Source organism: Dendrobates tinctorius, unplaced genomic scaffold (genome assembly GCF_039654945.1).
Source record: "Dendrobates tinctorius isolate UK_male_01 unplaced genomic scaffold, ASM3965494v1 ptg000203l, whole genome shotgun sequence".
NCBI lineage: Eukaryota > Metazoa > Chordata > Amphibia > Anura > Dendrobatidae > Dendrobates > Dendrobates tinctorius.
Window position 1 is genome coordinate 4,730,916 of NW_027361870.1, and position 72,089 is coordinate 4,803,004.

Consider the following 72,089-nt stretch of genomic DNA (forward strand, 5'->3'; position numbering starts at 1 on the left):
GTGGTCTTCAGGGTCATCGTCTTCAGGGTCGTCATCAGGGAGATCCAGTGTGAGAACCAAAAACCATTTCCACAAGCTTGATCTTGGAAAAGTAGCAGAAGGTACAAGAAGGCTGAGGAACTGCTGAGAACCAGCTGTCGGTAATGGAACCCGGATGGGTAGCAGAAGCTACATGAGTCAATGGAACTACCGAGAACCAGCTGACGGTGCTGGAACCCAGAGTGGCAGCATAAGGAACAAGAACCAATGGCACAACTGTGGACAAGCTGACGGTGCTGGAACACGGTTACTAAGCAGGAGATACCTGTGCTACAAAGCTCTACCAAGGACCAGCATACGTTGCTGGAACTCGGATACCGAGAAGGAGGCACCTCGGCCAAAGGCACTGCCGAGAACCAGCTAACAGTGCTGGAACCCGGATGGGTAGCAGAAGGTACCCATGATAAACAAAGTTGCAAAGCCGCGAGCCGGCCGCAGTTACCGAAACCCACAGTCCTACAGGGGGTGCTAGTCCTATTGGCACTACGGAACCAGCCTTTATTACCAGAACCCACAGCCCACATAGGAAGCACCTAAACTGCAGGCACCATAGGCTCGACTAACCCGATCGCAACACGACAGGACAACGTATTGGTGGCAAAGTGAAGTTGACACTACCCGGAAACAGCAGGCGTGCTGGACCCAGGCTGGGCAGGAGGGAGTACCCATGCCAAAGACACTGTCAAGAACCAGCTGATGGTGCTGAAACTCGGATGAGTAGCAGAAGCTACAAGAGTCAATGGAACTACTGAGAACCAGCTGATGATGCTGGAACCCAGAGTGGCAGCTGAAGGAACAAGAGCCAATGGCACAACTGTGGACCAGCTGACGGTGCTGGAACACAGTTACTAAGCAGGAGGTACCTGTGCTACAAAGCACTACCATGGACCAGCAGACGTTGCTGGAACTCGGATACCGAGAAGGAGGCACCACGGCCAAAGGCACTGCCGAGAACCAGCTAACGGTGCTGGAACCCGGATGGGTAGCAGAAGGTACCCATGATAAACAAAGTTACAAGGCCGCGAGCCGGCCGCAGTTACCAAAACCCACAGTCCTACAGGGGGTGCTTGTCCTATTGGCACTACGGAACCAGCCTTTATTACCAGAACCCGCAGCCCACATAGGAAGCACCTAAACTGCAGGCACCATAGGCTCGGCTAACCCGACCGCAACACGACAGGACAACGTATTGGTGGCAAAGTGAAGTTGACACTACCCAGAAACAGCAGGCGTGCTGGACCCACGCTGGGCAGGAGGGAGTACCCGTGCCAAAGACACTGCCAAGAACCAGCTGACGGTGCTGAAACTCGGATGGGTAGCAGAAGCTACAAGAGTCAATGGAACTACCGAGAACCAGCTGATGGTGCTGGAACCCAGAGTGGCAGCTGAAGGAACAAGCGCCAATGGCACAACTGTGGACCATCTGACGATGCTGGAACACAGTTACTAAGCAGGAGGTACCTGTGCTACAAAGCACTACCAAGGACCAGCAGACGTTGCTGGAACTCGGATACCGAGAAGGAGGCACCTCGGCCAAAGGCACTGCCAAGAACCAGCTAACGGTGCTGGAACCCGGATGGGTAGCAGAAGGTACCCATGATAAACAAAGTTGCAAGGCCGCGAGCCGGCCGCAGTTAACGAAACCCACAGTCCTACAGGGAGTGCTTGTCCTATTGGCACTACGGAACCAGCCTTTATTACCAGAACCCGCAGCCCACATAGGAAGCACCTTAACTGCAGGCACCATAGGCTCGGCTAACCCGACCGCAACACGACAGGACAACGTATTGGTGGCAAAGTGACGTTGACACTACCCGGAAACAGCAGGCGTGCTTGACCCAGGCTGGGCAGGAGGGAGTACCCATGCCAAAGACACTTCTGAGCAGCAACTGGCGATGTTGGAGGCCAGGGGAAATACTAGAGACAGTGGAGCCAGAGGCCTAAGTGGAGCACAGTTAAAAATCAGTAGTAGTGTGAATGTGGAGGCACAGGAGATTTTGCCGTCCACACAGCAGGGGAGCAGCTGACGTTACTGAACCCCACTAACACAGGAGCTAGTGTTTTTCTCTGTGCAGACGGCACTTCCAAGCGACAACTGGCTGTGTTGAAGCCCAGGATCAATCATGCAGCAGGCTGAGGCCTACCTGGAGCAAGTAGAAAATCGGATGTAGTTTGAATGTGGAGGCAGCAGGAGACTTTGCCGTCCACACAGAAGGGGAACAGCTGACGTTACTGAACCCCACTAACACAGGAGCTAGTGTTTTTCTCTGTGCAGATGACACTTCCAAGCGACAACTGGCTGTGTTGAAGCCCAGTATCAATCATGCAGCAGGCTGAGGCCTACTTGGAGCAAGTTGAAAATATGATCTAGTTTGAATGTGGAGGCAGCAGGAGATATTGCCGTCCACACAGCAGGGGAGCAGCCGGTGTTACTGAACCCCACTAACACAGGAGCTAGTGTTTTTCTCTGTGCAGATGGCACTTCTGAGCAACAACTGGCTGTGTTGAAGCCCAGGGATTACAGTTCAGGTGGTAGAAACATGAACACAACAGGAGACCTGGATACAGTTGCCAACCAATTATTTATTCTGGAAGAGGACTGACAAATTCTGGCGAGATCCAGGCCTTGTTCATTTTCAGAAAATTAAGCCGGTCACCGTTATCGGAGGATAGTCGCGTCTGTTAGTACACCACCTGCGGCACTAAAGACGCGTTCCGATAATACACTGGCAGCAGGGCAAGCCAGCACCTCCAATGCATACTGGCTAAGCTCTGGCCATGTATCCAGCTTAGAGACCCAAAACTTGAAGGGGAAAGAGCCATCTGGGAGTACACTGACAGGGCAAGACATGTAGTCTGTCACCATATGACGGAAACGTTGCCTCCTGCTGACTGGAGCCATCTGTGATGGTGTAGACATTTGTGGCGGGCACACAAAACTTTGCCACATTTGGGCCATACTGGTATTGCCTTGTGCTGAGGCGCTGCCTCTGCTCCCTCTTTGTGCAGAGCTTCCTCCACTGCCTCGACGCACAAAGCTGCTTTGTAAAGCACTAGCAGCACTGCTCTCGGGTGGAATGGAGAACATGATGGACTGCACCAGTGTGTCTTGGTACTCCCGCATTTTACGCTCCCGGTTCAACGGTGTTATGTGGCTTTGTAAGTTGTCCCGGTAGCGAGGATCTAGGAGGGTGTACAACCAATAATCAGCCGTGTTGAGAATGTGGGCGATGTGGCGGTCGTTTCTCAGGCATTGCAGCATGAAATCAACCATGTGCTGCAGACTCCCAACTGCCCAAGAAACGCTGTACCCTGCTTGAGGCGTCATCTCTGCCTGCTCTGCATCACCCTATCCTCGCTGTACATACTGACTAGAGCATTGTGTACCTCCCTCCTCTGGAGAGATGTCTTCCTCCTCCATTGACTCCTCCTCATCCTCCTCACAAAGTGTCCCCTGCCTAGGCCTTTGTGAGGAACCACGTAGCGCAGACTGTCCAGAAGCAGATGGCATTTGTGACTCCTCATCCTCCACCTCTTCCAAAACCTCCTCCCTTAGTGCTTGCAGTGGTTTTTGAAGCAGGCAGATAAGGGAGACAGTCATGCTGACTAGTGCTCTGCACTCGCCATCCGCGTGGAATCATCGAAGGCACGCAAAACGAGGCAGTTGTCCTTCATAGAGGCCCACTCAGTGGTGCTGAAGTGTGACCAGTGCACAGTGCGACTTGTTTGCGCCTAATGCAGCTGGTAGTCCATTACTGCTGCCTGCTGCTCACACAACTGCTCCAACATATGTAATGTTGAATTTCACCTGGTGGGTAGGTCACATATGATGCGATCTTCCGGAAGGCGTAATCGGCGCTGCAGAGCTGCAATGCGCGATCTTGCCGTGCTGGAACGCTGCAAGTGAGCGCACTCTATGCGGACCTTGTGCAGCAGTGCATCAAGATCCTGATAGTCCCTCAGAAAGCTCTGCACGACCAAGTTGAGCACATGTGCCAGACATTGGATGTGAGTGAGGTTGCCTAGGCCCACCAGATTTCGGCCATTGTCACACACTACCAAGCCTGGCAGGAGATTCGCTGGCAGAAACCACACATCGCTCTCCTGCTTGATGGCATTCCAGAGCTCCTGCGCTGTGTGGCTTTGATTCCCCAAAGAAATTGATTTCAGTACGGCCTGTTGATGTTTGGCCACGGCTGTGCTCATATCGGTCATAACAGGCTCCTGCAGTGCTGAATCTGAGGAACTGGAGTATGAGGAGGAGTCAATGTGTACAGACTGGATTCCTGCAATCCGTGGAGTTGGCAGAACACGTACAGCGCCACTCTCAAGATCTGTACCCGGCTCCACAACATTGACCCAATGGGTAGTGAGGGAAAGGTATCGTCCCTGTCCATGGGTACTGGTCCACGCATCGGTGGTCAGGTGGACCTTGCTCCTGACGGCGTTTAGTAGCGCATGTTTAATTTTTCCCTCCACATGCTTTTGCAGGGCAGGGACGGCTTGCCTGCTGAAGTAAAAGCGGCTGGGCACGGTGTATTGTGGGATTGCCAATGCCATGAAGTTACGGAAGGTGTCAGTCTCCACCAACCTGAATGAGAACATTTCAAGGGCCAGTAATTTGGCAATGCCAGCATTCAGAGCCTGTGCTCGGGGAAGGTTTGCCGAGTATGGCCGCCTTTTCTCCCATGCCTGTGCTACCGATGGCTGTAGAGTGGCCTGGGAGTGTGAGGATGAATGGGAACGTGGTGCTGTGGGTGGAATGTCACTGGGTCTCTGGACAACAGTGCCAGAGGTTCTTCCATGGTGATCCTGTGAGGAAGCCGAACCAGCTGTGTGTGAGCTGGAGGAAGAGGCTACAACATGAGCTGAAGAGGTGGTAGGTGGTGCTGTAGGTTGGCCTACGTCTTCAGTTTGTCTCTGTAACTCCACCACGTGCTTGGTTCTCACATGTTTCCACATATTTGTGGTATTGAGGTTGCTGACACTTTTCCCTCTTTTGACTTTCTGATGAGACAGCTTGCATTTGACAAAGCAAATGTCATCTGCAACTGTGTCAAAAAAGGACCACGCACTGCAAGTCTTTGGAGCGCCCGTTTTGGCTTTTGGAAGAGGAATGCTCCTAACGGGTGCCGAAGTGGAGGCTACAGGCAACCAAGTCTGCCCCCTCCCTCTCTCTCCTGTTTTGGCCGTTCGGGGAATCTGTTCCTCAGAGCTGCTCCCACCACCTTCCTGTTCCTCACGCCATGATGGGTCAAGGACCTCATCATCTACACTCCCCTCTTCAAACACCTGCCCTGCTTCTCCTGGGTTGTCTCGCCAGCACAGTACGCACCAGAAAGTGGCACCTGAGTCTCGTCATCATCTGATGCATGCTTAGGTGTGCTGACCATAGGCACTGGCCCACCCACCTCTTCAGATTCAGAGGGACAAAGCAGTTGCGCATCACTGCATACTCCCTCTTCTTCACATTCTTGAATGTTGCTTGGCTGGCCCCCTCTTTCCAAGCCAACAGATTCAGAGAACAGAAGTAGAGACTGTGATGGCTCCTGTCCAGGGCTCTCTGACTGCCTGGGCAATTTGGCAGGTGGTGAAGAGACAGATGGTTGCTCTTCAGTGCTCTGACCCTGAGGGGACGTGGAAGTCATTGAAGTCAATGCGTTAGCTGCCATCCATCCGACAATGGCTTCAATTTGTTCCTCCCGCAGCAGTGGGGTACGGCGAGGTCCTACAAAGTTGTGCATAAAGGACTGTTGCCTGGTAAAACTGGGGGATGCTGACTCACTGGTGCCCGCAGCAGGCACAGAATCCCCACGTCCTCTCCCTGCAGAATCCCCACGTCCTCTCCCTGCTGAAACTCCACACCCACAACCACGTGCCTTACTCCCTGCCTTCTTCATCTTGGTAGACTGATAAAGATAGGCAGAAAATACAAGGGGTGGCTTAGTGTGCTTATTCCTGAACAGCTGCTAACAGGTATAAGAAACACTAATTTTATAAAGTTTGTCGACTACACTTTAATATGAGCTAATGTGGCCTACACAACTGTCAAATGGAGTGTTTGGTGAACTTTATTTTGTTTTTTTAACAAAAAGGATGTGACCAAAGATTTGAAAGCGATAGTGTCACAAACTTTTTGGAGCTATTACAATGCAGGAAGGTATCCTACAATGCAAAAGATGAGGTTCCAAAAAATAGGGTAATACTAATCTGGCTGCGGCTGAAGGGCACAAGCCAGAAAAAAGGCTCCTCTATCTACTCCTATATAGTGTTTGCAACCAACCAATGCAGATGGATACGGATGGATGCACACTAATAGGAGAAGGAAAAATGAGCTGCAATAAAATGAAAATATGCATGAGGCAGTGACGCACACTGAGCGGCTTACAACCAGACGTAGCTGTAGGACACACTACAGCGTGAGCTGCACTCACACACAGAGACCTCTCAGACAGCCGTGAACAGTGCAGATAAGTGGGCACTAGCACTGAAAGGCTGCAGAAAGGCTCCGCTGTCTACTCCTATAGTGTTTGCAACCAACGTATATGGATACGGATGGATGCACACTAATAGGAGAATGAAAAATGAGCTGCAGTAAAAGAAAAATATGTGTGAGGCAGTGACGCACGCTGGGCGGCCTACAACCAGACGTAGCTGTAGGACACACTACAGCGTGAGCTGCACTCACACACAGAGACCTCTCAGACATTCGTGAACAGTGCAGAAAACTGGGCACTAGCACTGAAAAGCTGCAGAGAGGCTCCGCTGTCTACTCCTATAGTGTTTGCAACCAACCAGTGTAGATGGATACTGATGAATGAACACTTATAGGAGAATGAAAAATGAGCAGCAAAAAAATATGTATGAGGCAGTGTCACACGCTGAGCGGCCTACAACCAGACGTGGCTGCAGGACACACTACATAGCGTGAGCTGCACTCACACAGACCTTGCAGACAGCTGTGAACACTGCTGCAAGGCAAAAGAAAGCTACAGTGGTTTATTATGTAGCCTGGGTAAAGCACAATATGATTTGGAAAATCGCTATCTCTAACTGTCCCACAGAGTCTTGAAAAGCAGCCTGTCCCTAGCTGAATTCACAGCAGAGTGAACCCAAAATGGCGGCGGCGGCTTTTATAGTGCATCATGACATAATTTCAGCAGCCAATCACAGCTATGCCATTACTTAACATGCCTACCTGTCTAACAGGATGTGCCCACACTTCTGAGGATTGTCATTGGCTGAATCAAATCAAACTGGCTCATAGCATTATGGGAACTTCCGATTCCGGTATTCGATATGCTAAAAGTATCGGAACTCAGTATCGAAATTCCGATACCGCGAATATCGGCCGATACCCGATACTTGTGGTATCGGAATGCTCAACACTAGTGACAGATCCTTGAGGGGAGATATATATCATAGAGGCTTGTAGCCTCGGTGATGTAAGCCTGGAAAAAGCAGGCTCCAGCAAGTATAGTGCTGAGAGAGTTAGTAGGGCATGTCAAGGCCTGGGTTTATGAGCAGTCAGAGAGATGGGTGTGATTTGCTGCTCACATATTCCCTCTTCGGGGCATGGTGCGACAGATATAAGGAAGTCCAGCTGTATCATTAGGACAATGTGTGCAAGTCGAAAAGACCTTGCTTATGAGGCTCAGTTTCTGCTAAAGGCTGAGTGAAGGTCGGACATTTAGACAGGTGAGTCCATGCTTTATATGGACTGTTTATTTTCTGTTTTGGTTCTGCTATACCTTTTGTACACAGAAGAGGCTGTTTTGTTTTGTTATACTGGATGGATCATGAACGCTTAATATGCCGAACGTTTGTTTTGAACTAACGAACTGGATCCTTGTGTGTGCACCAGCATCTACCAAAGAAACAGTCCCGCACAATTGGTGCTTTGAATGTGTGCAGAAATCCCAGAGGATATAGGTGATTCCCATCAGGGAACTGTATGTCCTGGGCCAAGGCATCTGTAGCAATGCAAGCACGGTCTGTAACCATGGAGCAGCTAATCAGGTAGTTGGTCCATGATAACACCCAGCAGCAACAGGATACCAACAAACTACTGATGCAACAGATAGAACTCCTGGCAGGGGCTGTCTGCAGCAGAGAATCTGCCCCGCCCCCAAATCAAGGTGATGATGTGAGTAAGATGGTAAGGAGAGCCTTGTAAAAGATGACCCCAGGTGGTGATGTCAAGGCATGTTTGACAGTGTTCAAAAGGGTCATGGAATGGGAGAAACTGCGTATGGAGAAGTGGGCGGAGTTTCTGGCACTATATCTAGTGGGGGAACTGCAGAAAGCCTATTATGACCCTGAAATGCTGATGACCTGATGCGCATAGTGGAAAGGTACTAGGTGATCGAGAGTTCCTTGGGGACGCAAGAGGTCTGATTATCTCCATACTGGTGTTCTCATAGGGGACTGACACCCAAAAGAAGGGAACTAGAGCCACATCTAGGGGGAGTCCAATGGTCCAGGAAGTGTCTGAGTTGTTGCCAAAGGACCCATCTAATAACATTATCTGTTAGAGGTTTCATGCCCCAGGTCACATAGCCGCGCAATGTCCCACAACAATCATGCTGCTGGACTGCAGAATAGGATGGCACTGCTCAAATTTTGTATACCCTGCCTGCATGGCTGTCTCGCAACCAAATAAGGGGCCATAGGCATGAACTGTATCATTGAATGGAGTGCCATTGACTGGTCTGTTGGACTCGGGAAGTTTGGTAACCCTAGTGAGGGCCACGCTTCCTCATCGGCTGAAATCTGAAAGAAGGTGGGCGTTCCCTGTATCAATAGAGATGCTATAAACTACCCTGTGGCCTCTGTGGTCATTGACACAAACTGCGGCACCGAGTTCCATGAAGTTGGAATAGTCAAAAACCTATTACACCCTATAATAAAAGGGCAGGACTTTGCCTCATTTTGGGACTTGTGGGGGAAAGTGGGATCAAAGGGATACTCTGATGATCAGGTCATCCTCACATAAAGCTCAACACAGTCTGAGTCTGACAGGTTTCCCTATTGTGTGCAGCATCCCCTGAGGCCAACATCTCTGAACTGTGGGTGTCCAGAGGAAACTCTGGTTCCTGCCCAACTCAGTGACTCAACTCTCAAAGGAGCATGTGATAATGTGACTGTACTTAATGGTGTTGCTCTAGAGCCAGGGGTCAATGCCTGATATCCATATTTTGCTGTAAATGGGGAATTACCATATTGGGTCACCAAGAAGAGAGGTAATGTAATTGAGCAGTCAATGATGCCAAGGCCATACAGACGCAAGATGTTAGAACTGGCCCATGCTCATTTGTTAGGTAATTATCTGGGGGGTAGACAAAATCCAGGAGCAGATTTTCTAGAGGCTCTACTGGCCCAGTTATCCTAGAAATTACGAACTATTGAAAGTCCAGTCCCACCTGCCAGCTGAACTCCCCAGTTGCTCCTTTTCTTAGTTTCATAATGCCATTGCCCATCATTGAGGTTCCGCTTGATCGCATAGCCATGGATCTGATGTGACCCTTGATCAAGTCCACCAGAGGGCATCAGTATATCCTAATGGTCCTGGACTCAGCTACATGATATCCAGAGGCTGTTCCACTATGAAACTCCTCCATTAAGTGTGTAGTTCGGGAGTTTGTCCATATATTTTCCAGAACGGGATTGCTAAAGGAGATTGTAATGGACCAAGGGACTCCATTCATGTTGAAGGTGATGAGAAAATTATTTAAAACACTGAAAATTACACAACGCAGGACCTCAATGTACAATCCACAGATGGATGGTTTGATAGAAAGGTTTAAAAAAAGCCATGCTTAAGAAGGCCATAGAGAAGGATGTCCAAGACTGAGATTGTCTACTGCCGTAACTGTTATTCTCCATAAGAGAAGTCTCACAGGCCTTTATAGAGTTTTCCTCATTTAAGCTTTTGTATGGCCGATAACGCCATGGACTCCTAGATATAGTGAAAAAGATCTGGGAAGCAGAGGTTACACCCCACAGGACCATGATTGAACATGTCACACAAACGAAAGAAATGATTGCTGAAGTGGTGCCCATCATAAGATAGCACCTCCTTCAGCTGAATTAGGTGAAGTCATGGGTGTACAAGTGGTCAGCAAGGGTGAGACAGTTCAGCCCTGGAGATCGGGTACTAGTACAGGTACCCAAGGTAGAGAACAAATTTTTAGCAGATGACATGGCCCCAACGAAGTGGTTGAAAAGATTGGCAAGGTCAATTATAAAGACCACTAACAGGGGAGAAGGAAGCCCTACAAGGTATACCACGTGTCATTGAAGAGTCCAAGAGCAGTTGGTCCAGTCCCATTGTCTTGGTGCCGAAACCTGATGGAGAATGACAGTTCTGCAATGACGAATGGAAGGTGAATGAAGTCTCTAAATTTGACACATATTCAATGCCCCATGTCGACAAGTTGATTGAAAGGCTAGGGTCAGCCTGGTACATTACCACTCTGGACCTCACAAAAGAGTATTTGGCAGATTCCCCTCTCCAAGAATGCCAAGGAGATTACAGCCTTGTCAATGCCAGATGGTTGTTTCCAGTAAGTCAGTATGCATTTTGAGTTGCAAGGAGCTCCAGCCACCTTCCAGAGAGCCATGGACCGAATCCTAGTTCCCCATAAGAAGTACGCAGCAGCCTACTTGGATGACATTGTGATTTTCAGCTAGGATTGGTGAAGCCACCCAGGCAAAGTGCAGGCAGTATTTGATGCTTTAAAAAAGAAGGGATTTTCCATCAACCCCCAAAAAATGAGCAATGGGGATGGAAGAAACCAAGTATTTAGGATATGTTATAGGCAGGGGCAAGATCAAACCGCAAGTGAATCAGATTGACGCAATACAGAACTGACCACAACCACTCTCAAAGAAGCAGATCAGAGCATTTCTGGGCATCATGGGTTACTATGGTCCGTTAATTCCTAACTTTGCTATGATAGTGGCACCTCTGATGGACCTTCATAAGGGTACGAAGTTGGAATGGCAAAGTGGTCTCCAGAAGCTGAGACAGCATTCCAGCAACTAAAGCTAGCCTTGTATAAACAGCCATAGTTGGTGGCTCCGGACTTCGCCAAAGAGTTTGTGGTCCAGACGGGCACAACAGATGTCAGATTAGGAAGTGAACACCCAATAATGTAGCTGAGTTGGAAACTGTCTTCCTGTTAGAAAAACTACTCCATCATGAAGAAGGAATGTTTGGACTTCAAGTGGGCATTGGACACTTTAAGATACTATCTATTAAGCAAAAATTTCAGGTCAGTGCCAGATGAGAAAAAGGTGAACAATGCCCGAGTGACCAGATTGTTCCTAGCCCTTCAGGATTTTAGCTTCCATGTGAAGCACAGTTTTAACATCAGCAGAAGACTGCCTATCTTTGCTCTCATCTCACAGTCAGAGAGCATGTATAAGTTGAGATTTTTAGATCTATTCACTTATTATTGGTACTGCGTGGTAGCGATTGTTGCTGTGGTGCAGTGTTTGCAGTGTTATACGGCTTGTTGTCATGTGGACACCTCGCAGCATGGGTGCTGTGGGGCACCAGATCACCAACCCTGCTGTGGTGGTGCTTTGTGCAAGGAACCACACCTTGAAAGATAGGAGCCCACTGAGAGGATCATCATGACACATCAGGGAGCTTCGTGTACAGTCTGATCAGAATTTTAAACTAAGAACCTCATGGTCAGATTTGTCATTTTTTCCTTAGTGGCATTAGATCAATTTATGATTTTTGGTCCATGTTTTTTACTAGAGTCCTAACCAAATTTTGATGCTTTTGGGTGCAAACTGACACATTTAGCTTCCAAGCAATGTTTAAAGGGAGTCAGTCAGCATAGAATGACTGTTTAAATCAAGGATAGGGACTTGATATACCTTTGGTGTGGCCAAATAGTTCAGTGCACCTTTCCACCTACTTCTTTTCCCTTTATCTTCACTCTTGTTTTTGATTAACAGATCTGGCTTTATAGAGTCAGAGAAGGGTGGGGGTAGAAGGAAAACAAGTAAGCTGGAAGGAGAACCAAACTGTTTTTTCCTGCCAAGAGTGCATTGATCACCTGTACTTGGTTTGACAGTCAATCTGTACTGACAGATTCTCAAATGCACCTCTCTATATATATACTGTAACTTTGTGGAAAGGGACATGCTTTCACTCACATTAGTGAATAAAAAATAGCTCCAAAGCTCCAATGTTGCTACTGAAAAGTTGGATGAGTGGAACCAATATGTTTCAACTTCTGCCATGAGTCTATGAGAGTGCGATTTTTTTCCTCACCTGGTATCCGTATGACATCTATATGGAATGCGCATGCAAGTCATATGCAATGTATTTCCAACATCAGCTTTTACATACTGTAATTCTCTGTCATTTAAAGCTAGTTTGCAAACTAATAAAGTAATCTTATATACAGATATAGATAGATGGATAGATGTCCTGTAGATATTTAATGTCACAAGCCCCCTACATATAATCCATTAGCACAATTAAGTGGCTTTCATGTGGCACTAAAGGGTGTTTAGCCTTATTTAATTTATTAACAAAATGATTCATTTAAAAAAATGATGTGGGGTCCCCCTTTTTTAACAACCAGCTAAGGAAAAGCAGATTGCTGTGAACTGGTGTCATTATTCTGGGAAAGGGCCAATATCCATGCAGCTTCCAAACATATTAATAACAGCTCAAAGCTTAGCCTTTACTGGTTATTAAAAATAGGAACCAAAAAAAATGATGTGGGGTCATCCTTATTTTTAATAACCAGCAAATACTAAACAGACAGCTGCGGGCTGATATTGCATTGCCTGACAATTTCTTTCTTTCACCCATTTATTAGCAAAAAAATAATCCAGAAGCTCAGCTGTAATTGATAATATGGACAACGATCCTAGACTCTGCTTCATCCGGAGGCTGTGATGAGCTTTGACATTAGTAGTGTGAGAACAAGTGGCAGTGGAAAGCGGTGACATCATTAAGGTTACCACAGGCCACAGCCGGCTGTTCTCACAATAACCTCTGTGTGAGCAGTCAGATGTGAACTGCCCTGAACTCCATAAGGCTATGGCAGTTCAGAGCTGGTAGACTCACACACTGCCCCTTGTGGCTCACAGAGGTAACCATGAGAGCCGCTCACTGTGACCTGCAGTAACCTTAAGATGATCCCACGTCATTTCTTTTTGGCTGCCCCCTTTTTAGCAATCATTAAAAGCTAAGCAGACAGCTGGGAGCTGTTATTAATAAGATGGGAAGCCAATGGAAGCCATGGGAAACCACATCAACATGTTAACATCAACATGTTAACTAAGTACCATATATTATTTTAATGCACTATGCTGTTTATTTATTTACTGCAGAGTATTTCATCATTATGCTTCTCTCTTTATTTTATTTCTGGCAGTGGCGAGTGTGAATTTGAACTTACACGCTGCATGTGCACCAGTTTATATCCCAGTTCATACCTTTGTTTTTTTTTTAGTCCATCATGTGCATGTACAGGTATGGCCTAACTTTTCTCTGAGCTGGGCATTATATTTATGTGGTTTCCCATGGCTATGTGTACACTAGTTTGGGTAGTCATTCTCAGCCCTTATCCGCATGCATGTCACTTGACAAACATTAAAGTTTTTAATATTAGAGTTAGGAATGTCCAATTTGTTGTCACCGTGAAGTGGTGGGATGGATTCATATTTTTTTTTATCAAAAAACATGTTAGCTGCACACCAGTTTTTATCCCATTTCATACCTTTGAGTTTTGTATGGATGACTATGTGAGGCCATTATGCTTTATGGAAGGCAATGCATTGCCCACTATATTGTATGGAGGACTATGTGGGGCCATTATACTGTATGAAAGGCAACACAAGGCCCATTATACTGTATGGAGGTCAATGCAGGGTTGATTATTCTGTACGGAAGACTATGTGGGGCCATTATACTATATGGAGGACTATGTTGGGCCATTATACTGTATGGGAGGCAATACTGGGCCCATTAAACTATATGAAGGACTATGTGGGGCCATTATAGTGTATAGCAGATTCTGTGGGGCTACTATACTGTATGGAAGGCCATACAGGGCTCATTATACTATATGGAGGACTATGTGGGGCCATTATACTTTATGGAAGGCAATAAAAATCATGGATTTTAAGTCCAAACTGTATAATTCAAATTCAGAGGAAAAGAAAAGGGTTGAAGTCAGCTCACCTTTCTGCTATGTGCAGCCTATCTCACCATCAGCCAACGCCCTGTACGGATCCAAGCGAGCTTAAGGAAACATCAGTATATAAAATGGAAGGTTCCTTCCATTTTTTGTATAATACAAATTCATTTTATTTAACAAAAAAAGCATAAAAGAATTTTACACACAATATATACTGGGAAAGTCAAAATACAGAAAAAAGGCTCAGGTGTGAAGGACGTATGCACATCACAGATGTATACAGGCTTTGGGTGATGCTAGACATGAATAAAAATCGCTTGTATCCTATTTTATATGTAAAGTGCTTGTAGTGCCAATAAGGTGCAAAATAGTTGCCATGGTATACTGCCTGAAAATCCTTGATTAAGCCTTCAGTTCATATAAGGCGCATGCTTTCACCAGGTAGTGCTGGCCTCCTGGTCTATGTAAGCTTGCATAAGTATATAGTCAAATATGAGCACAATCATATATATAGCAGTATATCAGCACTAGAGTTGAGCGACTTTTGGTTTTTTAGGGTCGCGTTTCGTTTCGTGAAACCAGACTTTTCCAAAAGTCGGGTCGAGCAAGATCGTCCGATTATAGGGAAAAGTCGGGGTCGTCCCGAAACACGAAACCCAATGTAAGTCAATGGGGAATAAAAGTCGGCAGTGAGAGGAGGACAGGAAACACACCTACAGTGCCCATTTGAATGCCAAAAGCATCAATTCTTCTTACTTAAGCTTGTCAACCTTAATTAACTTCATAATACAAGTTACACACTGAAAAATGGGGGTTATTTGGCTAAAGTTGTGGGGGGGAGGGCTGGCTGCAGGTTTTCATGTGCCCTGGGCGAAAGAGCGCCCCTTTAACACATACCACAACTCATCATGCTCCGATACGGCAGATAAATAGTGGTATAGTACAATGAAAAATACCTCACTTTTTACATCTCATGACGAGGCCCATCTATTTCTCCATACAGAATCATTGGTCCCATATAATGTTTGAAACAGTATATGATGAGCTCCACATAATGCTACAGTATATGTTGGTCCCCATGGATGAAGCTCCACTGTCTTATGGGCCCAAATAATGCTCCAAACATAATGGGCCCCATTTCTAATGCTCTAGTGTATAATGGGCCCTGTAAATGCTGCTCCAGTGTCTGATGTCCACCTTTGGAATGTTCCAGTGTATGGTGGGCCCCATCTATCATTCTCCAGAGTATAGTGCTCCCCAAAAATTGCTGTCCCAACATTGAAAACAATCAAATAAGTCTCCTCGCTAGGGAATCCCTGTACTTGTCTGGACAGGTGCTGTAGCTTGCTTAACAGCTCGCCAGCCGTTCTCACGCCCAGTATGGATTGCACGTGATTGCACAAAGGTTAGAAAGGGTACCGTATCCCTGGATAACATGTATGGATAGCGTACACATTCAAAATATATGTCTCAGGAGGCAGGCTTAGACGGTGTCAGGCCCAGTATGGATTGCACGTGATTGCACAAAGGTTAGAAAGGGTACCGTATCCCTGGATAACATGTATGGATAGCGTACACATTCAAAATATATGTCTCAGGAGGCAGGCTCAGACGGTGTCAGGCACAGTATGGATTGCACGTGATTGCACAAAGGTTAGAAAGGGTACCGTATCCCCGGATAACATGTATGGATAGCGTACACATTCAAAATATATGTCTCAGGAGGCAGGCTCAGACGGTGTCAGGCACAGTATGGATTGCACGTGATTGCACAAAGGTTAGAAAGGGTACCGTATCCCCGGATAACATGTATGGATAGCGTACACATTCAAAATATATGTCTCAGGAGGCAGGCTCAGACGTGTTAGGCCCAGTATGGATTGCACGTGATTGCACAAAGGTTAGAAAGTGTACCGTATCCCTGGATAACATGTATGGATAGCGTACACATTCAAAATATATGTCTCAGGAGGCAGGCTCAGACGGTGTTAGGCCCATAATGGATTGCATGTGATTGCACAAAGGTTAGAAAGGGTACCGTATCCCTGGATAACATGTATGGATAGCGTACACATTCAAAATATATGTCTCAGGAGGCAGGCTCAGACGGTGTCAGGCCCAGTATGGATTGCACGTGATTGCACAAAGGTTAGAAAGGGTACCGTATCCCTGGATAACATGTATGGATAGCGTACACATTCAAAATATATGTCTCAGGAGGCAGGCTCAGATGGTGTCAGGCCCAGTATGGATTGCACGTGATTGCACAAAGGTTAGAAAGGGTACTGTATCCCTGGATAACATGTATGGATAGCGTACACATTCAAAATATATGTCTCAGGAGGCAGGCTCAGACGGTGTCAGGCCCAGTATGGATTGCACGTGATTGCACAAAGGTTAGAAAGGGTACCGTATCCCCGGATAACATGTATGGATAGCGTACACATTCAAAATATATGTCTCAGGAGGCAGGCTCAGACGGTGTCAGGCACAGTATGGATTTGACGGCCCAGATTACACAGCGGAGGAGCAGGGAGAGGTAAAGATTGCAAATGCTGGGGCCCTGCCCAAGCAAGGGGGGCCCACTCGTGGGCGTCGGTACTGGCACTGGGCCCCTCATAGTACAGCGGTGTGTCTGACGGCGGGTGTGCACCACCACCGTCAGAGACACTTGATTGCACTATGAGGGACCCTGTGCCAGTGCCCGCGCCCCAGAGTCGGCCTACCCACCTGTCCAGGGCAACGGCACTCGCACGGTGTCGTGCGGTAGGTGGTGACCCCGGCCATGGGGGGGGGGCAGCACAGTTAGGGAGTTTTAGAAAGTGGCATATGTTGATGTTGGACATTCAGCTGATGCAAAAGGCGAAATAGGTGAAGTACCAGGAAGAGGTGGACCAAAGCAAGCCATTTTTCTGTCACCCTATGTGTCATCAGGGGAAGGTGGGACAAAATCCTTGGAAACCCATGCGTGGTTCATTTTAATGAAGGTTAGATCATCCACATTTTGGGTTGACAGACGGGTCCTTTTTTCTGTCAGGATTCATCCAGCTGCACTGAAGACTCTTTCCGATAGCACACTTGCAGCTGGGCAAGCGAGCTCCTGTAAGGCATATTGGGCCAATTCAGGCCAGGTGTCCAGTTTAGCGGCCCAATAGTCAAAGGGGAATGACCTGTGTGGGAGAACATCGATATGGGAGGAAAAGTAGTTTGTAACCATAGTTGACAACTGCTGTCTCCTGTCACTTTCCATCGATGCAGTATTACCAGTTGTGTGAGCGGTATTTGAAAAATCAGTCCACAACATTGTCATGAAACCCCTGTCTCCAACGCCACTTCTGCTGTGTGCACCACGAACACCTCTGCCAAGCTGCCCCCGGCCCGTACGGCTCGTGTGAGAACCATCACCGCTGCTGTGTGCTGGGAATGCCTCAAGCAACCGATTTACCAGAGTTGCTTGTTTATTAGCCAATATTAGGTCAAGGTTCTCCTGTGGCATGATGTTTTGTAATTTGCCTTTATAGCGTGGATCCAGGATGCTGGCCAACCAGTAGTCGTCATCGTTCATCATTTTGGCAATGCGGGGGTCCCTTTTTAGGATCCGCAAGGCATAATCTGACATGTGGGCCAATGTTCCCGGTGTCAATGATGCACTGCGAGTGCTGGGTGGAGGAGCACTTTCTGGCAAATCCACATCCCTCCAGTCACGCACAAACCCTGTACCAGACCTTGCCACGCCAACATTTTCACTTGCCCCACGAAATGCATCCTCCTCCCCTAAGTAATCATCCCCATCATCCTCCTCCTCCTCTTCTTCCTCCACCTCGTCCAGGAGAGGTCCCTGAGCAGACAATGGCTGAATGTCATCAAGGATTCCCTCCTCCTCTTCCTCCTCATCAACATTGGCTGCAGATGCCTGCTCCTTAAGGTGCGTCAAAGTTTGCATGAGCAGACGCATAAGTGGGATGCTCATGCTTAGGATGGCGTCGTCTGCGCTTACCAGCCGTGTGCATTCCTCAAAACACTGAAGGACTTTACAAAGGTCTTTCAGCTTCGACCACTGCACGCCTGTCAACTCCATGTCTGCTCTCAAAGTGCCTGGCCGTGTATCCTCCCACAAATGCATTATGGCCTGCCTCTGCTCGCACAGCCGCTCCACCATGTGCAGGGTGGAGTTCCACCTTGTTGCCATGTCGATAATGAGGCGGTGGTTGGGAAGGTGGAGCAATCGCTGCAGCTTCTGCATACGAACGGAGTGTACAGGCGACCGGCGGATGTGCGCGCACAGTCTTCGCACCTTCTGGAGCAGGGCTGTTAACTCCGGATAATTTTTGAGGAAGCACTGCACCACCAGGTTCAAGGTGTGAGCCAAGCAAGGTATGTGCCTGAGTTTTGAAAGGGCTATGGCTGCCACAAAATTACGGCCGTTATCACTAACTACCTTGCCTGCCTGAAGATGTACACTGCCCAGCCATGACTCAGTTTGTCGCTTCAAGTACTCGGCCAGCACCTCGGCGGTGTGTCTGTCGCCCAAACACATCATCTGCAACACAGCCTGCTGACGCTTTCCACTAGCTGCTCGATAGGGGGACACATCGTGTGCAAAAGTGGCAGCTGCAGATGGAGTGCTCGTACGACTGCTCTCTGTGGACGAGCTTTCGCTTCTGGAGGAGGAGGGTCGAACGCCTACAGCCAACTGTTTCCTATACCGTGGGCTATGCAGCACTGTCCCACCACCACTGTCCCCTGTGGACCCTGCATCCACCACATTAACCCAGTGCGCAGTGATGGACACGTAACGGCCCTGGCCATGCCGACTGGACCATGCATCAGTTGTGAGGTGCACCTTTCCGCTCACTGACTGCTTGAGTGCATGGACAATGCGGTTTTTCACATGATGGTGGAGGGCTGGGATGGCTTTGCGAGAGAAGAAGTGGCGACTGGGTAGGTCATAGCGTGGTACTGCATAGGCCATGAGTTCGCGGAAAGCTGTGCTTTCCACCAACCGAAAGGGCATCATCTCAAACGAGATTAGTTTGGCAATGTGGGCGTTCAAACCCAGTGTACGCGGATGAGAGACTGAGTACTTTCTTGACCTACTCATAGTGTCTGGGAGGGTGAGCTGGACTTGAGAGCTGCATATGGTGGAAGTAGCGGTGGACAGGGCGGACTGAGAGAGGGTTGATGATGGTGATGGAGTTGGTGTTCTTTCTTATGGCCTAGAATCAGTCTTTCGTTGATATAACAGTGGGATTCCCTGACTGCTGTGGTCTTGCAACGACACCTCAACATTTGCTGCTGTGCTAACCGGTGGGCTTACAGTGGGGGAAACAATGTAGCATTGCTGACTACCTTCGTTGTGATCAGTTGCACATGTGGCACTTGAGGTTTGGTGTTGTGTCCACGCTTGCAAGTGCATGCTGGTTAAATGTCTAAGCATGCAACTGGTATTCAAATTTTTCAGATTTTTCCCTCGGCTAAAGGTCTTTGCGCACTTCTTACAGATAACCTTGGCCTGATCATGAGGATTTTGTTCAAAAAAGTGCCACACTGCACTCTTCCTGCTTTGGCAGACATTTTGCGGCCTAGCACGCTGTGATCTTTTGACCCTCTGGACAAGCTGTCCAGCAACTCTTTTGATGTTTGGAACCTGTCTTTGGAGTGCTCCGGGCCTGCCAGATAACAGCTGTTGCGATGTCGATGTCTGCTGTTGATGCTCCTCATCTGAGCTATTGGAAGCAGCACCCTCTTCCCCCAATGGATGCCAATCTGGGTCAACAACTGGGTCATCCATCACCTCCTCTTCTATGTCATGTGCACCTTTCTCTGTGTCACCGTGTATGGTGGTATAGTGTGCGGGAAGGGGCACCTGAGTCTCATCAGGGTCAAAATCTGGCTCTGTACACTGCGAGGACAATGTAGTGCTCTGAGTGAATGTACCAGCAGAATCATCCATCAGCGGCTGTGCATCAGTGCACTCCATGTCAGATTCATCTTGGCCTGGGTAATTCACCATTTGACTTGATAATCCAGGCATGGTATGTGAAAACAGCTCCATGGAGTAATCAGTAGTATGGCCTGCGTCATCCTTCAATCTTGGTTGGGGTGAAGGACACAAGGAAAGGTGTGGTTCATGAACATGAGCCTCCAATGACGACTCAGTGCTTTTACTTTTTACAACTGAAGAAGAGGAGGCGATAGAGCTGGAGGCTGAGTCAGCAATGTAAGACAAAACTTTTTCCTGATGCTCTGCCTTTAAAAGCGGTTTGCCAACTCCTAGAAAACTAAGCGTTCGAGGCCTTATGTAGCCAGACGATGACGCAGGGTCAGCACCTCCTGCATTCGGTCCTATTTTGCTCTTGCCACTACCATCAGATCCACCACCAACACCATCATTACCAGCTGCCAACCCCCGCCCAATTCCACGGCCTCTTCCACCAGCCTTCCTCATTTTTGGTAGAAATGTAGACAAAATCCAACAAACTATATAGTAATGTAAAACAAGGTACAAGGTGTCTATAGGACAGGGGAGATTTAGAATTTCTGCACACACTTGTGGACAGTGGACACTTTTGGATTGTGTGAGGCCCACTGATATCTGAGCGCTATGTGACAGGCTCGATGGCACAGCTGCCTGTGACCAAAGTGACGAGAGGATAATGGAGATTTTGAATCTCTGCGCACACTTTTGGACACTGGACACTTGTGGATTGTGTGAGGCCCACTGATATCTGAGCGCTATGTGACACGCTCGATGGCACAGCTGCCTGTGACCAAAGTGACGAGAGGATAATGGAGATTTTGAATCTCTGCGCACACTTTTGGACACTGGACACTTGTGGATTGTGTGAGGCCCACTGATATCTGAGCGCTATGTGACACGCTCGATGGCACAGCTGCCTGTGACCAAAGTGACGAGAGGATAATGGAGATTTTGAATCTCTGCGCACACTTTTGGACACTGGACACTTGTGGATTGTGTGAGGCCCACTGATATCTGAGCGCTATGTGACACGCTCGATGGCACAGCTGCCTGTGACCAAAGTGACGAGAGGATAATGGAGATTTTGAATCTCTGCGCACACTTTTGGACACTGGACACTTGTGGATTGTGTGAGGCCCACTGATATCTGAGCGCTATGTGACACGCTCGATGGCACAGCTGCCTGTGACCAAAGTGACAAGAGGATAATGGAGATTTTGAATCTCTGCGCACACTTTTGGACACTGGACACTTGTGGATTGTGTGAGGCCCACTGATATCTGAGCGCTATGTGACACGCTCGATGGCACAGCTGCCTGTGACCAAAGTGACGAGAGGATAATGGAGATTTTGAATCTCTGCGCACACTTTTGGACACTGGACACTTGTGGATTGTGTGAGGCCCACTGATATCTGAGCGCTATGTGACACGCTCGATGGCACAGCTGCCTGTGACCAAAGTGATGAGAGGATAATGGAGATTTTGAATCTCTGCGCACACTTTTGGACACTGGACACTTGTGGATTGTGTGAGGCCCACTGATATCTGAGCGCTATGTGACACGCTCGATGGCACAGCTGCCTGTGACCAAAGTGACGAGAGGATAATGGAGATTTTGAATCTCTGCGCACACTTTTGGACACTGGACACTTGTGGATTGTGTGAGGCCCACTGATATCTGAGCGCTATGTGACACGCTCGATGGCACAGCTGCCTGTGACCAAAGTGACGAGAGGATAATGGAGATTTTGAATCTCTGCGCACACTTTTGGACACTGGACACTTGTGGATTGTGTGAGGCCCACTGATATCTGAGCGCTATGTGACACGCTCGATGGCACAGCTGCCTGTGACCAAAGTGACGAGAGGATAATGGAGATTTTGAATCTCTGCGCACACTTTTGGACACTGGACACTTGTGGATTGTGTGAGGCCCACTGATATCTGAGCGCTATGTGACACGCTCGATGGCACAGCTGCCTGTGACCAAAGTGACGAGAGGATAATGGAGATTTTGAATCTCTCCGCACACTTTTGGACACTGGACACTTGTGGATTGTGTGAGGCCCACTGATATCTGAGCGCTATGTGACACGCTCGATGGCACAGCTGCCTGTGACCAAAGTGACGAGAGGATAATGGAGATTTTGAATCTCTGCGCACACTTTTGGACACTGGACACTTGTGGATTGTGTGAGGCCCACTGATATCTGAGCGCTATGTGACACGCTCGATGGCACAGCTGCCTGTGACCAAAGTGACGAGAGGATAATGGAGATTTTGAATCTCTGCGCACACTTTTGGACACTGGACACTTGTGGATTGTGTGAGGCCCACTGATATCTGAGCGCTATGTGACAGGCTCGATGGCACAGCTGTGACAAAAGTGACTAGAGGATAAGGGAGATTGGATTGCTTTTAAAAAAGCAGTTTGCGGAGCAGTGGGTAAACAGCAATGCCAGCGTGTCAGGAAGCCTTAAAAGGCAGCCCAACAACCAACACCACTGATACACCACAATATAGCCTCCCCTTGCACTGCACACACAGTGACTTGTGTGTTGTGCAGGCCAAATCACTAGCAGCAGAAGCAGTTTTTTTGTCTTCTTCCCTGCCTAACGCTCTCCCTACAGAATCAGCAGCAACCTCTCCCTATACTAAGATCGGCAGAAGTAAGATGGCGGTCGGCGTGCACGCCCTTTTATACCCCCTGTGACGCCCACCAAAGCAAGCCAATCACTTGCATGCCCTTCTGAAAGATGGTGGTGACCCGTGCCTAGGTCATCACGTTGCCCACAGTGTCCGTGGATCCTGATTGGCTGAAAAAGAGCGCAAAACAAACTTTTGAAACGCGACTTTGGCGCGTAAGTCGCCGACCTCGTGGCCGACCTCATCCTAGGGTCGGGTTTCGTTTCATGAAACCCGACTTTGCCAAAAGTCGGCGACTTTTTAATTTTTTCGACCCGTTTCGCTCAACTCTAATCAGCACAGGTCAGTTTACCCATAGTGTTGCCTGTGGGATGTGAAACCCTGGAGCAGCCACGACACGCGTTTCGCGTGGGCTATCTCGGGGTAAGTTGACATACGCTGATATACTGCTGTATTTATGATTGTGCCTGTATTTGACTATACCCTTATGCAAGCTTATATAGACCGGGAGGCCAGCAGTACCTGGTGAGAGCATGCTCCTTATATGAAGTGAGGGCTGAATCAAAGATTTTCAGGCAGTATCCCTAGGCAACTATTTTGCACTTTATTGGCACTACAAGCACTTTACATATGAAATAGGATACTAGCGATTTTTATTCAGATCTAGCATCACCCAAAGCCTGTATACATCTGTGATGTGTATACGTCCTTCACACCTGAGGCTTTTTTCTGTATTTTGACTTTCCCAGTAAATATTTGTAGGGTCAATGGGCCGAGCTGGGGGGGTGCTCCCTCTTCTTACCGCGCAGAGACGAAACAGAGACAAGATGGAGGCAAGTTCAGGGTGCAACAGGTCCAAGCTTTATTCTCTGACCGTCCACTTGACAGCCTCCACAGTTTACCGCACTTCCAAGCAATACACTTTACTTAGCTTCCCTTGTCGGCCCTCCGTTTCCAGAGCCGCTTCTCACACCGTACTTTATGCTAGGGACGTGTCTGCACACACCGTCCCCTCCTCACCCGTCGACGCTCCTGACAGGTCCGTCACTGATGCCGCCTTAGGCCCGTAAACCAACAGCGCTTCCACTGATCAGTCGTCGTGTCAAATACGGTGTATCACACCCAGTGCCTCGTCCCTTCTGCGGTTCTTCCTGTCAGGACCACCCCCCTGACGTTCTCTCTCCTCAGTCCCCCTGGTTTAGATTCTCCTCACAGCGCACAGACTGTCGCAGTCCTTCTGTCACTGGAGCTCCCCCTGGGGACTGGAACCTTCTGGAACCCTCCCTCAGTATTTATAGCTCTCCCGGTCCCCTGTCACTGTAACCACGCCCCCCATGACCAACGGTTTCTAAAGCCCTAAGCTGTTGTCAAGTCCTTTGCTCACACTCCTCCCTGCCATCTAATGGTCAACCCAAGGTACTGCACGTCCACTACACTTTCCTAGCTGTTTCCCCACTGTAATAACTGACACCTACGTACACTGTGCAAACCTTTCCTTCTTCACTCTGACTACTCCGTCCATCCGTCAGGTCACCTTCCCTACACTCTCCCTTCCTTTGTCCATTGTCGTCCTCGACAATCGTCATCCCTGCCTTCGTCGTTCTGAAGCTACACCTACATTCTGTTGTCGGACCAGCTGTTGAGCCAAACCCACTATCTGCGGGGGTCGAACCATACTGGGAGCACTATGCTCTGAGCAGCCTACTGCTACTCACCAGCGCGCACGCCACCTGACAACGTCTTTCAAATTGGGCTAGGTACACCCATATTCTCTCTATGGCGTGTACCTTCCCCTACTCTCCCCTACTGTCACCTTCCACTATTCGGTATGCCATGATCGAGGTCTCTTACCTTCCAGATCATTACCAGCGCCTGCCTTCCTCCTTCAGGGGTGTCCGTGGTGTTGGGGACCTGACCTAGGACGGCTGTCTCTCTCACGTCTTCCAACTCATTTTCCTTTCTTTCAATTACATGTCATGGTCGGCGTCCTGGTCTCCCAGACCTCCTCAACTCTTAGATCCCTACCGGATCTCACACTTTCCTTTGGTCCCGCAGACCTTCCCTTACCCGGACCTGTTGCATTTTCTTGTGCATATTGTACACCAAAACAACTTTACAATATCACAAGTACCCCATTTTTATAATTTTTTTTCATTTTCTTTTTCTTTTAAAACCAACATATAACAACATAACATTGCAGATCCTCTTTCTTCCTCCCCCCCTTCCTTGGACCTGGACACTCCTCCGCTTTTCCGTATCCCCGTTCTGTCAGGTAAACATATTTTCGTATACTTTCATATAAAGAACATAGAAAGAAGAAAGAAAGAGAGAGAGAATAGTTGCATCAGATAAACAACAACAAAAACATTTTTTTTTCACTCTAAATGCAACTGTCCTTATAACCTGCACAACGGTGCATCGAACTCCTGACAGTCTATCCCACTCTCAATGGACAGAGGTGAGGGCTCCACAGCCATGGAACTCCTGGGGGAACCGAGAGTGTCCATATCAGTCCTTTTTCACGGGGGTCCGCTTTGCTCGGGCTCTGCCAGTACTGCCACCGCATAATACCCGCGGGGGCAGTATTCTTTATAGTAGGAGACGAAGTCCCCTTCTTTCAGGGCCCGGCCATGACGTATGGATGCTACATTCACGTACACTTTCTGGCCAGACTGGTCATGAATGAAACCGTACCCCCTGTCCGTGTTGGTGTACACCAGCCGTCCCCGGGATCTTTCCACCACCATGCCAGCCTCCCCTTTTGAGTGAAGCAGGCTCCATACCTCCTGCTCCCAGATCTTCTTTTATTTAATCACCTCCGCAACCCAGACAGAGGGTGTCGCGCCAGTCCTAGAGTCCGGTGGGTGGGACCTTGCTGAGAAAGGGCGTGGATCAGAGGCGACCGATGATTTCTGCGGCTCAGCAGCCGCTGGGGCCGGGTGGCGGATGGGAGCAGCCGTGTTTCCGGGGGGCTGGTCCACAGGGCCTGTCACACAGGCCACAGCCGGTTCTAATGCAGGCATAACCGCGGCCGCAGGGTAGGCCGCATCCAGTACTTCCAGCAGAGCCGGAGTGACAGCCAGTTCTGATGATGGCGGTTTTTCCGGCCGAGAGAGCACAGACGCATCTTCTGTCAACAAGCTCCGCCCTGGTGACTCCGGGCGGGATGGCTCAGGGACGGGGGCAGGGGCCTCACTCAACTCTGCGTATATCATAGGGTCCTCTGCAGCCCGACCTACCGGTATGCTGGAGACCGCGTGCTGTGTCAGAATGGTGGGGGCCGCTTGCGGAGGCACTGGTGGTGCCGGGGGTACTCTCACCTTCCCCGGCGCTGCGGCCTTCATCACATCAACACGCGGCTTCCCCTGCAGCCTCCGTCCCCCGCTCCACTGTCCTGCGGGCCTTTCCCCCAGACTCGGGGGCTCCACTGGGAAGTCCTCTGCCGGTATTGGTGGCGGCCGCTCTCGCTGACTCCACTCAGGCTCCGGTCCCCAGCCCAGCATCCTGCTACCTGCCCGTGGTCCTGAGGGCGACTCCTGGCACAGCTCCATCCCCTGCCGCCACTGCCACTCTAGGCGGCCGGGGCCCCGACACCCACAGCGTCTCATACCGTCCGTGGGGCAGCAATCGAATGGCACCAAACAGCCACAGCCAAGTCCTTCTTCTGTGCCACTCCTCCTGCTGGGTGGGGCGTCGGCAGTCCTTTCCACCCATCTGCCAGGGTCCAGTACATGGGAGCGTCGGCCTCCAGGCACATACTGCTGTCCACGGGGGTACGTTGGAGGGGGTCCCAATCCATTCAACACGACTGCAAACACCCAGACCTCTCCCCTGCGCTGTAGTAATGCCACCATCTTGTGCAGCACCTGGTACCGCCCCGAATCTTCTGTCAGCACCACGGAGTCACCACAGCGCTCCCAATTTGTAATCCACAGGTATTTACAATCCAAGCAGCACAGTCCAAGTCCTTCTCCATCCTTTAAGGCAGGCCTGCCGCAGAAGACGATGTATTAGCGGCGGCGATCCTGCCGACTACGCCAAATGTAGGGTCAGTGGGGCCGGGCTGGGGGGGGTGGTCCCTCTTCTTACCGCGCAGAGACGAAACAGAGACAAGATGGAGGCAAGTTCAGGGTGCAACAGGTCCAAGCTTTATTCTCTGGCCGTCCACTTGACAGCCTCCACAAGAAAAAAGAGGGGGAGAAGCCAGCGCTGCTTGTGGTCAGAACATAATACATAAAGTGTGAAAACACACATTGGTTTCTATCTGTATTCAAAAATGAGACATTTGGCAAAAAATTGATCAATTGTTTGAGCTACCCCGCCACGTCAAGGCAGTCTCGTATGGGGAGTCCTACTCTACGTTTTTTATGTTCGCTGTGCCATTGCGGCCTCCTAAATGTATAAAAGCAAGACCTCATTACATGCACACTGTACCTCAAGCATTTCAAAATCGTTCCTATGGCACCAGAGGACAAGCGCAGATAAAGGTTAGCCAGGTCCATGCAGACATTTCAGGTCCAACCTCCACACTGCCTGACCAGCACCACAGATAAAGGACGATCCAGGCCCAGATACAGGTGCGTAATCAAATAAAGCCTAGGGCAGGGCAGGGCCGCTGTTAATGTGAACAGCAGCCTAGATCAATCACTAAGAAAACAGAAAGAATAGCGTACATGACCCAGCGCGCACGGCTACAGTGGTGGTCAGCCACAAAACCAATATCAAGAAAAAAGAGGGGGAGAAGCCAGCGCTGCTTGTGGTCAGAACGTAATACATAAAGTGTGAAAACACACATTGGTTTCTATCTGTATTCAAAAATGAGACATTTAGCAAAAAATTGATCAATTGTTTGAGCTACCCCGCCACGTCAAGGCAGTCTCGTATGGGGAGTCCTACTCTACGTTTTTTATGTTCGCTGTGCCATTGCGGCCTCCTAAATGTATAAAAGCAAGACCTCATTACATGCACACTGTACCTCAAGCATTTCAAAATCGTTCCTATGGCACCAGAGGACAAGCGCAGATAAAGGTTAGCCAGGTCCATGCAGACATTTCAGGTCCAACCTCCACACTGCCTGACCAGCACCACAGATAAAGGACGATCCAGGCCCAGATACAGGTGCGTAATCAAATAAAGCCTAGGGCAGGGCAGGGCCGCTGTTAATGTGAACAGCAGCCTAGATCAATCACTAAGAAAACAGAAAGAATAGCGTACATGACCCAGCGCGCACGGCTACAGTGGTGGTCAGCCACAAAACCAATATCAAGAAAAAAGAGGGGGAGAAGCCAGCGCTGCTTGTGGTCAGAACGTAATACATAAAGTGTGAAAACACACATTGGTTTCTATCTGTATTCAAAAATGAGACATTTAGCAAAAAATTGATCAATTGTTTGAGCTACCCCGCCACGTCAAGGCAGTCTCGTATGGGGAGTCCTACTCTACGTTTTTTATGTTCGCTGTGCCATTGCGGCCTCCTAAATGTATAAAAGCAAGACCTCATTACATGCACACTGTACCTCAAGCATTTCAAAATCGTTCCTATGGCACCAGAGGACAAGCGCAGATAAAGGTTAGCCAGGTCCATGCAGACATTTCAGGTCCAACCTCCACACTGCCTGACCAGCACCACAGATAAAGGACGATCCAGGCCCAGATACAGGTGCGTAATCAAATAAAGCCTAGGGCAGGGCAGGGCCGCTGTTAATGTGAACAGCAGCCTGGATCAATCACTAAGAAAACAGAAAGAATAGCGTACATGACCCAGCGCGCACGGCTACAGTGGTGGTCAGCCACAAAACCAATATCAAGAAAAAAGAGGGGGAGAAGCCAGCGCTGCTATGGCACAGCGAACATAAAAAACGTAGAGTAGGACTCCCCATACGAGACTGCCTTGACGTGGCGGGGTAGCTCAAACAATTGATCAATTTTTTGCTAAATGTCTCATTTTTGAATACAGATAGAAACCAATGTGTGTTTTCACACTTTATGTATTACGTTCTGACCACAAGCAGCGCTGGCTTCTCCCCCTCTTTTTTCTTGATATTGGTTTTGTGGCTGACCACCACTGTAGCCGTGCGCGCTGGGTCATGTACGCTATTCTTTCTGTTTTCTTAGTGATTGATCTAGGCTGCTGTTCACATTAACAGCGGCCCTGCCCTGCCCTAGGCTTTATTTGATTACGCACCTGTATCTGGGCCTGGATCGTCCTTTATCTGTGGTGCTGGTCAGGCAGTGTGGAGGTTGGACCTGAAATGTCTGCATGGACCTGGCTAACCTTTATCTGCGCTTGTCCTCTGGTGCCATAGGAACGATTTTGAAATGCTTGAGGTACAGTGTGCATGTAATGAGGTCTTGCTTTTATACATTTAGGAGGCCGCAATGGCACAGCGAACATAAAAAACGTAGAGTAGGACTCCCCATACGAGACTGCCTTGACGTGGCGGGGTAGCTCAAACAATTGATCAATTTTTTGCTAAATGTCTCATTTTTGAATACAGATAGAAACCAATGTGTGTTTTCACACTTTATGTATTACGTTCTGACCACAAGCAGCGCTGGCTTCTCCCCCTCTTTTTTCTTGATATTGGTTTTGTGGCTGACCACCACTGTAGCCGTGCGCGCTGGGTCATGTACGCTATTCTTTCTGTTTTCTTAGTGATTGATCTAGGCTGCTGTTCACATTAACATCGGCCCTGCCCTGCCCTAGGCTTTATTTGATTACGCACCTGTATCTGGGCCTGGATCGTCCTTTATCTGTGGTGCTGGTCAGGCAGTGTGGAGGTTGGACCTGAAATGTCTGCATGGACCTGGCTAACCTTTATCTGCGCTTGTCCTCTGGTGCCATAGGAACGATTTTGAAATGCTTGAGGTACAGTGTGCATGTAATGAGGTCTTGCTTTTATACATTTAGGAGGCCGCAATGGCACAGCGAACATAAAAAACGTAGAGTAGGACTCCCCATACGAGACTGCCTTGACGTGGCGGGGTAGCTCAAACAATTGATCAATTTTTTGCTAAATGTCTCATTTTTGAATACAGATAGAAACCAATGTGTGTTTTCACACTTTATGTATTATGTTCTGACCACAAGCAGCGCTGGCTTCTCCCCCTCTTTTTTCTTGATATTGGTTTTGTGGCTGACCACCACTGTAGCCGTGCGCGCTGGGTCATGTACGCTATTCTTTCTGTTTTCTTAGTGATTGATCTAGGCTGCTGTTCACATTAACAGCGGCCCTGCCCTGCCCTAGACTTTATTTGATTACGCACCTGTATCTGGGCCTGGATCGTCCTTTATCTGTGGTGCTGGTCAGGCAGTGTGGAGGTTGGACCTGAAATGTCTGCATGGACCTGGCTAACCTTTATCTGCGCTTGTCCTCTGGTGCCATAGGAACGATTTTGAAATGCTTGAGGTACAGTGTGCATGTAATGAGGTCTTGCTTTTATACATTTAGGAGGCCGCAATGGCACAGCGAACATAAAAAACGTAGAGTAGGACTCCCCATACGAGACTGCCTTGACGTGGCGGGGTAGCTCAAACAATTGATCAATTTTTTGCTAAATGTCTCATTTTTGAATACAGATAGAAACCAATGTGTGTTTTCACACTTTATGTATTACGTTCTGACCACAAGCAGCGCTGGCTTCTCCCCCTCTTTTTTCTTGACAGCCTCCACAGTATACCGCACTTCCAAGCAATACACTTTACTTAGCTTCCCTTGTCGGCCCTCCGTTTCCAGAGCCACTTCTCACACCGTACTTTATGCTAGGGACGTGTCTGCACACACCCTCCCCTCCTCACATGTCGACGCTCCTGACAGGTCCGTCACTGTGGCCGCCTTAGGCCCGTAAACCAACAGCGCTTCCACTGATCAGTCGTCATGTCAAATACGGTGTCTCACACCCAGTGCCTCGTCCCTTCTGCGGTTCTTCCTGTCAGGACCACCCCCCTGACGTTCTCTCTCCTCAGTCCCCCTGGTTTAGATTCTCCTCACAGCGCACAGACTGTTGCAGTCCTCCTGTCACTGGAGCTCCCCCTGGGGACTGGAACCTTCTGGAACCCTCCCTCAGTATTTATAGCTCTCCCGGTCCCCTGTCACTGTAACCACGCCCCCATGACCAACGGTTTCTAAAGCCCTAAGCTGTTGTCAAGTCCTTTGCTCACACTCCTCCCTGCCATCTAATGGTCAACCCAAGGTACTGCACGTCCACTACACTTTCCTAGCTGTTTCCCCACTGTAATAACTGACACCTACGTACACTGTGCAAACCTTTCCTTCTTCACTCTGACTAGTCCGTCCGTCCGTCAGGCCACCTTCCCTACATATTGTGTGTAAAATTCTTTTATGCTTTTTTTGTTAAAAAAATGAATTTGTATTACTGTATACAGTTTGGACTTAAACTCCATGATTTTTGTAGGATTTAAGCTATTGGGAGTGTTCAATTATATCTTTTACTGGTCTTTCACTATGGCATAGGACCAGTCATGATATTGTAGTTACCATGTTTCAGCAGAATCTTACTCTCTTTTTGGAAGGCAATGCAGGACACATTATACTGTATGAAAGATTATGTTGGGCCGTTATACTGTATGGAAAACAATATAGGGCCCATTATACTGTATGAAGCAAAATTCAGAGCCAATTATACAGCATGGAGAAGTGTGTGGAACACTAATACTGTACAGTGGACAATGTAGGTCCATTATTCTATATGGAAGGCAATGCATGGTCCACTATTCTGTATGGAAGAATGTGCGGAGTCATTATACTGTTTGGAAGGTAGTGCATGGCCCATATGGAGGACTATGTGGGTTCGTTATTCTATATGGAAGGCAATCCAGGGCCCATTACTCTGCACGGAGGGCGATGCAAGGCCTATTATACTCTATGGAGGATTATGTGGGGCCATTATACTGTTTGAAGAACTATATGGGGCCATTATACTGTATGGAGGACTATATGATGCTCATTATACTGTGTGGAGGTCACAGTTGAGGAATCATACTGTGATGGGGTCACAATTGGTTGCCGAGAGGGAGGGTACAGTAGTATTATCATACCGAGCATGGCGGAATACTGTGGAGTAATTCATTGTGGGGGCATCTAAAAGTGTTTGGCGGACACTTTTTTGGCATCCTACTTTGTTATCTGTATTATTGAAGGTTTTTATCCTTTGCTATTACATATATAAATTTGGCCTTTGGGACATACGATTTTACTGCTCTTGCATAACAAATTATAATATTCCAGGGTGACTCATTTGTATTTAGGTGTTTAGTTTATTCTAGATCTATTAATTAAAATGTATTTTACTTGTGGGACAACCCCTTGACGTTCGTTTCCTTATGAAAAGGTTAATCGATATATATATTGATGATAAAGAAAAACATCCTCAATTGTAGTTTTTAATTTTGGCCCTCTGTCTTTTTGAGTTTGAAATCCTTGGTCTAAATGTAGTGTAAGGACCCTATACAGATCAGAAAGGCCATAATTGTACTCCATTTCTTAAAATATTTTGCCAACATGAAATAGGCCTAGATCACTATAAAACATTTTCTATTCTTAATTTCTCTTTCTTTCTTTTCTTGTGCTTTTTAAGAAAACACCTTTAGTGTCCAATTAGAAGGGTTTTAACATTCTTTAAGAGGCCACGGTCAGTAAGTAATTCAAAGTGTCCTACTTTCACCATATAGTACACCAAATTCTAATTACACAAAAGTAAAAGGATTGAAAGGCTGTTTTACCTTGCATGTGTCACAATAACTCAACATCAAATTCATAAGCCAGCAGATAGGAAATATATTTTGTCACAAGGGAAAGGAGAATCATGACAATAGCAAGTTGTTTTTTATATGCCAGGGCAAAAGATTAAAGAGCCGGGAATTATGTAAGTAAAAGCATAATCTATGTTTTCTTCATGCATGGATTTCCCAGTGTGTAAGCGTTTTCAGACCATACCTGCTCAGCGTCAAAGTGTGAAATCTGGAGGCAGCAGGTACTTTTTTCTGCCAGTAGTAAAATCACTTGATGTAACAAGAAAAATCAGAGCAGAACAAAGTAAAAGGAGTTCGAGGAAATGTGCTGAGAAGGGATCAGAACTGAAATATTGTTTCTTTTTATCTACAATATATTAAGGGAATGTCCACCTATCAATACTGTGTCAGCTTTATATGCAACACTACGTTCAGATCTAGTTCTTAGTAGCAGTTGTAGTTGAAGTTTTTCATTAAATGTAGAGCTCTAAATTATCTGTAAAGAAATAGCATTAAAGTAGCAATTCAGCATTTTTTTCACATAGCCTCTAATTAGGGCCATATTTGCCACTTGGCACCTGAGGGCAAGGGCCTATGGCGGCAAGTTGCAGGAGGCAGCGACACCATGAGAGTGATTTTTTTTTTAATTTCTCCCTTCCTTCTCACTGTATACCAAGTACCAAAACCTGCATTTTTTTCTAAGAGGGGTTGGGAGTTTGAGATGTAAGTGCCCTTTCAGCATAGACAAAGAAAGGCTCACCAGCTTCCTGCCCGGACAGAGGACATAAATCCTCCTGGTGAAAGACTCCTGATGATGCCCGTGTGACTCATGTGGGAGGAGCAATCATAAAGATTGCAGGAAGAAATAATCTGGGAACAGGGGTACATGGAGTGGAAGCTCTATGTGGGGAACATGGGGGTGCAAGCTGTATGTGGGGTACATGTGGATGCAAGCTGTGTGGGAGTACATGTGGTACAGACTATATGTGGGGTACATTTGGTTCAGACTGTATGTGGGGTACATGTGGGGCAGACTATGTGGGGAACATGGTGGTGGAAGTTGTATGTGGGGTACTTGGGGTGCAAGCTGTGTGTGGTGTACACGGTGTGCAGACTATATGTGGAGTACATGGGGCTGCAAGCTGTATGTGGGGAACATGGAGGTGAAGACTATATGTGGTGTACATGGGGTGCAGACTACATGTGGGGTACATGGGGTGGAAGCTGTATATGTGGTATAAGGGGGTGCATACTGTATGTGGGGTATACGGGGGTGCAATCTCTGTCAGGCACATGGGGGTGGAAGCTGTGTGTGGGGTACATTGGGGTACATGGGGGAGCAAGCTGTGTGTGGGGTACATGGGGTGCAGACTAAATGTCAGGTACATGGGGTGGAAGCTGTATGTGTCTTATACAAGGGTGCAGACTGTATGTGTGGTACCTGGGGGATGCAGACTGTATGTGGAGTACATGGCAGTGCAGGCTAAAAGTGGTGTACATGGGGGTGTTGCAAGCAGTGTGTGATACTGTCACAAAGGAGAGGAAGACACAGGAGAAGGAACACCCTTCTTAGTGGACCTGAAGTTACAAGTAAGGGTACTCTCAAACTGGCGTATAACACAGCCGAGTGCAATCTGATGTTTTAACGCTCATCCCAATGTTATATTAAGGGGCAGTGCAGACCTGAAATTGCTTTCTCATGTCGAATCGGTATGAGAAAATAATCGCAGCATGCTATGACTGGCTCGGATATTCGGATCACGCTCACCCATACAAGTCCATGGGTGTATGTGAAACATCTGACTGCACTAATGTCATCCAAGTGCAGCTGATTACCATGGACACCGGCAATGGAGAAATTACTTTTCCATCTTATCTTCACCTGTGCTCTGATTCTCTCATGCAAGAGAATTGAATCACAGTAGAATGACACTCAGATCAAACTTTGTCAGAGTTTGAGTGTCATGCTGTGTGGGGGAATAATGCAAACTATGAAACTGAGGTGGAAGATTGTGGGGGCTTAAAATACTGTGTGGGGGTGATGATAATGTATTCAGGACTGTAAGTTATTATATTGTAGGTGTCATTATTCTGTGCTTTGGGATTGTGAAGGTCATCATTCTGTGTTTGGGGGCTGTGGAAGCTAATACTGTGGCGGGTCATCATTCTGTGTTTGGGAGACTATGGAGTCCAACATTCTGTGTTTGGGTGGACTGTGGGAGATAATACTGTGGAGCTCATCACACTGTGTTTGGGGGCTGTGGAGGTCATCATTCTGTGTTTGGTAGCTATGGAAGCTAATACTGTGGAGGCTAATACTGTAATACTGTGTGGGGGGTCATCTTTCTGTGTTTGGGGAACTGTGGTCGCTAATACTGTGGGGCTCATGATTCTGTGCTTGGAGGCTGAGGAGGTCATCTTTCTGTGTTGAGGGCTATGGGAGGTAATACTGTGTGGGGGGTCATCATTCTGTGTTTGGGGGCTGTGGAAGCTAATACTGTGGGGATCATCGTTCTATGTTGCAATGCTCACTATAGGGTTGCAAATTTGGAGCTAATTTGCATAATATGTAGTGATCCAAATATTTAGGCTTAGAAGCAAATGCCAGGGGAACTGAGTGATACAAACAGCCTCTGTCCAGATACAATGTATTTGTCTCCAAAAAACTAAAGTCATTGTTTCAACTTTAAAAGTATATTTTTATACCTTTTGGGAAATTATATAAATAAGATTGATTCAAGGTGACACATTTATATCTGATACAGTCATTTCGGTTATCACAAAAGGCAGTGCCATGGCAGTGCATACACACCCTTTACATAGCCTAGCGTGAATTCGATGCGGTATGAATTACTTTCAGAACCGCAGTCAATTCGTTGGAGACATCATATACGAAATTGATTTTCTAACTTTTCACCTGACAGGTATTGTACAAAGAATGAGTTTTAATTCTGCAATTTTATTAAACAACCTGCTAAACTGGCAGAAAAACAGCAGTGATTGCACGGCAATAGTAAAGTATCTGCCTGATTGAATGACATGTGTCAGACTAAGATAAATTACCTACAATCCCCTGTTCTGTCACTCAGGTAAAGGCCATTAATCTTCGTCAAGGGTCCGTCTGGTCAGGCATCCATGACAGCACAATATCTCATAAGCATGAACACAACAATAGGAAATACTCAGAATAATACAGAATTATCATAATATATGATGACTTCCCTTCCCCCAGCTTTACTGCATGCAAAAGGGGTAGAAATATGATTAGACAGATGGAGTGCAGGTCTACAGTTTGCCAGCCAGAGAACCCCCCTGCAGTGCTCGATGAGGAGTGGAGGATCTCTGCAAACCAATCACTGAGCTGGCAGTTCAATTACATTGTAATAAAGGGACATTCATCATTCAATTAGGCACCTGTCAGCATTTTACAAAAGGGAAAACTTCAAACCTGGGACTCTTGGGGGAAAACACTACAATGAAGAAGAAGAGAAATAAATGAAAAAGGGACAAAGTCAATTACTTGGAAGACACCACATTCATATGAAAGCAAATGGACCAAGATAAATGCTGCCTCTTCATCCTATTGTAGCAGTAATGGGATACCAATAGCGTTCTTGTTACAAAAAATGCCACACTTCTTACTAATCCCAAAGCAAAGAAATTAGAATATCACATCTTTCTGATTCCACGACTGTCAACGCAACAAGTAAAATAATCCATGGATTGTTAGATTTTACTTCTCTATTACTAGAATCATAGAATCATAGAATTGTAGAGTTGGAAGGGACCTCCTGGGCCATCTGGCCCAACCCCCTGCTCAAAGCAGGATTTGCTAAATCATCCCAGTCAGATGTCTGTCCAGCCTCTGTTTGAAGACTTCCATTGAAGGAGAACTCACCACTTCTCGTGGCAGCTTGTTCCACTCATTGATCACTCTAACTGTCAAAAAGTTTTTTCTAATATCTAATCTGTGTCTCCTCCCATTCAGTTTCATCCCATTGCTTCTAGTCTTTCCTTGTGCAAATGAGAATAAAGTTGATCCTTCTACAATGTGACAGCCCTTTAGATATTTGTAGACAGCTATTAAGTCTCCTCTCAGTCTTCTCTTTTGCAAACTAAACATTCCCAAATCCTGCAACCTTTCCTCATAAGACAGGGTTTGCAGACCGGTCACCATTCTGGTCGCTCTTTTCTGAACTTGCTCCAGTTTGTTGATGTCTTTTTTAAAATGTGGTGCCCAAAACTGGACACAATATTCCAGATGAGGTCTGACCAAAGAGGAGTAGAGGGAAATAATGACTTCACGTGATCTAGACTGTACGCTTCTGTTAATACATCCTAGAATTGCATTTGCCTTTTTTGCTGCTGCATCACACTGTTGACTCATATTCAGTCTGTGATCTATTAGTATACCCAAGTCTTTTTCACATGTGCTGTTGCTTAGCCCTATTCCTCCCATTCTGTATATGCTTTTTTCATTTTTATTGCCCAGATGTAGTACTTTGCATTTTTCCCTGTTAAAAACCATTCTGTTAGTTGCTGCCCACTTCTCCAGTTTGTTTATATCTTTTTGAATCCTCTCTCTCTCTTCTCTAGTATTAGCCATCCCTCCTAGCTTTGTGTCATCAGCAAATTTAATCAGTTTACCCGCAATTCCTTCATCTAAATCATTGATAAAGATGTTGAACAATACAGGGCCCAGGACAGAGCCCTGTGGTACCCCACTTGAGACATTCTTCCAACTGGATGTGCAGCCATTTACGACCACTCTTTGGGTCCGATCACTGAGCCAGTTATGAATCCACCTAACAGTTGCCTTGTCCATTCCATACTTAGTCATTTTTTCAATAAGGATTGTATGAGATACTTTGTCAAATGCTTTGCTGAAGTCAAGATATACTATATCTACAGCATTTCCTTGATCCACCCAATCAGTGATTCCGTCATAGAAGGAAATTAAGTTAGTCTGACATGACTTATTAGTTACAAACCCATGCTGACACTGTTTAATCACTTCATTCTTATCCAGGTACTGACATACATGTTGTTTAATAATTTGTTCAAAGATCTTTCCTGGTATAGAAGTCAGACTCACCGGCCTATAGTTGCCTGGGTCCACCTTCTTCCCCTTTTTGAAGATAGGAACAACATTTGCTCTTCTCCAGTCTTCTGGCATTTCTCCTGTTCTCCAAGAATTTTCAAAGATTATGGAGAGGGGTTCAAAAATTTCTTCTGCTATCTCCTTCAGTACTCTGGGGTGTAATTCATCTGGAACTGGAGACTTGAATTCATTTAGGTTAGCTAACTGTTTCCTCACTATCTTTCTGTTTATAGATATCCTGGATTCTTCTATACCCTTAATAGGACAGTGAAGAACAGTTGATGTTACGTTTCCTTTCTGAGAGAAAACAGATGCAAAATAGGAATTTAAAAGTTCGGCCTTCTCAACATCCTGTCTTACCATTTCATCATTTTCATCCTGTAAAAATCCTATAGCATCTTTGACTTTTCTTTTACTTTTGACATATCCCCCAAATCCTTTATTATTGCTTTTGACATCTCTTGCAAGCCTCAATTCATTTTCAGCTTTAGTTAATCTGATTTGTGCCCTGCAGGTTCTGCAGACAGCATTATATTCTTCTTTAGATATGCCTCCCTCTTTCCATTTTATAAACATTTTTTTCTTCCTTTTTAGCATGTGCTTAAGTTCTGTGTTCATCCATCCTGGTTTCCTTAAATGCTTCCTATTCTTCCCTCTTTTCAGAATTGTTAACAATTGTGCTTTGAGAATTTCATTTTTCAAGATTTCCCATCCTTCCTGGACATTTTTGTCTTTAAGGATATCCAGCCATCGGATCCCTCCAATTCTCTTTCTGAATCCCTTAAAATCTGCCTTTCTGAAATCTAACCTTGACGTCTGAGTCTTCACAGGTCTTCCTCCTCTAGTTATCCAAAATTCTAAAATAGCATGGTCGCTACCTCCTAGGGTCCCAGCCACTTTTACCTCCTCAACCATTTCCTCCCTGTTTATAAGGATTAGATCCAAGGTAGCAGTTCCCCTTGTTTTCTCCCCTACCTTTTGGAAGATAAAGTTGTCAGCAAGAGAGGATAAGAATTTCCTTGACCTGTTAGTTTTGCCAGAGAGAGATTCCCAACAAATGTCTGGATAGTTGAAATCTCCCATAACAACTATGTCAGATTTTTTTACTAGATTTTTACATTATTCAATGGATATTTACTGAATTGACACATTTTGCCCCCCCCCCCTCAATTTATTAGTTTTTAAATACTTTTTTTTGTTTTGCTGTATTTGCTCGGGCACATTAAAAATGACTCATCGTGCTTGATGAATTTGCTTTCAAATATAAAGAAGCTTTTTGCGTTTATACTTTTGTTTTATCTGCACACTGAGTAAAATGTTGCACAACACTTTTAGTAAATTTTAAAATGTTGCATTTTAGTCTTTCTATTGCCTCACCAAAAAATAATACTTTGTACTACGCTAGGGTACTGGAGTAAAATTTTGGAAAAAAAAATTGCAACATTTTGAAAAGTCACAGATTTAACTAAGTAAACTTAATGGGAACCTGCCATCAGGTTTTCCCAATATAAAATAAGGCCACCAATTTTAAGTCCCCTTTTACAATATTCTATCATGCTTTATGTAAGTTCCTAATCCCCTATGTATAACAGAAAAAATACCTTTTAATACCCCCCATACAATGTGGTCTCATCTGGTCCGATGGGCATCACTGGTCTTGTGTCAGCGCCTCTGCTCTTGTCGCAAACACCATCCCCCGCTTACTACCTGTGTCCTACATCATCCACACAGTGTCCCACCAACCACACTCCTGTGCAGGTGTACTTTGCCCTGCCCTGCTAAGGGCAGAGAGAAGTAGTGTATTGTGGATGCACCAAGACAGGCCAAAGAGTGCCGATGACCCATAAGTAATGCTGGCACATGGGCACTACATGGGCACAAAGCAGAGAAAATTACACCTGTGCAATAGCATGATTGTGGGAGGCTGTGGGGCTGATGTAGGACACGTCATCCACATGAAGCAGGACAGGAGGATGGCAATTGCGATGAGAGAGGAGGTGATGCCATAGCAAGACCGGCAACGTTCATCAGACCGAACTGCACTGTATGGGGGACAATAAAAGGTATTTTTTCTGTATGTGATTAGAAACTCCCATGCAGCTTACTGTAAAAGAGGCCTTAAAGGTGATGGCCATACCTTATATTGGGAAAACCTGGTGACAGTTTCCCTTTAATTGAAAAAAGGAACAAATTAAGTAATGAGTAAGGCACAAATTAATTAGTCACTAATAGCACCATTTTTACTCCAGAAAAATAGGTGCACAATCAATGAGGAATCAATCATTTATCTTTGGGTTTTTTTGTCTTCCTCCTTTTGGCTCACTATGTTATAAGTTGAGATGAAGAAAATTTTAAAAAAATAATAAGAGTCTCGCAAACAGCACACAAAACTTTAACCCAGGATATATATCAAATTTCACTGCATTTACCTTCACGAAAAAGAACCTGAACTGTATTATCAGACATAGCCCATGATAAAGCCTATTACTGTTTCTGAAACAAAAAAATTTGACTTTTTTTACTAATGCTGTACAGCGCCTTCAATTTGTTTTCTTCTAAACATTTCATTTAGCATCAATGGTCGACTTGCTAGGAAAAAGGCAAGTTTTTTTAGTATGACATATTTTAATGACACAGTTTTTTGTTTTTACAATGTAATAATCATCAAAAATGATAACTATTATTAGATCCACAGTTACCTTTCTGGTGGGAAATAATGAATTCTCGCTATCTTACAGTAATTTTGGTTGACTTGCCACCATTACAGAAATTCAACAAGTTATTTTGCCCGTTTTACTTATCATTGGAAATACAGTTAATTAATTATAGGATTGGTTCAAAAGTGTTGCATATGTAAAGGCTAATAAATAAAAAATAATGTTTTTTATCTACTTTTATCAATAAAGCACAGTAGACTCATTTGATATCATTCTTATATGAATTCCTTCTTCCTCCAGAAATGTCATTATGGTCATGTGGAGAGCTCTACTATTGATCTGTGTTATATGGATCCTTTATATTGGACTCATAGAAATCTATAAGCCCTATTATTCCTCTGTGCGTATTATTCTATGTGTGGTGATAAAAAAAATTGCTAGCAACCATTAGTGCCAAGGATATATGAAATACATCATGCATTATTGGGTCTAAAACTTAGATCACAGTAACATGTTAAAGTCTAGAATATCAGCTGTCAAATGACACTAAGTGGAGTAGGTCTTAAAGAAGCTTCCTGGTATAGCCATCTTAGGATAAGTCCTGTTTTTTCCTCACCATTGATGATTTGTATAGTTCCTGTATGGCTCAAATAAACTCTGGTTTCTCCCACACATTTCTGATTGCTGTTACTTCTGCTGGAGTCGAACAAATCTGCAACACTTGAGGGTGTCTATCAGAACAGATAGGAGGAAATGACAAGCACACGGCCTTGTAAGAAATATTGCCCCTATAAAATTCCCACTGTTAGGGCTAGCTCACATTTGCGCATAAAGAATAGGTCTGATGTTGCTTCTGAAAAGTAGGACGATTGTCATGCGAGCACAATGTGATTTTTCTCACCTAGTCTCCATATGACATCAGTAGGAGATGCATATGCAATGCGTTTCTAACATCATCTTTTACATACTGTAATTCTCTATGTAATTAAAAGCTAGTTTTCTAACTAATAAAGCAATCTTAGATAGATGATAGAAAGATATTCTACACATATTAGAGATATAGGATAGATAGAATAGATAAATAAAATAGATAAATGTCAAGCTGACATATAATTTCACAAACCCTCTGCATACAATAAACTTTCATCCTTTAGTGCCTTTCATGAGGCAGTAAAGGGTGCTTAGCATTATTTAAGATAGTAAATAAATAATAATAAAAAATATGGGCTTCCCCCTATTTTTTATAACCAGCAAAGGTAAAGCAGACAGCTGCGAGCTGATATTATCCGGCTGAATTCTGATGCTTTGCCAGGCTCTTCCTGATTGTCCTGGTGCAGTGGCAATTGGGGTAATGATAAATAGGGTGGATGACAGCTGTGATTTCTCAAAAATCACAGCTGCTATCAAGCCCTGGGGTTAGTAATGGAAAAGGGGTCTATCAGACACCCCATTACTAACTCAATTGTTAGGAACGGTGGAACGCACTAAATAAAAATAAATTATAAAGTGCGTTCTCAGCTCGGGGTCCACCATGCAGTAGGTGTAAACACTTCTGCTAAGTAGTGACAGACGAGCAATATGGCGGAAATGCGCACGCGGGTTGAACGTCACCCAAGTGCGCTAAGCAATCTCTGTTTGCTCACAGAGATGTCAGCACTCAGCAGAGGTAAACACAAAAGGCTGAGCCTGTTAGTGTCACAGGTCTCAGGTAAATGCACACACGGTATCTGGTCACAGGAACAGGACCAAAGACAGAGGAGCTGCGTCCGTCTAGACCTACTGTGCGTGCGGCATCGCTACTGCGGACGCCAAAGAGGGCTGCAACTGCAGCGTGGCGTAGGACACTGTCGCTAGTCGACAAAGCAAGGAAGCAGGTGCAATGTCGGACGCTAGCACTGTGGATGATGCTGTAGTGGCTTGAGGCTTGCCACTCGCTGGTTCTGACTCTAACCTAAGTCCCTGTACAAATTCGTAATATCAGAGGGAAGGTATCTTAATGAGTCATTCGCAGGTTCATACATCCATCATCATTCACACAGTAGCAACTAGAGACTATACTAGCGCATGGCCAAACGGTCATGCGCGCTTTTTATAGCCAGGACCTTCCGGAAGCTTCCAGATCTCCGAGATGGACCAATGAGATCTGGAGCAGGACCTGGGCACATGACTCCCCATCTCCAATGGGAAATCGTCTCATGAGCATGCCCAGTAGGAGAACAGAGGAAGTTAGTCTCTGGAGTGATCTGCTGCAAAGCAATCTCCTCTGCGGTAGATAGACAGAAGGAGACTGCAGAATGTGAGGCTCTGGACTCCTGCAGAGCAGATGCAGAAACCTGACGCCTAACACCCAATAATTAAAAATAATAGAACAGAAATAAAAACTTTATTTGAATAAAGAATAATAAAGGGGAACTTTTTATTAATATATAAACTGGCCCAAAATAGCATGTTTGCCTGACTTAGTAACCCCAATTTCATAAGGTAAATGCTAGCTCTCCTACGATGAATATCAACGGTGTTTATGGGATATTAGGATACTAAGGCAGTAATAGATAGCCTATTAGGGTACAGGGAGCTTATATAATGGTCACGTTAAGATAAAATATATAGTATTTAGGGCAGGGTAAAAGCATTTACTTGGTGATTTTCATGCTTTGAACACTAATAGCATGAAGTTTATTCCATTTATAACATTTATAAGGTGATATGTCTGTTGGTTACCATAAGAATGCTGTATGTGAGCAGTGCTTTAAGACGATACATGTCTGAAGTTCAATCACACACATTTTATGTGTATGCCTATTCTACATAAAGTGCTGATTTAAGAGGTGCAATCACATTTGTAGAGTACATGTGATTGGGACCAGCGTTGCGGTGGGGTTAAAAAGGAAATAACAATGATCAAGGTCCATGGCCATAGTCACAATATTATAAGATACACTGAAATATAGCACAAGAGTTCTTTACATTACAAGGTAATCTGTTCCTTTTCTTTCCTCCTGTAGTGCCGGCGGTTCGGGGAGACCTTGTGTAAATTATCTGATGCCGCTAACAGGTCGATGCTTCTGGTAGAGGTTGCTAAATCAGTACCGGATTTTGGAGCGTTGCCCTGGCCGATGACAGACACTCCATACAGCTCTTCCGGTGGTTAGCAAACAGGACCTTTGTGACGTAGGTCAGTCATGTGGTAGAATCCGGTGTGAGACATTGAGAGGACCAAATTGCATTCAAAGCATTTCGTAAATCAAGAGGTTTCCTTCATTGGGGATGGTCCTTTGTAAATGCTACTTTAAATATAATTGATAATGTCTTTCAGGTGTCAATCATTGGAATGCAAATGCCACTTCACTATTCACGCCTCTTGGTCTCAGGGTGTCTAATTTAACCTCCAGTGACCTCCTGCTCGTGACATTTGTTTAATAATAAAGCCTCCCTTATGCCAGTGCTTGTGAATAATTTGTTTGCTTGCTAGTTCTATGCCCTCTGTTATGCCCTCATGGTTTTCTAAAATAATCTTTGAAAGGGGATGGCCATGAAATTTTGTATTTATGGCCATCCCCTTTCAAAGCACCACTGATATAAGATAGCAATTCTAACCACTGAGCCACCACAATGCCCAGCAAGATCACATTTGTATATTATTATCATCCTAATGACTTTTTAAAGACTTTCACTGTCACAACAAGGTCACAGCAGCATCCAAAGCTACAACAATAACAGAAGGAAAGAAATGAGGCTGAATACTGAAATACTGTATATGCACAAAATGATGTTTTTATTGAAAAACACTAATGAATAAATAATTCATAGACTGGGGTTTTTATTAAAATTGCCATCCATGTTCATTAAATACCCTTCTAGGCTTGTCTTTAGAAGGTCCCCCCTGTGTTTTGATTAGGAACCATGTGGTTTTCCTAGATGTCAAAACTTGGAAGTCTTTAGTTGTCTTAACCACCTTCTAAGCAGGAAAATCTTCTGACCAGCATATTCTGAAAGCGAGCAGTATTCCCTCTACACTCATCACTGGTCCCTAACCATGACAGCCAGAGCTAGTAAATAATATATCAAGATAAATGATAATTGCTCTGTTTAAAGTGTCTCTTAATGAGCATCATCAATTAAAAATTAATATTGCAAAGACTGTATTCATAGCCGTTCTGTACCAAACATAGCAGCAGGTATCGTATTACAGATATGAGAAACAATTTCTCCTTATACATGGATATAACCAAAGCAAATATATCAAGCAAACACTAATTTAGTCGTCTTTTTTTCCTTCCAACTTATTTTCTTCAGTAGTGTAGGTAATCACAATGCTGAAATAGCTTGACTCTTCATAGTAAAACATCATCCAATTATACTTTAAATTGTAAGTCCCCAATCTGCTCTGCATAGCACAAAAAAGACCTTTCATTATACTCACATACAGTGTATGCAGTTCGATGGGCGTCTCCGATCTTAAACTGGCGCCTACTCTGTTCTAACGATCGGAGTCCTCCTTCCCTGCTCCCTGTGGATGATGCATCCTACGTCATCAACAGTGTCCCCCATCATGCTCCGGCACAGGCACACTTCTTACTGCTCTGCTGAGGGTAGAGCAAAGAACTGTAGTGCGCATGCACAGGCTTTACTTCCTAGTTATTGGTTGGTGTTCTTTGGCTTTCACCAGCGCATGAGTATTACAGTACTTTGCTCTGCCGAGCAGTAAGAAGTGTGCCTCTGCAGAAGCACCATGGGGGACACTATTGATGCTGTCGCATGTGCCATCCACACCCATCATAAGAAGAGAGAAGACTCTGGTTCAATATCAGAGACGCCCTTCTGTCTGGACTGTGAAATCTGATGATATAATAAAAAATCTTTTTTGTGCAATGCAGAGGGGATTGGGGACTTACATACAGCTTACTAGGATGCTGTAAAATAATCTTGAGAGGTGGTGGCCGCACTTTAGATTGGGAAAACCAGGTGATAGGTTCCCTTTAATGAATTTACCCCACCCCTTTTTTCCAGACCAATAATTTTTCAAGCTGGTGTTATAAAGTATTCTAATTTACTGAGATAATGACTGAGATAATGACTTTTGGGTTTTCATTGGCTGTAAGCCATAATCATCAACATTAACAGAAATAAACACTTGAAATAGATCACTCTGTGTGTAATGACTCTATATAATATAGGAGTTTCACTTTCTGTATTGAAGAACTGAAATAAATTAACTTTTTGATGATATTCAAATTTTGTGAGAAGCACCTGTACAATAAATGGTACCTGTCAGCCGATTAATGCTGCTTAAAGCACAGGCAGAATGAATCAGAACCTGGCTGCACAAATGTAGCCAGGTATGTATTTCTCTGAAATGGTATAAAAAGTTGGCAAAAGTGAGACAGAGAAAGAGTTACTCCATGACTCTGGAGATGGAAATCGACTCTGACGTACAAACTGTGCTCCATTGGGAACCGTTGATTTGTGATGGCCCAGATACTGACCACCATTTTACGTGATATGATAATACACTAGATGTTGTAGTGGCAGGGCATCAAGGGGAAGCCTGCATGGCAATGCAACATGACATTAGGCCTCTCCATGATGCTTCAGCATTGTGTGAAATGGTGCTTGACAAGTGGTTTATTTTGCAAACTGCAAATCGAAATTTAAAGTTTTTGAATTCACGTGTAACCATGAATTCCAGGGAATTTGATTCAAACTCGATCCTCCATGGATTGATCTGCTCATCTCTACTTACAGACCCATCATTGTATAATAGTCTATAAGAGGATTCTTAGAATCTTTGTTCGCCAAATACAATTTTATGTTAGCATGTGGGGTATAGTTAAATAGTTAGTATGATTGAAAAAAGACACATGCCCAGGTTTAGGTACATTTTTTATTTTTACGGACTTCGACTCAATCTTAATCCATGGCGACTTGATGGATAAACGGTCTGTAGGAAGATCGATCTTGTGCATGCCTTGATAGGTCCACTAGGGTGTTCTCCACCATTATCTTGATAGTACCAAGAATGCATATGCCTGTCCAACATAAAAAATGGGAAAAAAATAAATATGCGTCAAAGCTAAAAAACAAATGCAAACAAAAACAGCTACAATATTCAACATAAAAAACAATACGTTTACAAAGGTAAAAATAGAAAATAGATTGCCTTAATGGTAAAATGCAAAACCTAAATGGCACATTTTGGATGTGCTTCACTATTATCACGCCAATGGCCAAATACAGGAAGTCATGTAAAAGACAAACCAAACTCGTCAAGGGCCTCATGGAAATGATGAAATCAAAGGCAGACTTAGGAATGTGAATGTGTTGTGTTTGTTGCTGGCTGGTATTGGCTCCTGTGTGGTATGGGTATTCCCAGAATATTTTATGTCACTCCTGGATCATCGACTATGTGGATCTGCCAGAGTGATGCTACAAAGTGTTATTTGCAAAGCAAAACACAATTAGTTATGAATCTCATCTCTCAACATATCTGCCCACACAAAGATGTAGGTCAGCAACATAAAAAATATAAAGGCATGCAAGAGGGAGCGGCATATATGGGAAGACTTGAATTTAAGCCCACAATTGCTTGGTGAGAAATTGTCAAGTACTGAAATCTTGGACAAGCCATGTGGCAAAGTGCAACACTGACAAATTAAATCCTCAACTAAAAATATGACTGCATCCCAAAAAACTTGTGAATTTGGGTGTTAATGCCCACCAGCTGATTTTTACTTTTCTCATTAGGACACAATGCAGCTATCGTTGTTACTTGGCAATGGCAATGACGTTATAAACATTACGGTGTTGTATGTAAATTGTTACCTAGTTTGGCAACAATATATTTCCACGATTCCTATTACAATTCTTTTTGTGTTGTTTATCAGATTTCTTTTATATTTATACTTCATTATCATTTCATTTATTTTATATTATTGTTTAAATTCTTTTTTTTCTCCTTTTTTTACTTTTTATTGCTTGAAGCCTTCAAAGCTCACAGTGCACATTGGAGTATCGCTGTTCAGTGTGTATCGTCCCTATCCTCTTCATGTTTTTTAAACAACTTTTGGACAATATTGGAGAGGGAACTCTTGGGATACAGCTGATTAGATTCTGGCAGAAAGGACCAAACATCTGCTTCAAACCAAAGACATCTGCATATTTCACATTTATTTTTCATAATTTGCAGAAGCAACCTGCCAAAATTTAGCAAGGGAGAATAAACTAGCAGATAATTAGCTAAAGTTAGCTTGCTTTAGAAGTATTAGCTTGAAGAAAGCAGCTCACCTGGGAGAACATGAAGGAATATGTGCAACTTTGGTTTACTTTTGTAAATTGAATTTTAGGTGTTGAGTACCAGGCCAAAATTCACTCTAATGCACATTGGCAGTAAATGTAGTTGCCAATAGTTTGTAAAAAAAAATCTTGAGGGCAAACAATTCTGTTCTCTAAAATTGAAAATAAATTAAAGATCCATCAAATGGAGACTTGGTAATTTGATTCAATGTTTTTATTGAATTTATTACTAAGTAAATTAGTAAACTTCTGTTGTATTGTGCTACTACGTTCATTTTATGTTGCTTACAGTTACAGGTTTTTTATTATAATTTTTTATTGATTGGCATAAAATAAGAAAAGATTTGCCTCTCTCTGGATTTAGGCTGTATAATTTATGTTCAGGCTCATCTTTTTATGTATTTTGGTACATATTATGAATAAAGCTGCCTGTATTTTACTCTTTAAAACTCTTTAATGTTCGGGCTCATGCTCAATACAGCTACTTACATTCTGAAATTATACAAATCTATAATATACCACTCAAGTCTATGGGCACAAACTGTAACTCTATATGCCTCCAATTTCACATTTAAAAATAATAAATTGTAATGATTTACCATGAGGATATTCTTCAAGGCTTCTAGAGGAGAATACCTCCAAAACGTGACTTTATATAGATGCCTTATGTGGCAGCACATAGACGGCATACACATAATAGGAGTTTACAGAATCAGTGCACATAGATTGATGAATGCATAACTTATATTATAGGGAATCTGTCAGTAGGATCAACCCTCCTTAGCTGTCTATATGGGCATGCAGGTCATAGGAAACTAAATACAATTATACATTGATATCTGCAATCCAATGTCTTATTCCACAGAAATCTAAATTTTTCTTATATGTAAATGAAATGTTAAGATCTATGGGTCAAACACAGATGTCCCAGAGAATCTGCCTCTGGAGATTATTTTAATTAAAAGAGAACATTACTAGTGTGATGTGTAATGGCCGCTCTCTGCTCTCCGGATCTCACTGCAGAGCTGTGTGTGATTATCACTGACACATCTCCAGGTTCCTCTTACTGCTTTAACTTCCATCCCACAGACAGCCAGGGTTACAATACAGCAGAGCTGTGAGAGCTGCAGCAAATGTGTTTGTACGGAGACAAAGTTCAATTCTAATGTTCTGTGTTTGTTACTTGTGTCATACTGGTAACTCCCCCTTATCAATCATAATAAGCTCCGGAGGCAAATTTTCATCCAGATCAGTGTCTGGCCCATAGACTTGAACAGTTCATTTACATATAAGAAAAACATGGATTTCTCTGGAATAAGACATCAGATCACAAATATCAAGGTATCATTTTTCTCAGCTTCCTATAACCTACATAGCCATGCAGACGGCTCTGGAGGGTTGATCCTACTAACATATTCCCTTAAAATGTAGACATATGAAAAGATGGATCTGAATTTGCGCTGCCAATCTTCCACCAGACGATGAACGGACAGTGAAGGGTATTTGGAAGCGGTGTTTATTTGTCTCCCCCACTCTATTTTTACATGAGATTCCCTTAAAAGAACCTTTCAACCTTGTGGAAGTACTTTATCCAGGATCACCTATACACAAAGTTAGACCACCACCTACAACATTCCTAAAAGTACATCAGTTACTATCCAGAATAAAAGCATACTATTGTCAAGAGTCTTTCCCAAGATAGTAAGTTAACCCGTATGCATAAAATAGGCGATAACTTACTTATCGTTGTGATCCTCAGATATCATGCGAATGGGGCTCTGGAAACCCAGATCTATGAAGCCCTGCTTTGACTAGAGTCGAGCTGTGTATGCTGAAGTATTGCTCAATTAATTCACTCTGGGACTGCTGTAATTGGATATACTGTACCTTTCTGATTTTCATCTTGATGAAAACCTGACTGCAAATATTATTTCACCAATGTAATAGGCTCAACAAGGTTGTGTCACTGCATCAACTTTTTGAATAAATATTTTCTCTTTGGTAATGAGATTTCTTGCTGGGCAGATGGAAAGATTTGCCATCCATATAATCTCTAAAGATTAATTAACTGTGCTATCTCAGGATTTTCCATATCACCAAAATGATATACAAAAAAAGAGCTCATACTGCAGCGGCAGCCAGTAATATTATGTTAGGCTGAAAGGCATAGGGGTCTTACCATTGCAAGTTTCCTCTCTCCTCCCATAGGTTATATTGACTTGTAAAGGTTAGCAAAGAAGTAAGGGGAAGATAGAAAGAGTCTCATAATCCCATTTCTTATAAAGGCATGGAAAGGGAGTATGAAACACAACAAGTACACTTCCATTGCATTTTCTACTGATTATTGTTAACCCTTGTACCCCCGGGCCATTTTCCATTTTTTTTGTTTTTTTCCTCACCTTCTTCCAAGAGCCATATTTTTTTTTCATATATTTGTCAATATAATAATATGAGGGCTTGTTTTTTTGCAGTAAGAGTTGACCTTTTGAATGCCTTCATGGATTCTGCCATATAGTTTACTGAAATATGGGAAAAAAAACAGCAAAAAAAAAGTGAAATTGCAAAAAAAGTGCAATTTCACAATAGTTTTTTTTTTATTTGTCATGTTCACTATATGGTAAAACTGACCTGGCAATAGGATTCCCCAAGTCAGTATGAGCATGCAGATATCAAACATTTTTAGCTCATTTTTTTACTTAGGTGGCGTAAAAAAATTCTGAAATTTGTATGAAAAAAAGGTTTTGCATTTGTGACCATGTTCCCTGACCCATATTGTTTCTATTTTTTGGGATCTGAGGATGGGTGACGGCTTAATTTTTGTGCCCTGCACTAACGTTTTTATTGATACCTTTTTGATGTAGATATGATGTTTTGATCGCCTCTTGTTGCATTTTTTTGTAATATTGCGGAGGCCAAAGAAACAAAATTCTAACGTTTTTATTTTTTTTTTCTTGTTACGCTGCTTACCGATCAGATTAATTTATTTTATATTTTCATAGATCGGACATGTCTGAGTGCAACAATATTAAATATACATATTTTTTATTTGTTTTATTTTCAATGGGGAAATTTTTTTTCCCCACTTTTTACTGTATGTAATAGCCCTCTTGGGAGACTTGAAGCAGCGACCGTCTGAGCTATACACAGCAGTGATTCATAGCAGTGATTCATAGCAGACATCATTATCACTGTCCCCCATAGGTCTCCCAATATAAACTCACTATCAGTCTGTCTTTGAAGGGGGAAGTAAACCCAGAGAAAACCCACACAAACACGGGGAGAACATACAGTACAAATTCCTTGCAGATGCTGTCCTTGGTGGAATTGAACCCAGAAGGACCCCAGTGCTGCGAAGCAACAGTGCTAACCACTGATCCACCTGATTGTAATTATACACAGTAATATAAGTGAGAATGTCCATCTAATTATTATACACTTTTATTCCTGCAGAAAAAGAATACATGATATGACAGAATGTGTAACTTAGAAGAAAATTTGCAAAAGTTATAACTTGTCAGAACTATATTTTCCGATGAAATATCCTTGAGAACTCAAGGTCACTGAGAAGTGGGCACCTTCTTCACTTTCAGATGTCACAGATATCTAAAATAAACATTTCCTTTATTGTGAAATAATGTTGGTATTGGCTTTTGACAATGCGAATGTTCAGTTAAAATCTGTTTATTCCCAGGATAGATGAGTCCTTGTACTTCCCATTCCTTTTCTCAGCCCCTGATGATTTATCAATCAGAAAACGTGTGGGTCTCGAGAGTATGGGAAAAAGCAGAGTGGCTCAGAATGCACTCCTGCTTCAACTTCTCTTTCTGAAGTCATCTTCTTTGCCAGCCTCAATAGACTGAATATGGGTCACAAAAATCCTGATGTACATTGTGAATGACTACAATATTTTTCACAGAAGCAAAGAAAAACTTGGTAGTTCACTGCTAAATATAAATACTCACTTGTTTGCTGTTTACCAGCTAAAATATTACCTGATCTGAACTGTATACAGTATATACACAGGACAAAAAATGAAGGAAACATATCATAACATAACCCCAAGTCAATTAAACTTTAGGGGCATCAATCCGACCAAATAGGAAATAGAAGTGATTGTGAATCAATTTCAACTTGTTTGATGCAAATGAAATTGACAACTAATAAACGTGAGAGGCAAAAGCAAGAACATCTCCGAGGAGGGAAAGGTGTTGTGAACGGTGGCCAGAGACTTATTCTTAAGTGAGATGCCCAGATGAAATACTCAGAGCCATTGCCAGACCTTACACTGGTGCACTGAGCTCGTCCCAATGTAGGACAATGCTAGGCAGCATGTGGTCAAAGTGTGTAAGCAGCTCCTGGAAGATGAAGGCATTGTCAAAATTGACTGAACCTCATGTTCCCAAGCTCTGATTTCAACCAGCATCCTCTGAGACATTATGCAGATGACACCTAGAAGCATCACAGACTGATCAGTAGCCCACAGATGATCCAGGTCTGAAAGGGGTTTTCCAGGACACCATTAAGAGCATGCACAGATGTTGTCAGGAGTGTGTGTATAAAGATATGAGGACCAAACACACTGTAAAGTCAAATTATGAGTAGTGATAAAATTCTTTCAAGTTGGATCCACCTGTGATTTCATTTTTTTACTTTCGTTTTCAGGATGATTTGGAATCCAGATCACAAATGGTTGATTTTGGTTTCCACTTACCTTTGACGCAAATGACATAATGTATATCAGTAAAAGATTTCCTCTTGAATCTTTCGTTCATTGAGAGACAATGAGTATTTTTTCTTCTCTTTATGTACAGTATACATACAGAGAAACTTCTCTAAAAGACTACCTCATTCAGAACTTTAGACCTTTATCCAGACCAGGTTTAGTGTTACAGACTTTAGAACCACCATATATAATACAAACTGGCAGCCTGCTTTGTCTACTTTTGCAAAGACAACCCCTTAAAATGCCACTTTTCGATGCCATTTTTGGTGCACCTCTCAAAGAAGCTTTATAATTGTCTGTTATACAGTATATGTGTATTGTATAGAATTATTGTATTATAGGTGCCTACATGCTGAATAAGAGCTGTACTATGGACACCTTAGCTGTCTATGGGACTATAGGTCCCCAATATGCTTGAGTTTTCATACTGAATCGTACACAGGACTTTTCTCGATTTAGATTCATACAAGTACTAAGATGAAAATAAAACATGGTACATTATGGATATACCTTCCTTTAGATGCATGATCAACCACTGAGGACTCTCAGTTCTAAATATTTTTTTTATTTAAAGAAAAAAGACTTCTCATATTATAATGGTGTAAGAGACATCATGAAGTGCCTATGACATTTTTGTGCAGAGCCATAGGAGCTTTGTGTACAGCTGTAATGCTCGACTGATGAGCCCTTCCTAATAATCAAGAATGCAACACATATATTTAATTGTACAGCAATTCTGTAATACTTTGAATAGAGAAGTCAATTCATCTACAAGGAACAAACCCCTCATGAAGGAGCCTTTGTATTCTAAAAGCTTGGAAACATCATTTTTTAACGCAAACATATTTCCATAAACTCAACAAACTGACAATGAGGTTTAGGTCAAGGTTCCAGAAATGTTTGCTGCAAAAATAGCTCTGACGATTATGCTATTCTTTCCTGTTGACTAGAGATGAGCGAACATCGTCGTCTCCCTCCTTATTCAGCAAGCTATAGTGCTTACCGAAGAAGCTGCATCGGGAACCCGGATACCTGGAGCACTACCTAAAATCAGCTGTTCGACACCGCAGCTGCATGTGTCGCAGCTGTGTGACAGGCACAACACACAGGCTCTCCATGCATGTGTAGTGACTGTTACACAGCCATGGCACATTCAGCTGTGGTGTCAGACACCTGATTATCGGGAGCGATCCTGATATCCGGATTCCCGATGCAGCTTCTTCGGTAAGCGCTATAGCTTGCCAAATAAGGATGGAGCTGACAATGTTTGCTCATCTCTACTATTCTGCCTCTTCCTGATGACTGCAAATCCCAAGCGTTCTATAAGCTTCTTAGATAATTGTGTAACTCATACTCACATCACCAGGCGTCCGCAGATAGTTTTAACTCCACCAGTAATGCAACTGTAGAGAGACCAGAAGAAATTATGCTGTTTCTTCCAAAATCTGAAGAAGAAGGGAGGAGCAACCTAATACAGAGCTCAACTATGGGAAGGACATAGGGACAATCTTCAAACAGTCTAATTCTACCTAGTAACAACATTGAATTTTGCTGATTGGAGGAAAAAACTCAACAAAGAGAATATACATTACAGGTTGTTCCCATTTGTGGGACACAAAATCTACTGTTGACAAAACTGTTTGGTAGTTTTTGCTCTTTGTCAGTACAGAGCAGGATACTCATTGCACCAGCTTCGTTTGACTCAGGAAAAGGTTTTCTTCCTTGTGTAGAAGAAATGATTTACATACCAATGTATCATTGCCTTTACAACTTTGCACCAGCTGGATCTTAATGTTATAAAAGCAGAAAAAAATTATTACACTTTTTCAAAAAAATGCTACAAATACAGATAAAAAAGTAAAAACTCAGAACATAGTATGTAGCAAAAACTAAATTAATACAAAAAGAGGTCAAATTGTAATAAAAATGATTTGTATTATCCATGATCAATATTTTCATGCATTAAGGTAATAAGCTATTCTCCTCTATTTATAGTCCAGTCCCTGTTTTGGACAAATTCTGATCCAATGATCAAAGTATGCCCTTGAAATAAGAACCAAATACACACGTTTCTCCATCAAAGTTTTTATCCTCTTAATATATTACAATCATCATGTTATGTAGCACTGTGTACTTACAATTGCTCATTTTGCCGTTGCTAACATCTTGCTTTATGGGCTGGCTGCACCCTGCAGTGCATTTGTTCTAGACCTGGGCAGGTAAGTGTTGCTGCCTTTTTGCTTGTTGTTATAAATGAATTTTTGAAGACCTGAGTCTTCTTCAGTGGCTTTGCTATTCAGAATCCACAATCTAACCTCAATTTTGCTGGATTACAAATGAAAGGATTAAAAAATCTATTACTCACCTCTTCTTAGCCTTTCCCATACCTATCCTCTGCGGTCAGTCCTCCACAATCTTCCAATTTCCTTTTTGCCCGGGCCTTCCATTCACTAGCCCCCACATCTTCACATGGGGCATAATACACATCAATGAGGTGAGTTGCGTCGCTTATGGTAACACGCCACGTAACGTACTGTACAACAAGGACATTCTTCGTGCTCTGTATTATGACATGATAGACTATCACAGTCTATAGTTGGCTAGCAAATCTCTGCCATGAACAGTTTTTCTAAAAATTTCTGAATATATACATGGACATCAATCACTAGCGTTAATTTGCGTTTTTAAGCTCTAGAAAATGTGTATCTTTCTTTTTACCTCTGATTTTCTTGAAATAGGCTACTATTGGTTTGCTATTAGTTTTCATACATTATTTTGAAGGTTGTAGAGTCTTATATTTTCTCTACACTTTACTTATAGACTCTTCCATCACAATCAATATGTTTGAGAAGCTTTTTTTCTGAGAGTAAGACCACACATACTGATCAGGACAGTGCCTTAGTCATGACTCCAAATGACAGATGAAGGGTAAAAGGAAGTCTTTCTACATGACTCCTGTGGTTACTTTTCAGATCCATGTAAGTAATAACAGCTTCATTCTTTAAAGTGTGCACAATGACAGAAGAGAAGTGATGGCATCCATTAGATATAGAACATTATTATTTTTTAACGACATAGTACATCAGGAAGTGGATGTTATGGCCTCACGGTAAGGTAATTGTAGGAAAAGAACACAGAAGCGGAAAATGCCACAAGGGATTCCCATCCAAGGAGAGATGGACAAACTGTGCAATATACACTCAATAGGGAATCCCCATAAAATGTGCAGAAATGCAGCTAGTTGACAACAATGCATAAACAAACAGGATCAATGCACTTAATGGATTTCACCCCTTCACAATTCTTTTTTTCTACTTTTGCATAGTTTTGTAATTTGTGGAAACCAAATCTTGTTTTGATCATTGTGGTGCACTCATGAAAATGATTAATATATCCTTACCTTGTTCTTTTAAAATGTTTATGTATTTTGTTATATATGTTTAAATAATGTTTAGCTGTCCTCTGTGGGTGGTGGGCTCCTCTTGGTAGTGGCAATCATTTTGTGGTTTACCTAGAAATGTCAAAACACCATATTATGGGAGACTGCTAGTGAAGAGAGACCCAGTGTAACATGGAGCTGGAATGCAGCATCTCACATCACTATGCAGGGTGTGTTAGACATAGGCTTTATTGGGGATAATATTGGTGAAGTATCAGAGAGTTTGGCATTAGCCAGTATCGTAAAACAACCCATTCTTTCTAAACGCATCCCTATGAGAGCCAAAAACATAGCTTCGTGTGTAATGTAATTGGGATTTAAACGGTGTATAAAGGAGCATGTTGTATCAGACGGTTCCCTGCATTAGGATTCCAGGCAAATAGAGGAGAGAGTCCCATTATAGAAGTGAGTTTCCCCACTAGATAGTAGAGACTAGTGAGGAGCGAGTATACTCGTTGCTCGGGTATTCATGGGCATGCTCGGGTGTCCTCCGAATATTTTGGCATGCTCAGAGATTTAGTTTGTGTGGAAGCATCTGCATGATTTGCGGCTGCTGGACAGCAAGAATACATGTGGGGATTCCCTAACAAACAAGCATTCCTCACATGTATTCAGCCTGTACAGCAGCTGCAAATCATGCAGATGCTTCCACACAAACTAAATCTCTGAGCATGCCAAAATACTCGGAGGACACCGGAGCATGCTTGGGAAAACCCGAACAACGAGTATACTCGCTCATCACTAAAGGAGACCTGAAAGATAATAAGAGAAACATCTGGGATTTGAACCTGGTGAATTGGAGATAAAGTTCCAGCATATCACAAGGATTTTAATTGAGAATCCATCACTAACAGCTCACCTATCCATATTGCTCCATCTAAAGACTGTTCAAGAGTTATGACACTTTTTCAGTACCGCTATCATTATTTATATATTAATATGTATAACCATTATGCTGTTAGCCTCTTCAGATGTATAACCATTGTGCTGTGTACATCTTCGGATGTGTAACTATTATACTATGCATCTCTTCAGATGTGTACAGTGGGGAAAAAAGTATTTCGATAGCCATCAATTGTGCAAGTTCTCCCAAGATGAGAGAGGCCTGTAGTTGACATCATAGGTAGACCACAACTATGAGAGACAAAATGAGAAAACAAATCCAGAAATCACCTTGTCTGATTTGGCAAGATATATTTTGCAAATTATGGTGGAAAATAAGTATTTGGTCATTAACAAAAGTTCATCTCAATATTTTGTTATATATCCTTTGTTGGCAATGACAGAGGTCAAACGTTTTCTATAAGTCTTCGCAAGGTTGGCACACACTGTTGGTGGTATGTTGGCCCATTCCTCCAAGCAGATCTTCTCAAGAGCAGTGATGTTTTGGGCCTGTCGCTGGGCAACATGGACTTTCAAATCCCTCCAAAGGTTTTCTATGGGGTTGAGATCTGGAGACTGGCTAGGCCACTCCAGGACCTTCATATGCTTCTTATGAAGCCACTCCTTCATTGCTCTGGTGGTGTGTTTGGGACCATTATCATGCTGAAAGACCCCTCCAAATTTCATCTTCAATGCCCTTGCTGATGGACGGAGGTTTGCACTCAAAATCTCAAGATACATGGCCCCATTCATTCTTTCATGCACACGGAAAAGTTATCCTGGCCCCTTTGCAGAGAAACAGCTCCAAAGCATGATGTTGCCACCCCCACGCTTCACAGTAAGTATGGTGTTCTTTGGAGGCAACTCTGCATTCTGTCTCCGCCAAACATGATGAGTTTTGTTTCTACTAAACAGTTCTATTTTGGTTTCATCAAACCATATGACATTCTCCCAGTACTCTTCTGGATTATCCAAATGCTATCTAGCAAATTTCATACAGGCCCAGACATGTACTGGCTTAAGCAGGGAGCCATGGCACTGCAGGATCTGACCCCCTGGTGGCATAGTGTGTTACTGATGGTAGCCATTGTTACGGTGGTCCAAGCTCTATGCAGATCATTCACTAGGTTCCCCTTGTGGTTCTGGGATTTTTTCTCACCGTTCTTGTGATCATTTTGACCCCACGGGGTGAGATCTTGCATGGAACCCCAGATTAAGGGAGATTATCAGTCTTCTTGTATGTCTTCTTGTATTTTCTTATTATTGCTCCCACAGTTGATTTCATCACACCAAGCTGCTTGCCTATTGCAGATTCAGTCTTCCCAGCCTGGAGCAGGGCTTTAATTTTGTTTCTGGTCTCTTTGGTTTTCACCATAGTGGAGTTTGGAGTGTGACTGTTTGAGGTTGTGGACAGGTGTCTTTTTTACTGATAACAATTTCAAACAGGTGCCATTACTACAGGTAATGAGTGGAGGACAGAGGAGCCTCTTAAAAAAGAAGTTACAGGTCTGTGAGAGCCAGAAATCTTGCATGTTTTTAGGTGACCAAATATCGTTTATGTTAGGAGTCAGGTTCTTGCGTCTGCTCTGCAGGAATCCAGACGCTTACATTCTGCGGTCTCTTCCACTTTATCTACCGCAGAGGAGATTGCCTTGCAGCAAATCTCTCCAGGGGCTAAGTCCCTCTGTCCTCCTACTGAGCATGCTCATGAGACGGTTTCCCATTGGAGATCGGGAGTCATGTGCTCAGGTCCTGCTCCAGATCTCATTGGTCCATCTCGGAGATTTGGAAGCTTCCGGAAGGTCCCGGCCGCTATAAAAAGCGTGCATGGCCGTTCCGCCATGCACTAGTATAGACTATACTGCTATGTGTGAATGGTGACGGATGTATGATTCTGGTGACTGACGTATTATGAAACCCCTTCCCTCTGATATTACGCATGTGGTTAGGGAATTAGTTCAGTAGTCTGCGCCAGTCTGTGGCAAGCCTTAGGCCACTGTGCACATCGCACCTCTGCGCTAGTGTGTGAACAGAGCCTGCTCTGCGCACTTCGGGTGAAGTTGAACCCATGCAAATTATATCGCCATATTGCTCGTCTGCCATTACTCAGCAGCGGTTGTAACACCTACTGCACGGTGGACCCCGAGCGGCGAACGCACTTTATTATTATTTTTATTTAGTGCGTTCCGCCGTTCCTAACAGTATATACTCGAGTGTAAGCTGACCCAAGTATAAGCCGAGGCCCCTAATTTTGCCACAAAAAACTTGGAAAACTTATTGACTTGAGTATAAGCCTAGGGTGGAAAATGTAGCAGCTACTGGTAAATTTCAAAAATAAAAATAGTTACCAATTTAAGTAAAATTAATTGAGACATCAGTAGGTTAAATGTTTTTGAATATCCATATTGAATCAGGAGCCCCATATAATGCTCCATACAGTTCATGATGGCCCCATAAGATGCTCCATAGAATACATGCCCCATATAATGCTGCAAATGCTGCACAAAGGTTAATAATGGCCCATAAGATGCTCCATAGAATAATATGCCCCATATGCTGCTCCATAAAGGTTGATAGCCTCATAAGATGCCCCATATAATGCATAAATGTTATGGCCCCATAAGCTGCTCCATATATTTTGATGGCCCCATAAGATGCTTCATAGAATATGGCCCATATGCTGCTCCATATATCTTGGTGGCCCCATAAAATGCTCCATAGGTGTCGCTGCTGGCTCAAGGCCCCGGCACCTGCGATATTCACCTGTCCCCGTTCCACCGCCATGCGCTGCTATGTCTTCTGTGTCTCTGTAGTGACTGTTCAGACAGAGGGTGCGCACTAAACACGTCATCGGGCCCTCTGACCTGAAAGTCACAGCCAGAGGATGCAGAAGACAGAGCGGCGCACGGCAGTGAAACGGGGACAGGTGTATATCACATATGCTCCCCCCTTTCTCCCCATCATACTCACCCCCTTCCTGGCATGTCTTTGCAGTCCCTGCTTCTCCAATGGTCTCTGGCAGCTCCTTCCAGTGTTCAGTGGTCACGTGGTACCGTTCATTAACGTAATGAATATGCACATATTCATTACTTTAATGAGCGATACCATGTGACCGCTGAGCACAGGAAGAGCTGCGACGCCGGAGACCATCTGAGAAGCAGGGAAGTGCAGAGACCGCGCCAGGATGGGGTGAGTGTGATCTGACAACCGCGCTTCCCCTCCCCCGCTGACCCTTGGGACAATGACTTGAGTATAAGCCAAGAGGGGCACTTTCAGCCTTAAAAAATGGGCTGAAAATTTCAGCTTATACTCGAGCATACACAGTACTTATTTTCCACCATAATTGAAAACAAAATTTTGCCAAATCAGACAAGTTGATTTTCTGGATTTGTTGTCTCATTTTGTCTCTTATAGTTGTGGTCTACCTATGATATCAATTACAGGCCTCTCATCTTTTTAAGTGGGAGAACTTGCATAATTGGTGGCTGACTAAATACTTTTTTTTCCCCACTGTAACTAATGTGCTGTATACCTCTTAAGATGTGTAGCTATTATGCTTTATGACTCTTTGAATGTGTAACCATTATGCTGAGTGACTCTTCGGATGTGTAACCATTATGCTATGCATCTCTTCAGATGTATAGCTAATGTGCTGTATACCTCTGAGTGACTTTTCAGATATATAACCATTATGCTGTGTGCCTCTTCAGATGTGAACCTTTATGCTATATACCCCTCTGGATGAGTAACCATTATGATGTGCACCTCTTTGGATGTGTAACTATTGTGCTATGTACCTCCTCCAATACGTAATCAGTATGCCATGTGCCTCTTTGGATGTTTAACAATTATGCTATGTACCTCCTCAAATGTGTAATCACTATGCTCTGTACCTCTTGGATGTGTAACCATTATGCTGTTTCTCTTTTAGGATGTGAAACCACTAAATAAATGTGCCTCTGTAGAGAAGTTGAAAAAAAACCTGTTGTGTACTTAAACACTGGCTTTGTTACTTTTCACTGCATTACAGGAAAATTAGTATGAAAAAAGGAGGAACTGTAGATGCTAGTAGAGGGAACATTGGGCAGCCCAAGTGAGCATCTCACTTAAGCTGAACTGAAGGCCATAGGAATCTAGGAATCTCAATTCACCAGATGAGTTATATAAATTAGCACATGGACTTTATTGACACAAGAACAATGTGTTTCTACATCGACTCAAGGTGTTCATCAGGCTGTTATCTAATTACTGTAATGCAGAAGTAAGCACTCATTTTTTAAATCACTTTTAGTGAAGGGTAAGTAATCACTTTCAGCAACGGGGGACTCAATCGAGTATCGAGCATTGCTGAGCATCGTGTAGTGCTCGAGTGCTTATAAGAAGCTGATTTGAATTATTTCTGAGCCAGGGAGAAAAAGATAAAAACTGTCCTTCCTCTGAAAAAACATTCAAGTTTGACATTCAGTTCCATTATGCTCGCTACATGAGTCGATCATGTCTAAGCGTCCAGCATGCTCGATTCGAGTACCCAGCACTCGAGCATTTCAGTGTTTGATTAACACTAATCATTTTCATTAGGGAGGTTTTCTACCCATAGCAGCATGCCATAGCTATAGTCTTTGCTGCCTCTTACCTTTACACCTTCTGCACTTTACAATAACAGTACATTATGTACATTACATATATGAACCAACCACAAAAGTTATGCAGTGAAAAATCTATATTATAACATAATGGCGGTAACTAAGGCAATTGTGCGGCACATGATGACCTGATTTGTGAGGTAGACATTTTGCGTTACAAATTCCCCAAAATATTATGCTGTCTGTTGAATATGGAGCAGCAATGATATTTACATAGTAACATAGTTATTAAGGTTGAAGGGAGACTTTGAGTACATCTAGTTCAACCCATATCCTATCCTAACTTGCCCTAACATGTTGATCCAGAGGAAGGCAAAAAAAACCCATGTGGCAAACAGTAAGCTTCACATTGGGGAAAAAAATTCCTTCCCGACTCCACATACGGCAATCAGACTAGCTCCCTGGATCAATGCAACATTAAGGAAACTAGTGTATATACCCTGTAATATTATACTTTTCAAGAAAGGCATCCAGTCCCTTCTTAAATTTTAGTAGGGAATCAGTCATTACAACATCATATGGCAGAGAGTTCCATAGTCTCACAGCTCTTACAGTAAAGAATCCCCATCTGTGAGTATGCTTAAACCTTCTTTCCTCTAGACATAGAGGATGCCCCCTTGTTCTCGTCACAGGTCTAAGAGTAAAAAGATCATTAGAAAGGTCTTTGTACTGTCCCCGCATATATTTATACATTGTAATAAGATCACCCCTAAGTCTTCGAATCTCCAAACTAAATAACCCCAAGTGTAATAACCTGTCTTGGTATTGCAGACCCCCTAGTTCCCTAATAACCTTGGTCACTCTTCTCTGCACCCGATCCAGTTCAGCTATGTCTTTCTTATACACCGGAGACCAGAACTGTACACAGTATTCTAAGTGTGGTCGCACTAGTGACTTATATAGAGGTAAAATTATGTTCTCCTCATGAGCATCTATGCCTCTTTTAATGCATCCCATTATTTGCCTTTGCAGCAGCTGCCTGACACTGGCCACTAAATGTGAGTTTGTCGTCCAACCATACACCCAGGTCATTTTCAGTGACAGTTTTGCCCAGTGTTTTACAATTAAGCACATAATTATACATCTTGTTCATTCTACCCAAGTGCATGACCTTACATTTATCCCCATTAAAGCTCATTTGCCATTTATCAGTCCAAGCTTCTAGTTTACATAAATCCTCCTGTAATATAAAATTGTCCTCCTCTGTATTGATTACCCTGCAGAGTTTAGTGTCATCTGCAAATATTGAAATTCTACTCTCTATGCCCCCTACAAGGTCATTAATAAATATGTTGTAAAGAAGCGGGCCCAAATCTGACCCCTGTGGTACCCCACTGCTAACCGTGACCCAGTCCGAGTGTGCCCCATTAATAACCACCCTTTGTTTCCTATCCCTGAGCCAGCTCTTAACCCACCTACACATATTTTCCCCTATCCCCATTGTTCTCATTTTATGTATCAACCTTTTGTGTGGCACCGTATCAAAAGCTTTTGAAAAGTCCATGTACACCACGTCCACTGCATTCCCTTGGTCCAGTCCGGAACTTACCTCTTCATTAAAGCTTATCAGATTAGTCTGACAGGAACGGTCCCTTGTAAACCCATGTTGATATTGGGTCATAAGGTTATTCTTCTCCAGATAATCCAGTATAGTATCTCTTAGAAAACCCTCCAGGATTTTACCCACAGTTGAGATTAAACTTACTGGCCTATAATTTCCAAGTTCAGTTTTTGTCCCCTTTTTGAATATTGGCACCACATTTGCTATACGCCAGTCCTGTGGTACAGACCCTGTTATTATGGAATCTTTAAAGATTAAAAATAATGGTCTATCTATGACTGTGCTTAATTCCTGCAGTACTCGGGGGGTGTATCCCATCCGGGCCCGGGGATTTGTCAATTTTAGTGATTTTTAGACGCCGCCGTACTTCCTGCTGGGTTAAGCAGGTGACATTTAACGGAGAATTTTTATCCCTGATCATGTTATCCGTCATGGGATTTTCTTGTGTAAATGCTGTTGAAAAAAAGTCATTTAGCATATTGGCTTTTTCCTCATCCTCATCCACCATTTCACCCAGACTATTTTTAAGGGGACCAACACTATCATTTTTTAGTTTCTTACTATTTATGTAGTTAAAGAATATTTTGGGATTATTTTTAATTTCTCTGGCAATGAGTCTCTCTGTCTCAATCTTTGCTGTTTTGATTTGCTTTTTACAGAATTTATTTAATTTTCTGTATTTATTTAATGCCTCATCACTACCTACTTGCTTTAATTTTCTAAATGCTTTATTTTTATCTCTTATTGCTCCCCTTACAGCTCTATTTAGCCATTTAATTAGTTTTGTCTTTTTCTGTTATTTAGGCAAGAGTAACTCTACATACTACACAGTGGTTTAGAAATCACTGGTGACTAGTGGGTTGCTCGATTGAGCATTGCGCAGTGCCGAATATTGCGTGGTGGAGTTCCCATAAGAAGCCCATTTGAATTATCTGAGAGGGAGAGAGAGGTAGAGATAGAGAGAGAGAGACTCCAGAAAAATGCTCGAGTTTGCCATTCACTTCCATTTTTCTCGCTACTCGAATTGAGTAAGTCCAAGTGTTGACGTACTCGATTCGAGTACTGAGCACTGGAGCATATCAGTGCTATATCAACACTACTGGTGACACATTGCCTGAGAAGGTGTGGAAAAAATGCACCTGGATGTCAGCTAGGACAGGAGCAGGCAAAGACTATTCCAGCCAGGAAGAGATAAGAGAATCCTGTAATTATCACATAGGACAGTCACCATGTTCTCTTGTTTCTGCATCAATCTCTCTGATAGCACACAAGACAGGAAAGTACATGTAAAAGTTAATAACAGGTTGCTGCTGGTAGCTTCTTCCTGACTAGAAGAAAATAAATATGCTCACATGAGACTATGTGAAAATATTTTATTAAAGTACTGTTGTCTTGGCACTAATGGCGCTACGGTAATAAACTCATGCCGTATTGTTACATCCTACAACTAGATGAATGGTGCTACTGCATTGTTTGAGCACTGTGTAGCCACATTACTGTATATTTCCCCTGTAACATATCATCACCATACTGGAACTATCTCCTTTACTTCACTAAAACATTTACATTGTATGGCATTATGCTTTCACAATAGAGCAATGCAATGTCGACATCGTATGCTTCTGTTATATTGATGACATGTTTGTAATGTACAACTCTATCATACTGGCACTGTTTACTGGTTAAGGCATTAACACCAAATAACTCCATGATATGGGAACTGCAGTATCAAGATTTAGAGCTCTTTTGATGACCCAATTTTCTAGACCCATTGACAGTGCCGAAAAAGACAGCTGAATGCGTATTATCCCCCTTGGTTATGTGATTGGCAGATCTCTTATTTTAATCAAGTGCTTTGCCAGACCCACAGAGTTAAAGATTGTACAGTTCTCACTCCTGCCCTGCATTTATTTCAATGAAAATTACATGAAGAAGAAAAAAGCAGAATACAGATCAGCAACCTGTCATTGGATCCGCAGAGGTTATTATTCAGTGGACATGAAATGTGTAATAATTAACCTCATAAAACCACACCTCTACCTCATAAAAGTGTCCCTGTCACAAACATTTTTTTTTTGCACTTCTGTTTCATTAGTCAAATTTTATATCGGTACATGCCACACCAATACGGTGCTATATAGCAGGTACTAGCTGTTTGGACATATACATACCTAGCAATTTTTATTTTGTAACTTTTGGAAAAAGGATTCAATTTTGATTAAAAAAAATGTAAAAAAAAGTATAATCTGTTGTCATGTAACTGTGCATGTCTGTTTTTGCCCCCCTGTTTTACTAGTCCAATTTAACAACCATGTGCACCAGAGCGAAACCAAAGAAAGAGCTGGAATATGTTGATATAAGTGCAATATGTAAGTGCACATTCACACTATGGCCATGTAAGAGGAAGAACAAGATCGGGGGTACCTCTATCATTCCGGTTCCGGAACTGCCGGGACTGTCACCAATGTTGCAGGTGGAAAGACTTCCTGAGAAGGACCGTCCCATACATGTGATTGAGGTAAGTGGGGCAGAGTTAAAAAGCACTGCACGTGGATAGAGGGTCAGATTGCAGGCAGGAAACCAAAGCAGGCAGTCGGGTACAGTGATGGCTGTGAAAGTGGGACACCACGTGAGCGCAGACCGACGTGACGGTTTACTTGCGTACAGGTCCGCTGCAAGTAGTTGACTGACAGCCTGTTCCCCGCTATCTTCCGTGTCTGGAGGTGACTCACAGACCAGACCAGAGACTGTAACGCTCTCGCCCCACTCTAAGCCGCAAGTGACTAGGCCAGTCAAGTTCACTCCAGCGGTTACTTATTCTGGAATAGCGCAGCGTGTGGAGTTCCTGTGTACTGGGGCTTCCTGCGCCCTAAAAGACTGTTCTCCTTCCCCATGGATTGGAACCCAGTCCTCTACAGACACCTCCGGGACGTCACGTGCCACTGTTGCCGGAGCCACCGTTGGAATGCCGAGACGCTGCAATCAAGAAGACTACGGACTAATAAGTTTTTTCCCTTTTCCTTCTGAACTATCGTTCATCTATGTCCTACCCCATTCAAACTCCCTGTCCCATCCTTTGTCCTATTATACCCCTCCGTGCCCTGCTACTCCCTGCGTGGAATGTATTTGTTGTTAAAAAATCCTATTAATTCTTGATCTGTCTCCTATCCGCGACAACATCTCAAGTTCCTGCAGTTTCAACAGCCATTAGCAAACATAACCTAGGATAAAAACAAAATGAGCAAATACCCTGCAGAAAGTAAGTAAAAAGTAATAGTACATGTAAATAACATAAGGTATTTAGTTGACACTCTTTTCATCAAAAAAGCGTAAAAGCCATCCCAGCACAACAAGGTGTACCCAGTCAGGATGGTCCTGTCTCTAATGTAGAACCTCTCTTTGAGCCCACAGGCCTCAATAGATGAAGGTACCATACACACCACACCTATTCAACAGTCTGCTGACACATTTAGATTTGTTGTATTTGTACCTATTTAGCATTTCTTGTTACAATCTTCTTGGCAAGGGTTGAATAATTTTTAGGATTGGATTGGTTAATTTATCCAGTCCATCAGACAGGTCAGAAGTTTCCTACCACAGGTTGTGAGGTTTGCAAATCACAGCGTCTGATTAGCAAAGCTGGCGCAACATGAACTGTGCATCACACAACATTGATGATGGCATGCCAGCCTGGGTAATCAAAAGTCGCAACAATGATTTCAAATTCCAATGGTGGATACCGTGTCAGCAGGTACAACTAAGGCTGCATCCACCCTCCTGTTACCTAGTATACCTGACTACAATATAGCCTCTTGCAACTGACGAAGGTCTTTTGTATGGACCGAAACGTTTTGTAATGCTACTGTTTGGGACTGAATAAAATCACCTACAATCTTTTTCTAAGTTGAGTGCCGGGTTCAATCTTTACTCTTGATCCATGAGTAAGGGTCTATGCTGAAATGCGTAGGATCATCTATGCTACATGTGGCTAACTAATGTTGCTTCTGGCCATCTCTACACTATAATTTTTTAATATGTATTCAATAAAAAAAAATTTGAAATTTTTAAATGAAAAAATACTTGCTTTTTTGAACGCTGGATCCACCATTTTTAATCTCATTTTTGGACATCAATTTGCTGGTCCAGAATGATGGTTCTATACATACTGATGTCTTTAGAAAAGAAACATCTGTGAATGTGCTCCTCCATGCCTCATCATCTCATACTAGCTCTACTATCGGAGCTATTCTGATTGAACAATTTTTATGGATAAGAAAGATTTGTACCACGGAGGAGGCATTCGAAAAACAGTCTGTGGACCTTGAGGAAAGGCTATACCCACGCCAGGAATTCTAGAAGATGTGATTTACTTACCAATCAAAAAGCTACTAAAATGGAGGACTCTAAGATTCAATGTTTCTCTACATTTATTTAGCAATGGGGGACAATGAGAAAAATATTGAGTAGACACTGGCCCGTCTTAAAAACAGAACCCACATTAGCTACTGTAAATACAACTCTGATTCGCCCCTTATGACTGCCAGGAGGGGCAAGAATCTGAGGGATATTTTAGTACGGAGCCATTATGTGACTAGGACACCTGAGATGTTTGGAGCTGGGAAACGCAAATGGGGTTTTTACCCATGCGGCAATTGTTTGGCATGCCGGAACCATGTACGAGCAATGTCCTTCACCTCTGCTGATGGTCATAGAAATTTTAAAATCACAGACTCAGATTACATTTCGTGCAGTACTACGTTTATGGTAAATATGGCTAGATGCACTTGCAATCTGCTGTATTTTGGATTAACCTCAAGAGAATTAAGGGTACGCACCCGTGAACATGTTAGAGACATCATGGCGGCCAGTGAGGTGGAGGACATTTCCTGTTTAAAAAACATTCCTCGCCACTTTAGGCTGCACCACAAATGTAACCCAAAAGACTTAGAGGTCTTTGGCATTGATCAGGTAAGGCCTCTTTCACACATCAGGTTTTCGCCGTCAGGCGCGATCCGGCGCTTTTGACAGAAACCGGATCCGGCGAAATGCAATGCCGGATCCGTTTTCCCCCCATTGACTTGCATTTGCGACGGATCGCGCCGGATGGCCATGCGTTTCATCTGGTTTTCGCCGGATCCGGCAATGTGTCGCGATCCGGCGTCTGGAAAAAACGGTGACTGTAACGTTTTTTGTCTCCGGCGAAAAAGCCGGACACGCCGGATCCGGCGCGTCCGGCTTTTTCACACAATGAAAGCCTATGAGCGCCGCAATGCGCCGGATCCGGTTTTTTGGTCTGAGCATGCTCAGTAGCTCTGCCCACAAGACATATATAAAAGCAAGACAGTGGGACCCACAGCCACACCCAACATGCCACCCAAGACAGCAACCAGGCGCAAGAGAAGGCAGGAGACCACTGCAGCAACATCCGCACCACCACCACCCCAAATGGAGCAGCAAATAGAACATGCTGAGGAGGGGAGGCCAGCAGCAGATGAGAGACGGTAATTATCAAATCCCCCATTCCTCCAAACTAGGGCTATTGAATATCAAGATATTCATTGGCCCTTTGTTTCTCTTTATTCAACAGCCGCCCAAGAGATGCAGCAGCAGCAGCAGCAGCAGCACTGGCTTCACTGGCAGCAGCTGTAACACCACCCACAGCCATGGAGACTGGCCAGCAAGAGGACAGCACATCTTCTGGGAGCCCTCCCTCGCATCGTCAGCGTTTGACGGTAAGTTTTTATTTCCAAAATCCATCTTCTCTGTAATATATGTCTATTCATTGACTTTTATTTCAAAACAGGAATCACAAGATGAAGAGGAGCTCCCAGAAGAAGAAGGAAGGGGTGGACAGACACTTGGAGTGGGCTCACAATTCGTAAGTTTTTTGCATCAAAAGCAGAAACACAACATCACACTACACACAACACATAGAAAACAATGTTCTGCAGACCACACACAGCAAACAAATGCCTACATCCAAAGACATAACTTTTTTTGTTTTCTTCTCTAGTCTTCCCAATCTGGTGCTTGGCCAAGAGGTCCTCGCAGTGCCTCCCAGGGTCGTCGGCGACAGCAACGCGACGGTCACCAGCGTGTAAGTATAAATATTTTTGCTTTGTTTTTTTGCACTTTTTATTTCATTTCTTTTGTGGAGGCTAATTATGTTATTTTTGTCTTTTTCTTTAACAGCCTTCACAGCGTGCTCCCGACTCTGACGGTGAGGATGGAGGGATTGATGTGGACCGCCTCATCGATCTCGTCAGAGAAAGGGAGCCGCTCTGGAATATGGCTGACCGCCGCCACGCTGACCTGATTGTTACCCGACGACTCTGGGAGGAAATCTGTTCTCTCCTTGTGGGCCGCTGGGAGGACCTCGAAGCTCGGGCCCAGATTAAAGAGCGTAAGTATATACAGTACCGGTTGCTTGATGTAAACCAGTGTTTCCCGAACTCCAGTCCTCGTGGTCCCCACGGATCATGTGTTCATGATTTCTATTTACTATAGAAATCATGAAAACATGACCCCTGGGGACCATGAGGACTGGAGTTTGGGAAACACTGATGTTGTATACTAACCACTCCTTTCTTGTTTCAGGGAACAGAATTGTGAATCGGTGGCGGTCTGTGAGGGATCGTTTCAAGAAGGAGTTCAATAAAGAGATGCGGGCCCCGAGTGGATCTGGAGGACGCAGGAGCAAGTACAAGTACGCAGAAGCCCTGTCGTTCCTCCGGGAAACAATGTTCACCAGAAGGTAAATATTACACACCACATGTGAAAAAAAATGTTATATGTAAAAAAATTTTTCAGCCAGGGCCATACCATGTCAGTATTTTAATTGTTTTTTTTTCTCTTTATTCCACAGCACAGTGAGCAGCACTCGGGAGCTGGCACGATTGGACCCTTCTGAGGCGATCCCTGAGGAGACCGGCACCGAGGGACACTTCGACCGCCCCGGTACATCTGCACCTTCCCAGCCTTCCCACACATTCGACCCATCTGTCCCATCCACCAGCACAGGAGCATCGTGGCCGCCTACATTACATGAAGCTGCTGGTGAGGAGATCGCTTTCCCTTTACCCCACCCTTCTGCCCCTGCCACCTCTAGTACACCTGCGGGTACTGGGCGGCAGCGGCAGAGGGGTCAGGAAAAGACTTATGCGCCAGAGTTCTTGCATCTGAATGCATCTTTCCAGAACTGTCTCAAAGTCTTGTCAGAGCAAATATCCGCAGGCTATCAGCAGATCAACTCCAGCATTCTGGAGGTGAAGACACTTCTGCAAACCATGCATTCAGAAGCAAGATCTTCACCAAACCACACCTTTTTCAGGTCTGTTGTGGAGCGCATGGAAACGCTCTCTCCTGCCCAGCAGATGCATGTAATGCATTCATGCCACGTTGCTCTCCAGCAAGTTACCTCCCAACCTCCTCCTCCTCCCACCACAGTAGTTCCTCCACCTGCACCCCCTCCAGCCACTTTCCATCCTCCCCCTCCTATTACATCTACACCCCCTCCAGCCACTTTCCATCCTCCCCCTCCTATTACATCTACACCCCCTCCAGCCACTTTCCATCCTCCCCCTCCTATTACATACCATCCACCTCCAGCCACTTTCCATCCTCCCCCTCCTATTACATACCATCCACCTCCCCAGCACCATCCACCTCCCCAGCACCATCCACCTCCCCAGCACCATCCACCTCCCCAGCACCATCCACCTCCCCAGCACCAGCAACCTCCCCAGCACCAGCAACCTCCCCAGCACCAGCAACCTCACCAGTACCAGCAACCTCCACAGTACCTGCAAACTCCCCAGTACCAGCAACCTCCCCAGTACCAGACATCTCCCCACTTCCAGCAACCTGCCCCGTACCAGACATCTCCCCACTTCCAGCAACCTGCCCCGTACCAGACATCTCCCCACTTCCAGCAACCTGCCCCGTACCAAACTCCTTCCCCATACAACTTGCCATCAACATCATCTGCTCCTACAGTCCCTGCCCAACCCTCCACTCCACCACCCACCACCTCTTCTGCTTCCCACATGTCCACCCATTCTGTAGTTTTTTCCACACCTTCACCTCTAACTGTTCCTTCCCCACCACGATCCCAGTCCTCTCTCCACACTCCCAGTGTCGAAGTGTCCCGCAGCCCCTACAGCAGTATTTCCACCACACACTACACAGAATTATAATGTGTGTATTTAAATAAAAATGACCAGTTTTATGGTTTCAGTTTTATAGTTTCAAAGTTTTATTAAACAAGTTTATTAAAATTTTAAAAAAGTTTACTAAAAAAAACATTTTTCAATAAAAGTTAAATTATTTTACACTGGTTGTCTGTCATTTCTTTCTGCGGCGAAAAAGGTTAAATACAGGGTATTTAAAAGGTGAAATGGTATTCAAAACTAGGTATATAACTGTGGGTAAATTTTAGCTTTTTGCCACAGTTGTGTTCCTGGTTGTGTTTGAAGCAAAGTATTTCACCTAAAAAGTTGTGTTTATTGTTGGTGATTTCCTAACAATGTACACAACTTTTGTTAAAAGGTGAAATACTTTGCATAAAACACAACCAGGTACACACCTGTGGCCTAAAGCTAAAAATAGAGACCATGACAAGATAGCCAACTTTGGTTGGCAAAGGTATATACTGTTGGTCCAGAAGGTACACAAGTTTGGTTAGGGCACAAATCTTTCACACTCTGTCATCCTGCCAGTGTACTCTGCCTTGAGGTGACATAAAGTATAGTGCAAAATTGTCCCTCATTACTGAAACTGTCACAGAACTTCTAGTGGTAATGTCATGGTAATCTTGCAAGGTGGTTTCTTCAGAGGTGTCCTCAATGGAAATGGGTTCCTTGCAGATAACAAAATTGTGGAGTACCACGCACGCTTTGATCACCTCGTCCACAGTTTCTGTCTTGAGGTTGATCGCAGTCAATAGGACCCGCCATTTGGCTGTCAGAATACCAAAGGTACATTCAACCATTCTTCTTGCTCTTGTGAGGCGGTAATTAAAAATGCGTTTTGGTCTTGTCAATCCTCTGCTAGAGTACGGTTTCAAAAGGTGTTCTGACAGCTGGAAGGCTTCATCCCCTACACAGACAAATGGCATAGGTGGACCAGATGTTTGCGGCAGCGGTCTAGGTGGTGGGAACTGGAAGGTGTTTCCATACAGTTTACGCCCCATGGCAGACAG

At 44.2% G+C, this 72,089-nt stretch overlaps 2 long non-coding RNA genes across 2 annotated transcripts; one reads left to right on the forward strand and one right to left on the reverse strand.

The window, feature by feature from the left end:
• The first annotated feature begins 28,691 nt into the window (after nt 1-28,691).
• LOC141057201 (uncharacterized) lies at nt 28,692-43,779 on the forward strand. The gene is made up of 3 exons (XR_012221999.1): nt 28,692-30,249; nt 43,355-43,524; nt 43,666-43,779. It is a non-coding gene; the product is annotated as an uncharacterized lncRNA (long non-coding RNA).
• A 2,436-nt stretch (nt 43,780-46,215) lies between these two features.
• Nucleotides 46,216-53,789, reverse strand: LOC141057203 (uncharacterized). The gene is made up of 2 exons (XR_012222000.1): nt 53,724-53,789; nt 46,216-46,378 (listed from the first exon to the last, which is right to left on the reverse strand). It is a non-coding gene; the product is annotated as an uncharacterized lncRNA (long non-coding RNA).
• Between the last annotated feature and the right edge of the window lie 18,300 nt (nt 53,790-72,089).